The sequence below is a fragment of the Lepidochelys kempii genome, chromosome 22 (assembly GCF_965140265.1).
Source record: "Lepidochelys kempii isolate rLepKem1 chromosome 22, rLepKem1.hap2, whole genome shotgun sequence".
NCBI classification, from domain to species: domain Eukaryota; kingdom Metazoa; phylum Chordata; order Testudines; family Cheloniidae; genus Lepidochelys; species Lepidochelys kempii.
This window is the reverse complement of record NC_133277.1, coordinates 7498623-7569840: the sequence shown is the minus strand read 5'-3', so window position 1 is coordinate 7569840 and position 71218 is coordinate 7498623. Positions and strand designations below refer to the sequence as shown.

At 49.7% G+C, this 71218-nt stretch overlaps 1 protein-coding gene across 1 annotated transcript; it reads right to left on the bottom strand.

Annotated features, from left to right (window-relative positions):
- Nucleotides 1–37835: 37835 nt before the first annotated feature.
- ADAMTS15 (ADAM metallopeptidase with thrombospondin type 1 motif 15) lies at nucleotides 37836–68321 on the bottom strand. The gene is made up of 8 exons (XM_073320854.1): nucleotides 67066–68321; nucleotides 54096–54228; nucleotides 52070–52237; nucleotides 50429–50712; nucleotides 49230–49407; nucleotides 44900–45081; nucleotides 43848–44023; nucleotides 37836–42546 (listed from the first exon to the last, which is right to left on the bottom strand). The coding sequence occupies exons 1-8, from the start codon at nucleotides 68029–68031 to the stop codon at nucleotides 41766–41768; spliced, it is 2868 nt and encodes a 955-aa protein (XP_073176955.1). The 5' UTR covers nucleotides 68032–68321; the 3' UTR covers nucleotides 37836–41765.
- Between the last annotated feature and the right edge of the window lie 2897 nt (nucleotides 68322–71218).

Genomic DNA, 71218 nt, shown 5'->3' with positions numbered 1-71218 from the left:
GAGGGGGTGTTAAGTAGAGAGGCAAGATGGGGAGACCAACTAGAGGGGTGTGAAAATATTACACCCCTCCCCCGCATCCTGACAGACAAGAGAAACCTATTTACCGGTACTTCCCTGGTGTCATGAAAAGTAGAGCTGGACCTGTCATTGAGATCTGGTTGCAGGTTCCAACCCACCCCGACCCCCACTCCTTAAGGGTACAGTGCAGCCCGTGTGGACTTACTGGAAGTAGCACTAGCTTGAATAACGCTAGCCGCAAAGCCATAGCCGCGTGGCCCAAAGTCCTAGGTGGACTCACACAGCCCATGCTTCTGCAGCTTTACTAATAGATTAGTCGAGCTAGCTAGATCCAGGCTAGCTCAGGTATGTCTCCACATGCTGCAGTCCCACCTGTACTGCAATGCAGATAGAACCTGAATCTGGGGGGTGCTGGGATCTGGGATTCTCTACCGAGCCCATCGGGTGATGAACAGACTTGCTCTAGTTGCAGCTGAGAGTCCTCAGTGGAAGCCAATGTTGGAGGCAGATGAAGAGATCAAAGAGGGTGAAAGTAGATAGAAAAAAGCAGAGGGTCAAGAAGAGAACTTTGTGGGCGTCCTCACAGAAGATCTTGGCACAGAGGAGAGGCCACTCTCAGAGACAGAGAAAAGGCGATTGTTAGATAGGAAGGAACAGAACCAGAGGCTGGTGCATCGCTGCGGCTCAGAGGAATGGAGTGGCTCCCTGTGAGCGAGTCTGCACTGGGTCAAAGAGAATGAGAGAAAGATGATCAGGAGAAAGGAAGGGCTCCCTCCGATGGAGAGGGGGCTCTGCGCTGCAGCCCCCAGAACAACCCAGAGTTAAAACAGGCAAGGAAGAGGGCGAGGGGGCTAGAGAGGTATGTTAAAGGTCCTTTGATGAGATGTTTAGGAGAAGGACAGTAGTTGGTGAGAACATAAGGCTCAGGAGAAAGTGAGGAGATGGTGCATCTGCTCATGCGGTACTGTCTAGTGGATAGGGTTGGGATGTAGGAGACCTCTGCTCTGTTCCTGACTCTGCCACTGAACTGCTTTGTGACCTTGTCAAGTTACTTCGCTTCTCTGGGCTTCTGTTTCCCTTCTCACCCTTTGTCTGTCTTGTTTGTTTAGATTGTCCCAGCCGCGCAGAGCTGAGCATCGAAGTACGCAAGACAAGTGAATGGAGTATTATTGTCCCCAAAGATGGGCAAGTGAGGCTGAACGGATGGTTCCCATGTGGTCTTGGGCAAGTCACTTAGTCTCTCTGTGCCTTGCTTCCCAGTCTATAACACAAATAATAATAGTACCGCACTGCCCTACCTTGTAGAGCCAAAAATAAATACGGTAAAAACTGTACGGCGCTCAGATACTATGGCAATATAAATGCCATCAGGAGAGGCATAGGGAGATTAAGTGACTCACCCAAGGTCACCCAGGGAGTCTGTAGAAGAGCACCCTAACCACTGCACCATCCTTCCTCTCAGTCTGAGAAAGAACTTGCATCTGAGGCCCAGTGCAGTTCCTCAGCCACAAGCCCATCCTTCCTCTTGACTCCACATAATTACAGGTTAGTGTGTTTACACTAGCGGGCCACGGGGCCTTCTCTGAGGCATGAGGCTGTCACTGCTTACTGCAATCCAACAGCCTTAAATTGGTCTCCTAGTTCTTAGATGAGTGTGAGAAGGTAGCATGGACTTATCTATCTATTTATAGCATGCCCATAACTGTGCTCTCGGGTCACCTGAATGAGAGCGAGCATGTGTCCTTAATTCCCCTGCCCTGCCCCTCTCTCTCCACATCTGCCGAGGGAGATATTTTTTGCACAATTAATTTGTTCTTTATTTTGCTTTTCAAGATTTCAGGCTTGTACCGAGTTGACCTCCTGTGTTTTATTACTGGTTTGGTTTGGATTAGCTGACTCATTGTTTATCCTCAGCGAGGCTGGGCTCTCGGAGAAATTTCATGTGCACAGACGTTGGCGTTGCAAGATGGGCGAGGGCTGCCAGGTAACAAAATCTTATTGGTGCCCACTGGGGTGCGGAAGAGGCACCCTGCTTTCCTGGGAATAAGAATACTGAATAGATTCAAACATCAGGCAAGCAGCATGGGCTGGCTTCCCCTACAGGTGTATGTAATCCAGAGCCATACCCAGAATATTTGGCTGATGCTTCTCACTCTTCACCCGCAGTGCCCTGGTATTCATCTCACCTGAACACCTCCTGCTCTGCCAGTTTTAGCCTCCCCACATAGGTGCACCTCAATCCTGTCCTGCAGCATCCCTTTCTATCCCGCTTTCCAGCCCTGATGCTGCTTTACCGACACCCCACAGTGATGCAACGCCAATCCCAGCTCTGGTCTCGCACACAACTCAGCCAATACACCTTAGCACTGCTCTACATCGCCGTTTGTTATTCTACTCCTTGACCATCCTGATCAGAGGTGGTGAGTCATGCTGAGTTATTCCAAACGGTGTGCCATTTCCATGCTGTGATTCAGACCAGCTAGCAAGCTGTATCTTCCGTAAAGCTGGAGCTGACAAAAGATTTGCAGACAGAAGCTAGCACTGCTTGCAAGTTAGGGTTGATGCCTGTGACCCATCTGGCTTGGTCCCACTCAGCTCTGCACATCTCAGGTCTCCTCGCTGGGAGCCCGATCCTCTGCTGGTGTAAATCAGCCGAGCTCTGTCAATATCAATGGTGTGACATCGATTTACGCCAGCTGAGCATCTGGTCCTCTCCAATTTCAAGGCTGTACAAGCTAAACTCACAGAGAAACCCCAAGGGAGTGACAGCCCTCACCTTGCCCAGGTCCCTCCTGGGCTATCAGTTGTCAGGAAAATGGAGCTCACAAGTAGGCATTCTGGACTGAAGAAGTCAGGTTTCGGTTCTAGCTGCTGGAATTGGCCAGGTTTCTGCTCTCTCTTCTGCCCCACGCACTGATCCCACTTGTCTGTGCACACCTGAATCACAAGTGAAAGTAAAGCATCAAATCCCAGCGTTTGTTTGAATGAATAGGGACATTGATTGGCTGCCAGCTCTCAGTGCTGACTCTAGCAGAGCCAAGCCAGCTAGCTAGGGCCCATGTTGGTGTTTCCATGATCAAACCTGCCTTTTTGAGAAGGCGGAGGGGGTAGCTTGATTAGATTCAATCTCATCAGGCTGAGACTTGGCTTAGGGAGAAGACTTTGCACGTGATTTTTCCTGCTAGTTCAGACTGTGGTTCTGCTCTGAAAAGGGGCTGTAAAACTGACATCCATCATTTATCCCCTTCAGTGCTTAATTTGTGATGAAAGAGGTGCTGAGTCTCAAGCAATTAGGTGCTGGGGCTCACACAATGCACATTCAACCTGTGGAACTCTTTGCCAGGGGATGTTGTGAAGGCCAAGGCTATAACAGGGTTTAAAAGAGAACTAGATAAGTTGATGGAGGGTAGGTCCATCAATGGCTATTAGCCAGGATGGGCAGGAATGGCGTCCTTAGCCTCTGTTTGCCAGAAGCTGAGAATGAGCGACAGGGGATGGAACACTTGATGATTCCCTGTTCTGTTCATTACCTCTGGGGCACCTGGGATTGGCCAATCAGACGACAGGATACTGGGCTAGATGGACCTTTGGTCTGACCTAGTATGGCCATTCTTATGTTCTTATGTTTATGTTCAAGCAATTTTTTTACATTCATAACTGATTCAGCAATCCCAGAGGTGCTGGAGCTATGAACTGCCAAGCCTAGAGGTGCCGGAGCTCAGCCCTGGCAAGCCCTGGCACAAATTAAGCATTGATCCTCTTGCTGTGATTCCAGATCAAATTTGCTCAGTTTACAAGTTAAAGGGTTATTTTTCTAACCTCCAAGCACTGCAAATTCAGCCAGGAAGCTGGCAATACCGCTGGGTTCTTTCTACCTCTTTCATCACCAGCCACAAAGATTCCACAAGATGCTCTTTGGAGTCAGGTGTGATCTGTAAAAGTCAGATCCAGATGCATATCCAAGTGTCAGAGCTCTCATAACTTTGGGACGGTTTGGATTCAGGGTTTGGGTTAGGCCCATCATATGGAGATAGGGACCACCTGCAAAATGCTGGTCCAGATTCAGGTTTGGGTTCTGACCTCCTCCATTCACACACAGTTGTTCAGGGGTGGTGTTTCTTTCTGACCACCACCTGCTAGGGGGAGCCTGAAGCAAGAGGGCTTGTTGATCTTCTCTTACTGCTGTAGGGTCAGTGATCAAAGTCAACTGCATCTCACCCGATGAAGTCCTTAAACATTTGCCATGTTCCAAACCAAAGATGACTGCATTTCTATGCTGGGTGAAGCAATCCATCTGTTGTTATATGCCTGGATTATTGTGGTGCTTCGTTAGTTAGGACTCATGTTTTTGAGCTGCTTGAGTGGAAGGTGCATTAGAATTCGTACATAATGTATAGTATTAATAAGCACATGTGAACGTTACTGGAGTCATCCTTGCAATTCGACCTCTGTGCTGTCACCCCATGCCACTATAGACAACAAAGCATTCTTTCCAGACAATACCCCCATTGATTTCCTGCACCAATGCCGATCGTAAAGGCTTCATTGACACTGTACAAGGTCTGAGTGACCTGATTTGCCACTGGAAATGTCTTGCACAATGTACAAATTGTATACGTTGGCACATCAGATCACCAATATAAGGTCACTGGAGGGGATTGGCAGCACAATAAGGGCCTTATGGCCTAGAAGGGATGGTACAGTGGGTCCCTTCTCAGTGGAAGAGCTATGAATGTCATTGATTTATCTCTTTGTCTTATTTTAAACAAAACGCCCTTTAAAATAAATCAAAAGAACTCAGTTGGCAATGGCTGGAGTCTGAGTCCTCATAAATGTTTTCCTCCCTTTACAAAAGCAAAGCACAGTTGGGCATGCCTGGAAAATGTCTGCCATGGAAAAGCTGTTTTCTGAGCAGCAGAATTGAGGTACATCAGCAGCAATGTGGTGAGGCGAGGCCTTGGACTGGATGGACTGGCATGTATCCGCAGATGTGGCCAAGAGCTAGAATAGCAGGGCTGCTATGGGACAGAAGAGAGGTTCATTAGTGGAGGGTCCATGGCCAGAACCCATGGGGGACATAGCAGGTCAGGGCGGAGGTGCATTGGCCATGCTGTGGTGGGTGGTGCTCGGGTCTAGAAGAGAGGGGTGCTGTCGATCAGGAGTGAAGGGCACAGCAGAGCTCTGTGTGCTGCGGAGAGGGGTGGCGGCTCAGGATTGGAATAACCAGCCAGGAGGAATGTCAAATGTTAGCAGAACTCTATGGCAGAAGTGCATATGATGCCTTCAGGGAAAACCCCTCTCTATGACTCTAGACAATGGTGCATTTTGCTCGGAACAAATTCACATGAACAAACCAGCGTCTCAGTAGGGATGAGAGGGCGTTACAGCGGGGCTGGGGGAGAGGGGTCGCTGAGGGCAACATGGCTCATGAGACAGCCCGGCCACAGGTCTTGAATACAAGAGAGTCCTGCCCATCCTTTGCTGCCTGAGAGACCTCTCTTCACCATACCTCACAGCATCTCCTAGAGCTGCACATGCCAAGACAGGGACTGGCAGGGTGCCTATGTTATTCCTCATGCCTTGAATAAACTAGTTGTAAACTAGCAGTCTTTTGCTCCCGCTCCCCATGGCCCCTTGTTCCTGGTGCCCACCTTCAGTATGTGAGGTGCACACAAGTGGTCCTGAAGCCTTCAGCGTGACTGGCCTGAGCCTGGGATTGGCTTTGCCTTCCTCACACAGCTTCAAAGGGATGGGCCCAAACTCTGACCGGCCCCAGCCGGCACAGGATCGAGCCCAGCGCAGGACATCCTGCTGACCCGCGAGGAGGAAGCTGCAGGATCAAGAGGGTGAAGTGTCGGTCCAACATGTCCTGCCCCGTCAGCACATCGCCCCCTTTGAAGAGAGTGGCAGTGAAAAGGAAGCGCTTTGATTTACTAAACAAACATTCCCCTGACTGGGGAGATAACCCCAGCCAGGCATTGGCTCAGGTCCCCGAGGGGACGGGAAGTAGCACTTCATCTTTCTACCATGAAAGCTTGGAGCGGGACCCAGCCAGCCGAGATCCAGGGTGTTCATCTAGCCCTGGCAGCCGTGTCGTAGCATCGCTGCCCAGATCAAATGCACCGGGCCTGATTCTCTCCTCGCTGACGCTCGCCTAGCCTCATTGACGGCCGCTCTGTTGCAAGACAGGGACCAAGAGCAGAACCGGACCCCAAAGGGGATTTTCAGATCACGGAAGAAGCTCAGGGTCAGATCTTTAGAAGATGTACGTTGACACAGATGCTTTGACTTCAGTGGCTACACTGATTTACGCTAGCTGAGGGTCTGGACCTAAGGGTGCCTATGTGTGTATGGTGCTAGGCTGGCATCCCCGGTGACTGGCACCCTCTGTCCGTCCACAGACGAGATGCAGCGTATACTGCAGCCATGCAAGCTTCTCTCGTGCCACCCTGCCACACAAACATGCCTCGTCTGATAGGATCCCCACTAGTGCTGAGACAGGAGCCCGGTCTCCAACGCCCATTCAGTCTTTGTCCTGGCTGATCAGGCTGCAGATTAGAGCCATGCGCAGGCGTGTCCTTAGGCCATGGGGGCACTTCTCCACGAGGAAAGCAAATGAAAGCGCTTTGAGATCCCTGAATGAAAGGTGATAAATCAGTGCTACACACCAGTACATGGGGACAGGGTCTCCATTACGCGACGTGGCCTCCATATTTAATCATTCAGGCACCACTGCTGAATAAAGGACACGGCAAAATGGTCTCCCTTTCGGTGGGAGTTGTGCACCACCCTACGTGGGAACTCCCCAGTCATGTGCTTGGAACAATGAAATGTTCTCTTTGTCAACGAGAGTGTCTCCTTCTGGGTGTCATAGGCACCTCCTCCCCTTAGTTCCTAGAATCCAGGCAGCAGGAAGAGGAGCGGCCGCACTGGAATGGAAGTGCCATGGAAATGGATGAAGGTTACGGGGTCAGGAGGGTACACTCAGCACTCTGGACCCTGCAACTGGAGCTGCAGCTGGAGATGTTAACTCTTCACTGCCCATGCTGAGTGCAACATCGCTTCGGACTGCGATGAGGCTGCAGCCATGTTCCACCCCAGCAGCGGCTGAGGCAATTCCTGTTGGCCAGCCGTGACGCTCAATGGGCTCACAGTCCGCCACAGAGAAAAGCCCAGTGAGCTCAGCAGAACCATGCCCATGGCCTGAAGAGCTCTGAATCCAGCCACGGAGCCCCTCCCTCTCCCCAGCAGCATGTCCCCTCCCTGTGATATTTTTACTTAGTATTTAGCTTTCTCCAGACCTTTCCTCCAAAAGGCTGAGAAAGACTCGGGCAGCGTCGTCTCCTCCATCGTGCCCATTCGGTGCCCGCCCAGTCCTCACGCCTCCCCTTTCCACCACCCTCTCTGCTTGAATTCCTTTCTTGCCTCTTCTCCATCACCTCCCTCCCTCCCTTACTTCAAACCCCTCCTTAAAACCTCCTTCTTTCAGGAGGCCTCCTACACCAATCTCCTTTCCCATCTCCATCTTCTGCATCGCACGTGTCAACCTGAATTAGACTGCAAGGTCTATCTGTGTAGGACCCACGCACATAGGGTTTGGTGCTTATTTGCTCGCAGAGTTCCAGTATCTTCTCAAAAGTTTAAGCATAAACCAGGGACCTCAGGCTGAGCATTGCTCCCAGCTTCCATGTTGCCAAACAGCTTGGAAATGGTACCAGCATCAGACGCGTTGTGACACAGTCCCCAGGGACTACAAGAGTCTCACAAGGAGCTGTGGGAGTTTGACCCCTTCTCCTGCAATTCCTAGGTCACTTGGAAGCTCACAATGTCTTTCCTAAATCTCCCACAACGCACTGCTTCTGGGAGGTGTGCTGGGACCCCGAGTGCATTGTAGGTGGATCGGCGTAGCAGAGGCAAAACTGCGAGCCTGGCTTGTGTTGGTGCATTGAATCACTTGTGCTTCACGGGGTGCAAGACACTTGGCTCAGTTGCACGTGACTGAGTCCTCTACTGTAGAAAAGGCCTGACAGCTAGCGCACTGCTCCAGCTTTGCTGGCATTCCCAAACTCCAGTACGGAGGTCTTGAAGGAACATATCTTTACACTCCTTGGGGGGAGGACTGTGCCTTTAACATGCTCCGTGAAGCGCCAGGCAGCCTCCTGCTGGGACTGGCCCTCTGCAGCATGGTCCCAGGGTCTCAGCCATCTTTCTTTCCAGCTTCCCACTCTCTGGAGGAAGCTGCATTCACTCTGGGATTTTTTATACCATTTTATTTTTATCCGAGCTTCTTTCCAAAACAGGCCAGTGAAGCCCCCAAGCGATAATGAAGCAAACTAACCTTTTTTTTTTTCCCCAAGTCAATATTTTTAGCTCGCATAAACAAAAGTCATTAAGCTTTTGAGAGCAAACTCGGCTCTGCGGGGCCGGGGGAGGCACCAGTGCAGGGACAGACTAGAGGCAGCTTGCAACTCACCGATTTAGGGGCTGCCAAGGACTAGGGCAACCCTGGATGCAGGTTAGAGCAGTCTGAGGGTCACCCTAAATGAGACCCTGTATTGGCCGCTGCAGGGGTGACAAATCACCGGCGTAAAGGTCGCCCCTAATGTGCATGCTTCTGCACCTGATCCACATCTGATCCACGCCCTCCTACTTCCTGCCCTCCCCTTGCTCCATCAGCAGCCTGCCAGGAGCAGGGGCTCTCTGCACCTGGGGCAGGGGGTGTTCTCCAGGGCAGCTGACATCCTTAGCAGGCACAAAGGAACTGCTGGGTAATGACGAATAAGGCCTTCCCTCTGGGAAGGAGACAGGAAAGAGAACTCATCTTGTCTCTCAGTGTTCAGGTCGCCTTTACCCTTTGGGCCATCCTATTCCACAGAGAGCCCTCCTGCTCTGGCTGCTGCTGAAAGTCATTGAAGGGGTCTGTACATAAGGCACGCGTTCCTTTTCCTTCACTCCACAGAGCAAAGGGGCTTTACAGCAGTGTAAATCCCCTGACTGCAGTGGAATTGCTTCTGATTTACACCGGTGTGAGAGAGAAGAGTCAGGCCCAAGGGCCATATGAAGAGGGGATCATTGACACCACACTCAGATACTTTGTTAGCAGAGGGTCAGGAGGGAGTGGGGTTTGTACCCCCGGTGCAAACACTGAGGGGACGCAGCAGAAACATATAGTCACCAAATTGTGGAATAAACAGAGCAGGGCCAGGGGGAAAAAAAACAGATTCAGAGTTTCAGGGAAATCAGGATCTGGATCCCAATGGCAGCTCGGTCCCAGCTAGGCAAAGGATGGAACCAAAGCCCCGGGTGTGACTCCTCTGAATGCTGCAGGGGTCTGGAACCAGAATCCAAACTTTGCAGCTCACAAATCTCTTGTGAGAGGTTCTGCTGGATGACTGGGTTAGAATTACCAGATTCCCTAGGTTTCAGAGTAGCAGCCGTGTTAGTCTGTATCTGCAAAAAGAACAGGAGTACTTGTGGCACCGTAGAGACGAACAAATTTATTAGAGCATCAGCTTTCATGGGCTACAGCCCACTTCATCGGATGCACGGATTCCCTAGACTGATTCCCTAGCACTGCGGTTCTCAATCTCTTCCATCCTGTGACCCCATGTTATAACAGGAAAACGTCTGGGGGACCCTTTTCTCATTGAGCCATAAAGAAAGGAAAGGCAGCTGTGACTCTTTGAAGCAAGTTGGTGACTCTCCAGGGGGACACGCCCTTGGCTGAGAACTTGTGCCCTAACTAACCTGTGGCCCCGGCTATCTGAGGTGCTGCCTACCCTCAGATCTCTACTACGTCAGGAGTTGCACTTGCCCAGCACCTCTGAAAACCAATCTGGGCTCTTAAAAGAGCTCATGGGAGTGAGGTGCCCAGGTCCCAGGGAGATTCACTGGGAACTGGTTGCCTTAAATGCCTCATGGGCCTTTGGGAAAGACCACCCGTATTGTTAATTCTCTAAAGCATTCGATGAAGTGTTGTTTGGCAGATGCTGTTACTTCACTAACTCTTGGGCTCATCAGGAAATATGTTGTATTCGGCTGAAAGGCTGTGTTTCCGTTTGGATTGCAGCACAGCAAACGTTGCTAATGTAATATCAAACTTTCTCTGCTCTGCACTTGTATCCCTCTCATGAGTGCCTAGGTACTATGACAGCCTTGTAAAATCCTAGGTAGGTAGGTAAATGAGGGTGTGTGGGCATATATAGATGGGTGTGTATGGGGACTGATGCATGGATAGATAGATCCACTGACCTGTTTAAACTGTTACATTGAAGAGACCTGCAAAGCCTCTGTTATCTCACAGCTCAGGAACCAATGGTTGGGAAGAGAGAGAGAGGGAGAGGGGAGAGAGAGGCAAACCAGTGTTGATGTCAAGAAGCAATGCCCACATGGCAGGGATATGTTTACCTGGCATGGAAGCACTGCTGAAATCAGTTGCAGGCCGTGAGTTGGGCATTGGGATTGTGTCCTAGCACAGGGTTGAGGAGCCCTTTGATTTCATCTCACTCATTCAGGTCCCCGTCTCTGGGAAATGAGTGGTTGGAATGACTTGTGTGGTGCCTTACAGGCCTGGAGGTGTTACTGTGCCAGTCACAGGCAACTGACAGCTCAGTTCCACTTGAAAGGTGCCCTTTGAGTGGTTTTCCCATTTGCATTTATGTGGCCACACTTGATCTTGCGCCTGGCTCCCCATCTGCCCTTGGGAATCACTGGAGTTTTGAGATTTGGCATTTTTGAATTGCATTAGCATCCAGGGAATGCGGGGAGACACTGCTGTTGAGCCAGCCCTGTCCCTCCAGCACAGGCATATCAGAGAACAGCTTGGGTGAGGGATTTAACTTTAAGAAATACAAATAAATTGCAATGAAAATAGGCCCAATTTTGGCAAAACACTGGCTCCATTTAACTGAAGGATGCAATGTGACTCTCTGGTTCGAGCAACTCCTGGGTTCCATCCTAGCAGGCGCCGCCATTGATTCAGGGTGTGACCTCAGAACGATCACTCCACTTCTTTGTGTCTCAGTTCCTACACAAGCACTGCTGACAGCCACCCCAGTAACAACTAGGATGAGTAGAACTGAAAGAGAAAAAATATACGTTTCTTAGAGCTGGTCAGAAAACGGAATGAGTTTTTCACAAAAATTGTCATGAAGAAATTCATCCCCCATTTGTTTTTAATCAAAACACTGACGGTCAGAAAATGTTGACCAGCTCTCATGTTTCTCTCTTCTGTATAGGCAGCTGGAGCGATGTGATTATACCAATTATACAGGGGGTGAAGTGAACCACGGAGAAGAGAAGCTCACACAGCAAATGCATGGGAGAACTAGGAATGGAACCCAGGAGTCCCGACTCCTAGGATCTGATCCAAAGTCAGTCTGGGGGTTTGCATTGACTTCAACAAACATTAGGGCTCTAGACCCTTTTTCTAACCATTTAGCCAAACTCCTTCCATCAACCCCCAGATTAACATCACTTTTGTTGCAATACCTCCCACCTCTTCCACACCCCATCCCACCACCATCATTGGCTAGGCCTCCCACCCTGATGACCAGAGCCAACACGACCTTCATTGCCACTGTCTTCCTCTTCCTGATAGCATCTGCATTATTACTGCCTCCTCCTGTCTGCCTCACTCAAGGAGGCTGCAGCCCAGTGATTCTCCCATCAGTCACTTCCATGTTGACCGGCAGAGGACTGCAATGTCTCCTAGGGAAGTGGGGCATCCAGAAGAAGTGGTTGGAGAAAGCTGTTTACCCAATCAAGGACTTTCTCCATTTCCTTCCCCTTCAGTGGCAATGACATCTTGGAAAACTCATATAAATGCAGCAGGGTCCGTTTAAGAACTAAACAGCTCAGAGGCTTCTCTGCTTTGGAAGCAGCTGGCCTCTTGAGTGAAAGCAGCTCTCTCTGTCTGGTGCTGTTTATTCGGCCTGCCTGTGTTGGTTGACAGCAAAATTATCAGGAGACTTGGTCTGTTATTGCAAAACTTCCTCCTGTCCCTTGCTAGAATTACGAGGGGAAGATTTAAGGGCACAGATCTGGGGAAGGGGCTTAGTTGCAAAGCTCTAACAAGATCAAAGCTGGGTGAGTATCCAGATTTTCAGATCAATGCACAATCTTGGTTTGAATTTTCCAAGTAACCTGGCTCTCTTGGGTCTGCAAATTTGTCTGGAAACCTCATGAGAGCTCTCTGGTTCTCTTGTAGAATTCCCAGCCCTTCTAGCTCCCAGATGGAACAAAAACACCCTCCAAAACAGCTTCTTTCTCATGCTATTTTTGGAATTTCTATTTCTGGAGGAAAAAAGAAAAGGAGTACTTGTGGCACCTTAGAGACTAACCAATTTATTTGAGCATGAGCTTTCGTGAGCTACAGCTCACTTCATCGGAAAGCTCATGCTCAAATAAATTGGTTAGTCTCTAAGGTGCCACAAGTACTCCTTTTCTTTTTGCAAAGACAGACTAACACGGCTGTTACTCTGAAACCTGTCAAATATTTCTGGAGGAAACGTGCAACTGAAGAAGCAGAAAAGAAGAGGGATTGAGCTTGGCTTTGGGTTCCAATGTTACACCATCAGATTCAGCCATCCCTTATGGAGATGCCTCCAAATGGTCACAGTGCTTCTGAAACAACGCCATACAAGGCAAAGGCAAGCCCTGCTAATCTGCTTGAATGGGAACATCTTCTCACCATGCACCCTTCCCAAAACTTCCTGTCTGGTTCTGATAGAAGAGAACCCAGGTACCATCCAGCACTGCACAGTAGAAACCCAATCCCTGCCTTCCAGCTCCCACAGTTCACTTAGAGAGTCTTGAGGGCTTTCCAACTCCAGCAGGAAAGATGCAACTGAAAGTGCAGGAGGAAACCTGCATGACCCTCATCATTACGCTGACCTTGGAGGAGATTCCTTCTGGAGGTCTCCCATCCACAAAGTGACCCAGCGTAGTAGGGTCTGGAGTCTAAGGGGATTGAGGAGGGCAAAAGAGGCTACAAAAAGAAGCAGCAGGAGAAAAGCATCTCTGCTGGTTTGTAGAAATGCTAAGTGCTGCTGTCTGGAAGAGGTTTCAGTGTAAGGAACTACCAGGCCACTCTCTATGGAAGCAAAATCTCTGCCCAGGAGAAGCAGTGTGACCATGTGAGTCCAGACACCCTAAGGGGGGAACAGTGGGTGAACCCCAAAGAATAAGTAATTGAATCAACTGGTTGTATACACTGTTATTGTGTATCAATATACGTCAGGTAAGGGCTCTTTTAATTAAAGAGTGTAATGTTCTGAACTCGATGGTCCCTAGGAGATCTGCGTAGAGGTTATGGCTATAAGTGTAGTCATAGGTATGTGTGTAGAACATTGTACACTGAACGGCACCAACACCTACCAGCAGTGTGGGGAAGCAAATGGGACTAATTCCAAGTACTGTACAACCCCCAGAAAAGACAATGACAGACCATTAAAGTGAATGGAAAGCCATTGACAACGGAAAAGAAAACACCCAGTCTTGGAACACTAAGGAAGGAGGGAGTTTCCCCCACTCTGTGTAACCATGAATTAGCATAGTCGGAGAGAGAGAAAAAAAATTACAAACCCTCTTGAAAGGGAAGGGGTTTGAAGTGAAGGCTGTCCAGAAACGAAGGGCCAGCATCTAAGTGGGGGTGCTGTCTGTGAAACACTGGATCACGTGTTGGGAAGCTGTAACTTGTGTTAGAAAAGGGAATTTAGCTCATATAGAAGTGTGAAACCTGTGGTTGAGTCTCTGTGTTTATTTTCTGTGACTGCTGTGAGTTTGCTTTTCCTGACCGTTTCATCTTTGAATCTGTGATTTTTCTATTTAATACACTTTTTGTTTATTCAGACTCTACGCAGGTCTCGGGGGTGCCAAGGGGGTGGATGGTGCAAGTGCACTGATGACTGGGGGCAGGTTTCACTCCTGCATGCGGTGATGAACCAGAATGGAAAAGTTTGAGTGTCTGGAAGTTAGGAGCTTGGGGGACGGACTTGGGGAGACACAGGACCAGCAGGCCAATGGGAGCCAGGGTAAGGCCAGTGGGAGCCAGGGTAAGGCCTTGTAGGCTGGCTACTGGTATCAGAGTTCTGAGCCATAACCACACAGCATTAGGGCACCCAAAGTGACATGGCAGGTGGTGACAGAATGCTGACTGCTCTGGGTGATCCCCAAAACGTCACAAGCAGCTGTTTCCCTTCTCCCTATTACTTCGACTCACCAGCCTCACCTACAGGAGCTGCTTGATTCTAAGCAAGAGGCGAGCCCAGAGAATAACGAACCTGTTTCGCCCGACTTTGCTCCTTGCATTGTCATGTCCTCCTGTGTAAGGCAGGTGTAAAATGCTGCCGTTCTGAGGTGGTCGCATTTTGCACCTAGCTTGTGCTGGGGTAAATGACAGCACAAAGCGCAGGGCAACAGAGAAGCAGGCCAATGTACCTAAAAATAAGTCTGGTTGAGCAGGATGAGCATTAAGTTGCAGACAAGTTTCCCAGTCTGGCTGACAATAGTGTGACTGACTGAAAACTCACTCCACGAACTTTTTTCTAATTCCTTAAAAGAGGGTTGCTATCACCAGCTAGAATCCCCTCCCCTCTCTCTACCACCAAGCCTAACCCGCAGCCTGAGTAGGAATGATTCATACTCATCCAAGGATCTCAAAGCACATTGCAAATGTGAATGAAGCCACACAGCACCCTGGTGAAGAGGGAATCCATTCTTAGCCTCATTTTGCAGATGGAGGTAGCTGAGGCAAAGTGACTTGACCAAGGCCACTTTGTGGCCCAGTAGCAGAATCAGGAAGCGAAACTAGGAGCCTAATTAATTCCTGACACCAGTGGCCCATCTTCAACTGGTGTCAAGGGGCAATGAAATGAATGGGGAGCTCCACCCATTTACACCAGTTGAGACTCTGACACTCGTCTCTGCATGTAAAACTACAGGAATAATGAACCTACTCTGCCCACCTGACCTCTTCTTGTTGTTCTCCTTTATTTAGTCCCCTGGAAATTGTCTGACACTGACGAAAGGCCTGATCCAAACCCAACTGGAAAGACTCCCCGCCCCTGAGTTTTGGATCAGGCACCCTGCCCCTGAAAAGCCGGGCCCTGGGGAAATGTCAAATTTGCCTGAGTCATAACAAAAATGCTCTCATTCATTTTACTGTCAAATCAGCTTTAAACAAGCCCGATGCAAGTAAACATGGAAGCCTAGATCGCAAAGGCTGAACAAACACTCTGGGCTAATTGGTTTATACACACTCAGCAGATGTCATTTCACGGACAGAGATCTGCTTAAAGGTTAAAAGTACGATTTTGAAAAAGCAAATGACAATAGTTTGGCAGGAGGGGGCAAGTTGGGTGTATGTGTGGGCATTGTTGGCATGGGCATTGTTGTTCTCAGAGGAGAATCATTAGGCAGGATTCTTGAATTCACCGTGTTAACAGTTGCAAGTACATAGCCCATAAAGATGGAGCCATGTAGGCATATCTCATACTGATATAATGGCATGGTGGACCAGAGAGTCTCAGGCTGTCCTCTGTGGAGTCTTTGATGCCAATTCAGCAAAGCAACCTTAAGGGCCTGTTTAACTTTAAACGCACGTTTCAATCCATCCCTATTCAGCAAAGCACTTAGGCACAGATTTGTAAAGGTATTTGGGCATTGCTTCACTCAGCGTTGCAACACCTAACTGGATCAGGAGCCTAAAGGTACGTCTACACTGCAGCTTGATTAGACATCCCCAAACTAGCTTTAATCTAGCCAGCTTGGGTAACAGAGCAGTGAAGCTGCAGCCATGTGTTTCAGAGCTGGCTAGCCCTGCAACTAATCATTCAGGGGTCTGGGCAATTAAAGCTAGCTCAGGTATGTCTTCTCGAGCGGCAGTCAGAAGCCATCACTGCAGTGGAGAGAGACCCTAAATCTTATTTTCAGAAGTGACTTAGACTTGGGCTCCTAAATCAGTAAGGCATTGAACCACTGAATGGAGCAACACCTAAATTACCTTTAAAAATCTGAGCTGTAGGGCCTGATCAATGGGTGTTTAGAATTATCCAGGTAAAGATTAGGAATAATTATCAGTAGTGGTTTCACACCTAAATTGTGCTAGATAGCACTGATCAGAAAAGAGGGGATTTTTCTGTGGAAGTTTTTGACTTTTTGGAGAAATATTTCCACTGAAAACCAAAATGTTTCTATTCAATATGGCACCATGGTGCCTCATGGGAGTTGTAGTTCAGGTACTCCCATTCTCCTATGTGGGACAGACTCTCTCACCAGCCTATATCTCCCATGATGCACTGTTTTATCCCTTCTTGGTGAGTGGAGGTTCTTCATCATTATAGTCCCTGGCCATGGTGCATTATGGAAGATGTAGTCTGGCCAGAAAACCTGATTTCAATGGAATATTTCTGTGCAGCCCAGACCACTTTACAGAGCATATAAAAGACCCAGTCCTTGCCCCAAGGAGCATACTATCTACATGAGATATGGCACAACAAGGGAATATGAGAAAAACAAAATAAGGGAGTGTATAGACATGACAATAATGGGATGATGTGGTTGCTTAGAGAGCAGGACACACATCTCAGTGAGTGTTGCCGGGGGTTTCTTTTCTTTGTGGAAGGTTTATTTTTCCAATTGTGCATTTATAATGTGAGTGTATATATATATATATATTGATGGTCAGCCTTTAGGGTTGAAGTGGGGAGGAGAATAGAGGAACAGGGGAGTTCCTGAAGGAATAAAATAACAAGGAGAGATATAGGCCATGTTCTCTACCATTTTTGTATGCTGTGGAGTAGGCCCTGATCCAGCAAAACAGTGGGATTCCTCGTGGGATTTATATTAGGCACTCATTTTAGTACTTTACTGACTTCTGACTTTAGTGTATTAGGGCTAGGCTAGACAGTGGTAGTGTGTACAAGCCCAAAGAATCTACAGTGAAAGGCACCTTAAAGATCCACCAGGGGTCACCTGATTAAATTAAGAGGTAGTAGGTTTAAAACAACCATAAAAAAATATTTCTTCACACAACACAGACTCAACCTGTGGAACCAGGGGATGTTGTGAAGACCAAAAGTATAACTGAGCTCAAAAAAGAACTAGATAAATTAGCCAGGATGGTTAGGGATATAAGCTCATGTCCAGGTGTCCCTAAACCTCCAACTGCCTGTAGCTGGGAGTGGACAATGCGGGATGGATCACTCGATAGTTGCCCTGTTCTGTTCATTGCCTCTGAAGCATCAGGTACTGGTCACTATTAGAAGACAGGATCCTGGACTAGATGGGGCATTAGTCTGACCCACTACAGCTGTTCTTCCGTTGTCTCTCTCAGACCCTGATCCAAAGTCCTTTGAAGTCAGTTTAAACACCCCCACTGTCCTGTTGAGCTTTGAATCTGATCCCCTGTTGTCTCTCTCTTGGTCAGCAGAGGACAGTCCTACAGCATCGCAGAGGGCACCCTTACTGGAATGTGATTGGACTTAGTTCTTACGCTGACTGCGATGGGAAATGCCTGCATTCAAGCCAGGCGAGCTTATGACGAGAACTTTATGCTGGCTGTTGCTTCAGAGGATGCCTGGAATAAAACAATGCAGAAGTAAAGGATGACTCATGGATGAGTGACCATCAATTAGCAACAAAAAGGACACACACACACACACACACACACCCCCGAGAAGGGTGGAAGTGGAAGGTGCATGGCAAATAGGCACAGAGCAACAGAAAACAACAAAGAAATGTCAGCAGCTGCAAAAGCCAAATCCATTATGAGGGTTTGCAGCGTGTCACACGCACATGCTGATACCAGTGTCATTTTGCTTCAAATTTACAGGAAGGGGAAACCTGTACAATGGGGAGAAGAGATGTTCCCACCTGGCAACATCCGTCCCTCCGTTGGTAAACATTGATGCATTTGTGATTACATGTCCCAGGTCACCAGGATGTAGCTCACTTGCTCAAAGGAAAGACGAATAATACCCTCTCTAAATCAGCCCGGGACAGAAAGCTCACTCCTGCAGCCTTCCTTCATATCATGCTCAGGTTCATTGACTGACTTCCATGGGCCCACTCACATGTGTAAGGGCCGCTGGGAGGAAGAAGGGTCATGTTGCTGGAGCAGTAACCTGGGCTCAGGAGAACTGGTTCTGCCCAGGCTTCTGGGCTAGTCCCTCTCTCTGTGCCTCAGGCTCCCCCTCTGCAGACTGTGATTAATAACGTCTCCCTTCCTCACAAGGGTGTGGAGGATGTGATATACCAGGGTACAATCCAGACTAATGAGCTGCTGCATCACCCCTGCCCTGCAACCTCGGGTGCCCTACAACGCCTTGCTGAAGTAGCTCCCACCTGGGCAGCTCACAAACATTTTCCCAGGATGCAAGCCACACCCTGAGTGTCTGTGTGTAACTGCAGCCTGCTGGCCACACTTGGGTTACATTCTGGCTCTCACCAGCCTTGGTTATACTTCAGGGTGACCCCAACACACGCCCAGTCAGAAGCCTGTTAAGCCGAGTCCAGGGTCTGCGTCCCTGGGTGGATGCAAGTTAGCATTTTTGAAATTTGTCAGCTCGCCTCTCGAGCCCAGAGTTGCTGCCACTCTGCGATGACATAGCTGTTGGCCCAAAATTGGCAATGGGCCGGCAGCACTGGATAAGCGCATGAACCACCGCCGCGAAAGGATGTCAGACGAGTTGCACATTGATGAGGGAGTGTGTCTCCTGAAGCAAGGCATGTCTCCTACCGGGGAACTGTAGTGGAGCAACTCCATCTCTACACCAGTGTGAAAGAAGAATCAGTCCCAGGGGATGGGATTCAAGGCCCGTTACACAGACAATGTGAGTGTTTGTATCTCTCCCTCCCTAGCTCTCCATTGTAGCACATTTCTGGCATCCATCAAGGAAGCCCTGAAGCCCCTTTGTTTGTCTCTCCCATCACGCTGTTTGGTTTACAGTCATTTTCAGCCCTTGTGCCTCACGCTGCAAGGGGGAACGCAGTCGGGTTTTATCTCCTTTCCACTCCAGATTTATCAGTTATTTGTTTATTTGGGTTTATTGCTTTACTTGTTCATTTTGTCATTTAATTTATTAAATCCCCGAGGCTGCTGAAACATGGCACCGAAAAAGAGCAAAGTACAAATTATTATTATTTGCGTGTTCTCTGGACTGAGCCAAGAAAAAGAGTCGGGGGAGGGGGGAAAGGGTGGGATTCTTCTCTGTTTGTTTCTTCAGAAACACGATGGGGGGGAGGCTTATGAAATACTTAACCCTTGGCTGCCTGGCCGTCGCTGCACCATCAAGCTCTCGGCATCCCATTGAAACAGAGGAGATTGTGGGGTGTAGGTTGAATATTCAGTAGCAGGGAAAAGGAAAATGAGAGTGTGTGAATCAGAAGCAGGTTCCTTTATATTACCAGTTTTCTGCCATCAGAAACTTGTCCTGTTAAAAATGCTAGAGGGGATGTCTATGGAGCAAGTGGGAGAAGGGGGTAGTGTGGTCTGACAGGGCACCAGAATGGTAGTTGGGGCCCCTGGATTCTACTTATGGAGCTAAGAGCTATTAATATACGCCACGGGCTAGCATAGCAGAGGCCTGCAAACGCCTTGGCAGCGTGAGAAGGATCTGACCTCAACGCTGCGAAAGAAAGTCTGTGGCGGCAGCTCGGAATTCTCCCCCAGCCGTCTCCTCCGTTGCAAAGGGGCATCCGTTTGCACATCCCCTGCCTCCCTGCAGCGGCAATGAGGGAAGTTTCCCAGTGGTCACAGCTCTGCCTTCACTCGGCGGAAGGGTGAACAGCAGCCTTTGCTCAGGCGGGTCTGACACAGTGATGCCCATCAGATACTTTTCTGGAGACAGTCCTAGTGGAAAACAAGGAGTTTCAGCTCTGACCCTGTGGCTGCCTATTGTCTCTTCTAGATCGGGTCGGAACTGTTGATCTTCATTGTATCATTTGCAATCATTAAATTCCACTCCATCATTATCCCCTGGCATATTCCACAGCACAGCTGCTATTCCATTATTAACTGGATACAGCAGCTTAGATAAGTCATAAGCATCTCCTCAGCCTGTGTCTCTCCCACTGTGTGTTAGAGTTTCTGCGTACAGCATCTCAGCCTTTACCCTACCCGAGATCAAACCTCTGGAACAATTTTGTTTGCTTTTGCAAACTCAGTTCACATTCGCAAATGTCTTCTCCTGTCATTCAAGCCTTTTAAAAAAGTTTATTTCAAGGGTGTTTTGAATTTTCGAAAAACACAACCGGCATGACATCTTTTCCCCAGCTGAGCTGTGTAAGTGGGGGAGCAGCGCCCTTAAGAGCTCAGCCGGCCCAGCTGGGTGCACTACATACTGCAGCCAAGATTTTCAGAAGAGACTAGGTTTGGTTTCTTCCAATTCTTGGGAGCCCAACTTGAGATACCTTAAAGAGGCCTGGTTTTCAGAAAGTGCTGGGCACCCTGCTCCCCCACCCGTCCCCTGGAAACCAGGCCCCTTTAAGGTGTTCCAAGTTGGGCTCCCAAAATCACTAGTCACCAGGGGCAGACTCTGCACCCCCCGTTCAGAGAGGCTACCCCCGTCCTGCTTCTTCTGCCTGGGGCCCCGCCCCCACTATGCCCCCCCACCAGCCAGCCCACTGACAGAGCCCCAAACCCCAGCCCGTGCCCAGAGCAACCCTGAGCCTGGGACAGCTCGCCAGCACCCAGAGCAGTGCGGAGGAGCCCCGAGCCCCAGCCAGGAGCTCTGAGGCCCGGCCCCAGGGCTGTGGCAGGAAGCATTAGCAGGCGTTTGGAGAGGCTTAGCCTCCCCCAGCCTCCCTTATCCATCGCCCAGGCTAGTCACTTTTGAAAACTTTATCCTAGGCACCTAACTGTTGGCACCCCACTTCGCAAATGCTGACCCCAGCGACATCCCAAGGCTCGCCAGTGCCAGACCCTGATCCCTAGCCCTCTGCTCTCCGCGAGCCCTCCGTTTCTAGACCACACCTTTCTGCCCTCTCTCCCAGCGTTTGTCCACACCCAGAGTGCACGGAAGCGGAGCTAGCTCCCAACTCCATTAAGAGCTGTACCTAAGCACAGAGCCAGAGAGGACAAAGGAAAGTGGTTTTGTAGGTCAGCTATTGCTGAATGGGAGACGTGGCCAGCGGGGAGAGTTTGATCTTCCAATCAGAGCTGTCTCCCTTCCAGATTCCATTCTGTCAGCGTTTGGCAGCATGGAGAACAGATTGCTGGCCTCAACTCACCCATGGTCATTGTTTCTTTAGTCAGCAGCAATCACATCTGCAAAGGCAAATGCCATTGTGTCAGAGGGACAATACCTAACTAGTTTCCTCCTCCTCCTCCTCTCTGGATCACAGCGAACGCTCCCTGGCACCGTGAGCTGATGGCTTAGCCCAGGTAATGCCAACCACCAATGGGGGACTTTGCTGGGGAATCCAAAATGTGAGACTCATCAGAGCTGAGTGGGCTCAGAGATGGGACCCAGGCAGGAAAATGTGCTCTCTTGGGAGCAAAAGCTTGCTGTGGTTTCTTAGGGGCCTGGCCCCGTGTTGCTCCCACAGACTCCCCCTGGGCATTTGAATCTATATAGCAATGCACATTTAGCTCTAAAGGCTGCAGCTGCATTCTGTAGCCATGAACAAAGTGGCTTTCAAATTGCCCCAGCTTCCTTTGCACGGGGGGAAGGCAGCATGAGGTTGGAGGTGGCTTCTTCTCACCATCTCCACCTCCTCCTTGTTCTGTGCTCTACAAAAGGTGCATTGCATTTTCCCCAAACCCTGGGCAGCTCCCAGCCAGAAGCTGGGGCACCTGTAAACTTTACTGCCGTACAAAAGCTGTGATGTGTTTGCTGTAGGGAAGATAATAACAGGGCCGCCCATAGGGGGGGCAAGTGGGGCAATTTGCCCTAGGCCCTGCAGGGGCCCCCATGAGAGTTTTCAGTGGCACTTCGGCAGGGGATCCTTCAGTGCCGCTGAACACACCTGAAGTGAAGGACCCGCCGCCGAAGATCCGCCACCGCTTCTTTCGCTCCGGGTCTTCGGCGGCAATTTGGGAAGACCCGGAGCGGAAGGACCCCCGCCGCCGAAGACCCCAGCCCCCCTGAATCCTCTGGGCGGCCATGGATAATAATATGAGCTTGTGAACCTCAGAACGATCAGCAAGTCAAGCCTGGAAAGCATCCAAAAACCTGCCGCTGACAATGCCTATTTGGGCGAGGGCTAGGAGCATTGTCTGATGGGGAGGGGAGCTAATGTTAGATTATGATGAGCTTAATTTTGCTCCTCTTTCCCGTCCCAAGGTCCACTTACTCATGCGAATAGTCCCACTGGGCCTGGCATTTGCTCTCATTTCCCACTATGTAGGCATTTACCCCAGGGTGCACAATGCTACCCGGTCAGTGTTTTATACCCACGTGGAGCTGACTCTGCGCCGGGGTCAATGACCCAGATTTCAGGGCAGCAGCAACTCGGGCCCACTGTCTTGATATGTGCCGCAGGGTGGGGTCTATACACCCCATCACACTGACAGCCAGAAAGGGGTTAATGGATGGGTCAGTTACTTCTTCAGCTGCAGCTGATTAACCCCAGCTGAGGTCAAGGAGGTTTCAGCGGAGGTCAAGGCGGGTGGCTGCCAGAGTGGCTAGAAACTACCCTGAGACAGTACCTCAGCAACCAGCTAGGAAAAGCTGCATGGAGAATGGAAACTCCAGGGAGAGGTGATTGGAAATTACAGATCTGTGGCAGATCCCTGCAAAGGTAGGAAGCAGTTCAGGGAATCAGCAAGGGATTGTAAGAACCAGACCCTAGCTGTGTATTGTTGGAGGGTGGGACTGGGTTCCTATGCCATCCTTTGCAGGGAGGGGAGCTGTAAACCTTGGGAATAAAGGGACAGCGACTGGTGAGGCTGAAGACCTGGAAGTCTAGGTTTTTGTTTGGCTTTTCCTGTTATCTGAGAAGGCATGAGGTGTTTTGCTAATATATTTTATACCTGGTGTGTTTTTGTTTTTAAATGGTGGGGTTGGTACTCCTGGTGGCTCTGCAAGACAGCCAGAGAGCGAGAGAGAGCGTGTGCACCCATTTCAGACACCTCGGCCTACAGGAGACTTCTGAGTATGGGTTAATTGCTTCCTATTGTTGCTCATTTATTTGTCCCGAAACAAACTCATTTCAGGTGGCTTTTCCATGCTGTAGATTAAGTTGCAGCCACTTCCCTGAGAGATCCCTGCCTTGCGGCTACTGGGCTTGAGGGTCAAACACTCAAGAGCTCCCTGTGCCCTCTCTTTTTGGCATGGCATAGAAAGCCAACTTGTCAGGTGCCCTGGTAGATGGGCAGCTAGTCCTGTTATCTCCAACAGCAAGAAAGAAAGAGTAAAAATGGAAGAGCAATAAAAGAAGGAATGAGAGGAGGAGGAGGAGATAGACAAAGAAGTTGTGAGACCATAACAGTAGCCCATTGTAATACATCATTATTATTGGGGATATCTCCAGTGGCTTTAACCAGCCCCTGATCTGTTGCATGTGCCCTGGAACCAGTTTTCAGTGCATCCATTTGAATGAATTTTGGTGAGGATGGACCCCGTGAATGGGTCGCAGTGGGGCAAATGCATTTCCAAGGTGGTATCCAGCATATTCACCCACAGATTTTTAAGGCCAGACTGGCCTCCTGAATGAACACAGCCTCTGTTGCTCCCTGAATTTCAGGGACTCGGCTTCCTAGCTCATGAGCGTGGTGTGATGTGTACGAGAAGGGCCTGGGGATGGGTATCAAAAGGCAAACCTGGACTCCAGCTCTAAACAGCAGTGCAGCCTAAAGAATCATTCGTAGCGGCACTAAGGGCGCGGCTGAGCCTGTGCAGAGTACAACCCCGTGTGAAACTGGTGAGTTGGCACTACTCAGCTGTTCCACAGCATCACTGCTATGTACGTTTGCACTAGTGTGAGAGCCAGCAGGAGTATGTGTGCACAAGCAGGGGAATCATACCCCTAGCGCGTAGTGTAGATATGACCTTGGTGTCTTAGCTGATCTGTAAAGTGGAGATGATAGTATTCAGGGATGTTGGAGGATAAGATACTAAAAGGTGTGAGGGTTCAGACTCTGTGGTAATAGGGGCCATATAAGTACCTTAGGCCTTGCCTTCATTGCTAAAATGGGTGATCTTTTTACAACAGGGTAACTAACACACATGAGCTATCCCAAGGTCAAAACCACAGGGGAAGACCAAGCCCTCTCGTTTCATCTGTAGGAAACCAGCCCTGTATCCCCTCTCTCTCTCCTTCCATGTTGCTTTCAGTCCCTCTTTTCCTCTTGTTTCCTGTCCAGAGGTCCTGTCTGTACCTCTTGTGCCTGTGTTTATAAAGCAGAAGGGATTGGTTCTGGATAACCTATGTCATCAGGAATGTAAGGAGTCATCTCAAACATGCTGATATTGTCCCTAAAGCTGATATAAGAGGTTTCTGCTATTCAGATATTAAGTATTGGACTTCAAAAATATGAATGATGAAAAAAATGATGAATGATATCTAGTTAACTGGAAGATCAAGGTAGTAAACTAACAATAGAAGGACCCTGTTCTGTGACCTAAGGGGGGAGAGAGAGAGATGATATCTATTTTATTTCTAAGGCACAAATGCGCACAGGCCTTGATTCAGCAAAGCACTCAAGCCTGTTCTTACCTTTAAGCATGTGCTTAAGTCCCATTGCTGAATATTTTGCTGAATTAGGGTGACCAGATGTCCCTATTTTATAGGGACAGTCCCAATATTTGGGGCTTTTTCTTATATAGGCTCCTATTTACCCCCACCCCCATCCCGATTTTTCACTCTTACTGTCTGGTTACCCTATGCTGAATTAATATGGTTGAATTTAAGAATGTGCTTAAAGTCTTTGACTCAGGGACACCGTATATATCAATACATAAGAGTTTCTTACCTACTATAGCTTGGGTAAATGTAATAGCTTTTAGGACCAGGAGGATCCATTATAATGACCTATATAACACAGGCTTAAGAACTTTATCCAGTATTTGCTGCAGCACGCCCATCATGTCTAACTGAGCTAGATTTACCAGCTAGTTAATGCACAGAGTAGCTTATGGCTGATTTTCCAGCTGGCATTCTAACTTGCCCCCTACCCTTCTCAAACTAATTAGGATTGAGCTGCTCTGTTCTCAGTCTCCTAAATCTCACACACCCACTTTAAGGCTCCTCTGCATTGCCAGAGTGGTATAAAGGGGCCTTAGTGTAAAGGAGACCCAGACCCATTGCTGTCGGAAGTCTCTTAGAGCTGAAGATGATTTGGTCCATTGAGAGGTGAGGTCAAGGTCGCGGAGATCAAAGGGGCTGGTGCAGAAAGGGAAACCGTGCACAGTGTGTAGCTGTAGCCAAACAGTTGTGTCGATACTGTGCTCTACTTGTTAATAAGTCTATCACCGTTATGGGTCCCGCCCTGTTGAGCCATGGTGGCAGGCAGGCAGAGAGCAGCTGACAGTCTGCAATGGTGGAAGGCTGGCTTTGGCCATCTCATTTGATGAGTCCGTTTGGACTCCAGTGTGTTAAAAGTCTCTGGGCGTAGCGTCCGTGGTATTTCTCACCACCCCTGCAGCTGTTCTCCATTGCTACAGTTACATGTGGAGGCAATCCTGCTCAGCGTGCATGCAGAGACTTGGCATGTGTAAGTGCAAGATAAAAATTGGAGAACTGGAGCTCAGGAGATCTCTATCTACGTGCAGAAAATCGCACTTGACATGCTGATATGGCCCTCATGGCCCCAGTTCTGAGCACCCCACAGTCATAAATGGAGTTTATCCTTACAACAGCCCGTGGAGGGAGAAGTTTTATCTCTGCTTTAGAGAAAAATAAACCAAGGCAGAGAGAGATCAAAGGATTTGCCCAAGATCAAATAGCAGATCTGTGGCAGAGCTGGGATTAGAATTTAGATTTTATGGGTCTTAATCCCCTGGACACCCACGTGGGAAAAAGTGCAACTGGGGACTTTAGTTATCCTGTCCCAAAAGGAGGGAAAATGCTTATTGCTAATCTCCGCAATCACTAGCCAGTATCCATCCTTCAAGTGACAGGAAAGAGCAGTAGCTCTGTAGCATAGAATTTCCCATATAATTGTTAGTTGTCATTGTTATACTGATATTCTTATCATGTAGAAAATGAGAGACCTTCAGTTTCCAGGGATGTTGGGCTGGCACCTTTCACCAGCGCTAAATTCGTTTACAAGAAAAAGATGTAAAAATAATCCCGTTAAAATAAATTACCCTCCGCGATTTCATCAGGCTCGGCTGGTGTCCTGGCTGCACCTGATGTGAATTACGCCAAATCCAAAAGCAGTGTCTTTTGTGGTACTCGGATGGAAAGTGCTCCCTGATCACTCCGTGGCTGCAATTTCTAAAGGATTTACTTAGTTAAAGGTTATAATCTTTAACAGCTGCCTGATTTATTCAACTCATTTTCCACCCTTCATTAGAGATGCTGACATGGATCTCAGAAGAGGAGTGTAATCTTCCTCCTTCTGGTGCCATTTCTTTGAGGATTAAGCCTTTTTTTCATAAAGGCAAAGTCTGTGATGGAGACCTCAGCATGGAGCTCCACTGCTTCCCAGTATACAGCATTGGTACCGTCGAGACTATCAGCAAGGAGCTGAAAGCATATTTGCCACCAATCTGTTTAGGCCCATTCTCCAGGTTACAATTGCTGGACAAATCTGATGATCTTCATGTTGCATAATTGGGCAGCTCTAACATCAGCTTCCTGGCTAGGGAGTCTGATTCTTTAGGAAGCTCAGTAGGCATCACCCCATAACTGATCAGTATTTCCCCTACTTTCTCACTTTTGCAGATCAGCAGCACTTAGAGGCTTTTAGAGCTATTCCCCACCCACCTCCTAGTAATGTAAAACATGCCATTAGGTCCGTCCTTTCTTGATATAGATCTGATGCTTATCTGGCACTGGTCCAGACTTCCTGCAGGCACGTGTCCGGGGCCATTATCAGCATCAGATAGTCAAAACTGGCTTGGGGCCAAAAAAAGACTTTCCTGCATGGAGAGCCTCTCTTGGCTAGACTCAAATCTTGGGCAGAACTGCCTCTGGAGAGCACACGTTGTGGCAAGAAGGCTATGACAGTTAGCAAAGCCTGCAGTCAGCCAAAGGAAACCGTTCAAGTGCCCCAGTCTCACACACAAGTTGGAGAGGGACTTGAGACAAGTTCCCAGATTTGATCTACTGTGGTCTTTGGGAGTTTGAAATTCTGATTCAGATCTTGCTTTTGCAGTGTGAGGTCAGCTCTGCTGAAAAGCAAACTGCATGCAAGGTAACTTGTCAGTATCTGAACTCTGCTGGGAAACACTGGGGCATTTCCATGTGACAACATTGGAGGAAAGAGACACTTAATTCGTGCCTTCTGTCAGAATGGGGGCAATTCTCCCTTCTTCCTGGTGCTTCACTGTTCTCTGCTCTGACAAGCTCAAGCTGAGAACTAATCACCAGGGCCACAACTCTGCCACTGCAAAGTTCCTTTGGACATCCATGGGAGACTTGACAGAGGAGGGACTTCAGGATTTCGCCACCTGTGAGTAGAAGGCGCTTTCCTGTTGATCATCGTCCATCCTTCACCCTTTTGGCCTATGGGAGGTAGTGTGGCTCAGTGCATAGTATGCTGGATTGGTACTTGGTTCTTCCTCTGACCTGCGGGGCGACCTGAGGCAGCCCCACCACTTTTCCATGCCTCAGTTTTTAAAATGGGGCTTATGACGCCTGCCGCTTTTGTAAAGCGCTTTAAGAGCTATGGATGCAAGTGCTATGTCCGAGCGAGGTAGGTCCTGTCTGCTAATTGCTGTGCCATTCCAATCTGGAGTTGAACGTACTCTCGCTCTTTTGCTCTAAAGGACTAATAGCAGCTTAAAACAACAGAAGCAGGTGTCAGGCAGGGATTCTGTTCCAGATGTTGTTGGTTGGTTTATTGAGCAAACCATCCACTCTGCATTGTAAGTGGATGGGGACTAAATTTGATGCTGATCCATTGAATCTTTGTGGACCCCCAGAAAGGTCTGCCACCAGGCTCCTCGCCAGTCCATCCCGTACAAGATTTTTAGCCTGGCTTCAATCAAGCAGGCCCCAACTGTGCCATGAGCTTCCTCAAACCTGCTCAAAGTTTGAGGCTGCTTGTACCCAGTGTCCTCCAATGACTCGCACCTCTTGCCCACTCAACAGATATCATAAAACTGCCCCTTTCGCGCCAGCTGGGGTGCCCAGGACCTATCTCCTCCCACTGGATGGAGCAAGAGAGTTCCACCTCCCTTAAAGACACATCACCCTTACTAAGTGGAAAAAATTGTCCCCAATTTGTTCTTCACTCTTTACCTTCTGAAGAGCTGGAGACTTAATTTCAGCTGCTTTGTCTGCAAAAGTGGTTACAATTTAAAAAAAGATGGAGCCAGCACGCTAATTCAGTGGTCAGCTGACAGGAGTCCTGCAATAAACAGTGACCACAGCAGAATAAACTAAGGGGCATCAAGCGAATCAGCTGTCTTCAGTCATCCAAGCGGGAAAGGAGTTGACCACGTCACTTGGTATCATCCTCCGGTGCAGGCTTCCATTTTTGTTTTGGCTTTGCCGACCCCACATGACGGCCTGTATTTTATGTCTCTGATGCTAGGCATGACTTGCTAAGAGCCCCAAGTCATCCTGCGCAGCTTGGTTGCACTTGGGAGCAGCATTTCACTCCACATGTTACGAATTAGGCCCATTAATTCAATCTACGTCTGTTTGTTTTTGTCTCTTGGCCAAAAAAAAACAAAAACAAAACAGGAACCCAGGCTCAACGAGTTGATCTGAAGCCACATCTCAATCAGAACTAAATCCTCTGACCAAAAAGAAACACCAGGAGGCCTTTTAACATTGCTTAGGAAGGTTTCTCTCCCTCAAAATACATTTAATACACTTCTCTTCCCCACCCTCAATTCCTTTTATTTCCGTTTAGAATGAAGAAAAACAAGCAAAAATCCCATTCAGTCCCAGACCCAGGATCAGAATCTAATTTTGAAAAGTATTTCATATGCACAGATCAAGCCATCTTCCTTCCATTGACTTAAACGGGGATACATAAGGAATGAATTGGGAGCGAAAAATTAGTGGATTTGCACAGAAAGCAACATCTGACTTCCTCCCGGGCACCAACCGCACGGCGTATTAAATCACTTAGCAAAGTTTATTGCTCATGATTTGCATTACACTGATGGCCCAAAAGCCTAAAGATCTGCTTATCCACATAGTACACAACAATACTACACTCTGGATAGGAAAGGTCAGTTTCCACAGCCATGCTGGGGGTCGGTATTTAGAGACAATAGCTTTGCAATGCAGACCCCCTGGGAGCTCCCTTCACAGAGCTGACCTTTCCTTGACTGCTGACCTGGGCTGGCTACCAGTTAGGTCAAAGGCACCAGAACCTAACGGCCTTATGTGCCTGTGCAAAACGAGTGAGGATGGAGCCCTGCCATCATGCCCTAGTGTAAGTGGAGAAATTGCCCACAACTACCCCCTGCAATTTCCCTGGGAGAAGACCAAAGCCATGGGAGGAAAATTGTTTGAAACATTCTGAACAGCTCTAGTCACTACTAGATTCCCAGGGTTTAGTGCTGACGACCACAAACGAATGCATCGAAGGGACCGCCCTGGGCCGAAGGGGAGCATATTACATCAGGGCAAATTCAGAGCCATTCTGAGGGTAGAAGAGGAGGTGCGCTCCTCCAGAATGCTCTGGGATAAATGCAGCTGGGGAAAAGCATGCATCATGATTCTCCTATAATGTTCAACAGACAGCAGAAGTCCTCTGTCTGCTTGATGCTATGGCTACTTCTATTAAGTCCTCTCCCCTCTACCTAACACCACTTACCTGCACCTCCGGCTGTCTGACTCCAGGGATATCTACACCTCCTTCTACCTGACTCTTTCCCTCACCCCTCGTTTGTACTAGTCCCTCTCCCTGTCTGCCACTAGTACAGACTTTGTAAATGATCCCTGACAGCTGGGAGAGTTTCAGGGAATTCCTGGGCTGGCGTTCTCAGAGGGACTCCTGCGAGTCCACCTCCAGGAGACCATTGGGATGTCCCTAAAACCATGCATTCAGCGCAGCACCGAACACCTCCATAAAGTTCAGAGAAAGAAGGGGGGGGGCGAGGGGAAGCGGGTTGTATTAGTACAGCAATAATTCCTGTTTGGTGGCTCCATCGAAGTGACTGGGCCTTTTAGTAAATGACTTCCCTCTAAAAGCAAAACACGGCCCAATGTGATTTATAAGGTGCTATTGTGCTTTTATTAATGGCAAGTGTTTGAAAGCAACCTGCTGTTGGCACATCTTGGCCCTGCTGCTGGCACGTGTAGAGGTGCTAACAGAGCGAACGGGAATTAAAACCCAGAAACATTCATTTAAAGGTGGGCAGCAGGGAAACATTTATAAGTGCCTTATAGCCAGTTCCCAGTCTGAACAGTGAACAAAGCCACAAGGTGACCTTGGGAAGGAATAAGAGGTTCTACAGTTCCTTTTTGATAAGAAGATTATATTTGCACAACTCCTTTCATCCTGAAAGGTTAGTAACCGTGATTGCTAGTTAGATAGGAGTCACTTATTCCAGCCTGCTCTAGGCTGCTACACAGAGCTGCTTAGCAGCACCACACAAGTAGCAAAGAACAATACTGCATGCAGTTGTAACAGGGACGGAGATTTAGGCTAGGTAAAATGTAGCAATTACCCCAACTGAACTGGGCCATGCCTACATCTCTGTTCTTGTCTATTGCTCCACTTATGTCCTGGCTATGCCACAAGCTTCCTGTGTGACCTTGGGCAAATCACATAGCCTCTCTGTGACTCAGTTTCCCGTCTGTAAAATGGAGATAATAGCATTTCTGTACGTCACAGAGATGTTGTGAGGGGAAATACGCTAAAGATTGAGTGGCGTTCAGATACTGTGGTAACTGAGGGTCAACTCAATACCATAGTTTTATGGTTCCATTCACTGTACTACCTAAGCACCTCCTGGACATGAATCAATCATTCTCTCAACATCCCTGTGAGGGAGGGGAGTGTCACTGCTCACAATTCATCTGTCCTGGAAATCTGGGCCAGAGTCAGGAACTGAATCCAGGTCTCGTGAATCCCGCTCCAGTGCTTTCACCGCTAGGCTGTCATTCTTTGGGAGCTTTTTGCATGTTCATCAGGTAGTTGAAGCCCAGATTTCTGATGCCCGTGAAAAGAGGCACCTCCAGTGGCCCGGCACGGCCCTGAGGCATTGGTTCAGGAGCGGCCCTCAAGGGAAAGTGCCACCAATGCTACTTGCCGCTGTACGCTGGGGTTTTACTGCAGCTTCCCCCTCTGAGCACTGCCCCAGCCTCGCCCTGCCATGCAGCGAGGCAAGGCTACCCCCTTGTATCTTGAATTCGTTCCCTCCCCTCTCAGAGCGAACGTTCCTCTGCACTCTATAAATAGTGCTCTCGGCCTGAGTGCAGAGGAGATCAGGAGGCCCAGTGCTGTCAGGTCAGTGACTAATGCCTGGGGCACTTCGTCACCCAGGGTGGCCAGCAGAGAGCTTGGAAACTGCCCACTCAGAGGAAATGGCCTTGCAGTTGCAAGCTGACCCATCCCTAAAATGTGAAGCCTTCCTGGAATAGCCTCTCCCAGTCCACGGGGCCATCAAGAGACCCGGAGCACTGGGCACGGCTGAGGGAAACCCCAGAACTGCAGACAGCTGAGTCAGACACTCTGAACAAATACCCTTTCCTTTGTCTTATGGTTCTTGGTATTAAAACAGTTCCTAAGAACCATCATTTCCCCTCAAATTGAATATCGCCCATGAACACCATGGGCTTTCCAAGCTTCGCTACATCCCTGTGACTGTCATATAGCAGTTACTGCCAAATTGCCATGACAAACCGGAGGGGTTCCCCACAGCGAGTGGCTGGAGCAACTTGGCTCTGTTTGGACAGACTTGTCCCCTTGCTATAGCCTAACGTCATTAGCTGACTGGGGACTCTGCCCAGAAGGCACTGGGTTTGCCATAACTCTCTGCAAGGGGAAGTCAGCACGACTGAGCCAGTGGATCAAGCACTGAGCTGGGACTCAGGAGATCTGGATCCCTAGCTCAGCCCCAAGATCTGTTGCTGACCTTGTGCAAGTCACTTCACCTCTCTGTGCTTCTGCTTCCCCTCCAACCCATTAGGTTGTTTGTCAGCAGCACAGGGCCTGTCCCTTACTCTGTGTCTGCACAGCGCCTAGAACCATGATCTCAGTTGGGCCCTTGAGGAGCTACCATCAGACCAACAGTAATAAACAGTCCTCCTTTGTTGGAGCGATTAGCTCTCCTCCCTCTGTAGGGTGATGTGGCATCTCCATTTCAATAGACTGTCCATCTCATGCTGGCCCATGTCCATTGGGAAGTGGGAGAGGTTCCATATCTCTTCCTGAACCTTGCTTCCCCTTAAAGAGAAGCCATCCTTTGAGAGAGGTGCAACAACAACCCAGCATCGAGTTTCACTGCTGTGCAGAGTACTCCCAACTATTTTAAGCTGCTCTTTTCTAAATGGTGTGGATATATACATCAGCTGCCTCACTGGAGCAAGGCTTGCCTGGGGATGGCTCCTGGGTGATTATAGTTAACCCAGCCAAAGGCTGAGGTGATGGTGGGGAAAGGACGCTGAGTTGAAGTGATCTCCTGCTCCCTTTCTCCTAGATGCTGGGGGCTATTTTGGAGGGGTAGACATATTGAGAGGAGGGACGTAAGGACTGGCTGTGGTTAAAAACGGGTTTATCTGACCAATGTGGCCAAGGTGTATCAGTACTTGTCTCCTGGGGACCTGGTGATAGTATCTCCCAGATGCAGACAAAAACAGACTGAACCACGTTGTTAGGGAGACCCTACGAATAGGAAAGAAAACAGCTCCGTGTCAGAAACCCAGAAGCTGATGTCCCTTAAACCCAGTCTGACCACAGGGAAATCTACAGATTTACATTAGTGCAGGTACTCCAGTGTAAATCTGGAGTAACTGTCAAATTCAGTGTGGTCGTATGGGATTTTTCTCACTGGGATAACAGATCTGAAGAAAGTCAGAGAGCCATAAGGCTCAATCCTGCAAAGTGTGCTGAGCATTCTGAACTCTCAATAATTTTAGTTTTCAGGGAGAGATCCTCAGCTGGTATCCATCACCAGAACTCCACTGTAGTCAAAGGAGCTCTGTGAATCACAACTGCTGCAGCTCTGGCCTTCAGCATTCAGGACCTTACCCAAGTGATCCTTTTGGGGGAAAAATTCTAATTTGGGTGCCTACAGCTAGACACCCAAATCCATAGGCATAGATATGGATTTAGGTGGCTACCTGACCATATTGGTCTTAACACATCTCATAAGAATGGCCATACCGGGACAGAGCAATGATCCATCTCGCTCAATATCCTGTCTTCCAACAGTGGCCAGTGCCAGGTGCTTCAGAGGGAATGAACAGAACATGGCAATTATTGAGTGATCCATCCCATTGTCCAGTCCCAGCTTCTAGCAGTCAGAGGTTTAGGGACACCAGAGCATGTGGCTGCCTCCTTGACCATCATGGCTAATGGCCACTGAGGGATCACCCCTATCACAAAACTGATTTTCTAACCCTTTGTTGGAATGTTACGTACTTCTTTTTCAAACTCTGTATTTTGGGGTTGAGATAAAGCACTTGGTTGAGATTTTGCCTGTCCGTAAGAACTTCTTTCCTCTGCCACTAGTTTGGCTCTCTGTTTTTTTTAATGTTGTTTGTTCTTCGGCCATGTCCTGTTCCTGAACAGTTTGTTTGATATGGCTGTTCCATATCACGTACGTCATTTATGTCATGCCCTTTAATAGTCTATTTCTCAGATACATTAAGCAATTGTGCAGCTTTCCCTAGGCGATATTCCCAGACAAGGCACTGAGCAAACAAACTTGGAGTTGACCAAACATAGACTCTAATCACTTTACTTTGAGCTGGGGTTTCAAATAGTGGTGGTTGTTTCCTTTAGTCTTTCGCCTGGAGATGGTTTCTTTGCATCCACATAGATTCCTCCCGCCCCCCGCCCCAGGGGCATTTGATGAGATGCAGTGGTGCTATCTAGTCCCCAGTGAACAAGGGGTTAACTTGAACTCAGTTCCCCACCTCTCCTCACATGGGCACTCGGAGGAGGAGGTATGGAATAAGAGTAAAGTTCACCCCAGTGCAGAGGGTTAGCACAAAGCTCATTGTGCTTAAGTGAGACTTAAGTGGCACATAGATCTTGTGCAAAAGTGGGATTTAAATTGTGCGGGTCCTCTGAATTTCACTCTAAAGCAATGATGACAGAGTGAGAGATGCCCACACTACCACACCAGCATCTACCAGACTCGATTATTACACATTTGGTTTGCTGGTATCTTAGAAATCCAACAATCGTAACGGGACAGGATCAATATCTCCGTCTCCCTTATTCCCAACTTCTCCAGCAGCAGGAGACATTTATGCCATGTACACATTCCAGCTAGCTCCTCAGGTGGTGTAAATGAGCATAGCTCCATTCCAATCACTGGATCGCAGCCCATGTGCACTAGCTGAGGATCTGGCCATGTGATCTTGATAAAGCTGTTTGTAACTGAATCCCTTGCAATATTGTGACCTAGTTGAGCAGAATTTTTTTTCTTCTTTTGTGGAAAGAGGAACAAACTATCAATCACTTTTCCATAGATAATTTAGATGCGGGAGTGGTAGCAATTTCTTGTGCAAAAGATGTTCACCCCCAAACTTTTTGGTGTGCCCTTAAAATTTGCCAAGCTACTGCAATATGATAATCAAGCTGTCGTTTCCTTTGTTTGGGATAAAATTAAAGGACAAACTGTCCTTGCTGAGAGCTGGATGTGACAGTCCTTGTCTCTGTGCAGACCTGTCCTGCTACAGGGAAGGAATTGGGGCTTATCTCATGTTGGTGTTGATATGACTTAAGGAGCAGGAACTGACTCATCAAGGGTGTGCTGGGAATCGTTCCGCGAGCAAGCAACGGAAGGCATATCTAATGTTTTCTAAGCACCTAGCAACATTGCTAATGAGCCAAACTGCTCTCACCGGCACCCCTGTGAATCTGGAGTTGCATTCAGGAAGAACTCACTGGTGATGTGCAAAGTGGTATAACTTCGCATCCCTTTGAGTATGACTCCTTCAGACCTCTGTATACCTAGACTCCCTCAAGCATTGGTCAATAAGATGGTCCAGAGGAGCCTCAAGGAGGTGTAAACAAGGGTCAGTTAAAGTATTGTGCAGGCTATTCTAATGTACACCTTCCTTTTCAGCAATGAAAGCAACCATCTTCTAGCCCCAAAGCATGGGAATTCCTCCAGATTAGATTCAGTTACATTCAGTGGGCCAGATTCACAGCTAATTTATTGCAGTCCATGGGAATTACACCAATGTAAATGAACAGCTAACTCTGTGTGAGTCTAAGTTGAGAAGGAGTAATTGGTGTAACATAAGCACTGAGTGGGCCTGATGAAGATGCAGCTTATAGCAACCTGCATGGAACATCAGAGAAGGAGCACAGGTTGCAGGAGGAATACGTTTGGAAGAGGCACCATGAAGTCAGTCTGCGTGCACATGGTTGGAATGTTAGCTGCAGTTGCAGCATCCCTGTAAATAGTTATTTTAATGGTTAGTTGAAGTAATCTCATGCCATTACCCAGCACACAATGCATGAAACAGAGTGGAAACGGTCAGTCTAGTGAGACTCAGTGAGCAAGAATGAGACCAACAAAGCATCATCCAGAAACAGAGCAAACAGGCAGCATGGAGGGATGGAGACCATAGGCAATGCTAAATTTCTCTCCCAAAAACCTTGCACAAGCATGGAAGCAAGAACCGAGTCTTTATAGGAAGCTGACCATGGGGCAAAAGATGAGAAAATGCAGATACAGTTAAAAAAAAGCTCTCTCGTTGGGGAAAAGGAGAAGAAGTGAGAGAGACACTGTTGCCAGAAATAATGCCCAAAACATGAACCGCTAATAAGTGTGTTTGAGGACTATGACCCTAGGCAGAGAGACTGTCGAAAGAGTAGTGTTTTTGTTTTTTTACTGGAAACCAAACACAGAAGAGGGAATGGATACTAACATTTACAGAACTGAGAGCTCTGGCACCCACATGTAATTCTGAAGACATGAAGATTCCTTGACGGCGGGGGCATGCGGGTGACGTGACTCAAGCTTACAAGAGGGATTGTGGAGAGAAACGGCTCTAACCCTAGAGAAATACCCTTGTTATTTGCAGGCGTCTGAACCGTCCAGAGACAGGATCAAAACAATGACAGCAGAACGAGAACACAGGCTCTCACTAAAAGAAGCAGGATGGAGGCAGACCGACTGGGATTGCAGACATCCGTGTATATACTAGGGAGAGCAGCAAAAATGGCAGAAGTTAAGTGCCTGGGCTATGGGCAGTGGTGCAAGGAGTGTGGGGAACAGGAACCATTTTATGTCCCAATGCTAAAGAAAAATGCAACGGTACATGCAGCAATGGAGGAAAGAGAGAATGATGTCTGCAATATGATTTTAGCACATCCAAAGACTCTCAATGCGCTGCAGGAGGAGGCTGCTAGCCATTCAACTGCCATATTTGGATCAATGACAAAGTTTATTCCAGCTAGATTGTGGAGCCAGCTGCAGTGTAATCCTAGCAACAGCGATAAGCAGCAATGTTCGAGTGGAGAAATGTGACCAAGTGTTAGTGATGTACAATAAAACCATTGTTAGGCCAATTAACAAAACGCAGGATGTCGATAAGAGATATTATCACTTAGCAAATATGTTTGCCCACAAACATACCACCCGCTGCTGGGCAGCAGGGCAGCAAAAGCCATAGATTTAATCACAGAGCAATACCAAAATATCCTCCGTGTGAGAGAAGAGGGAGAACAGTCACCCTGGGTCCTGTCCATTGTAACAGAATATAAGGACCTGCTTCCAGAGATGGACACCTAGAGGGCAAACTGAAGTTGGGGTGGGGGGACCTCATGTGCAGCCCATAAGGCTACCAAAATACAGCGTTCCATTAGCCCTGGTAGAGTCGCTGAAGAAGGAACTGGCAAGCCTGACAAGAAAAGACATTGATATGTTTGTTGAAACTAGCACAGAATGGATCCCCGGCCTGTAGGGGTAAGAGAACCATCAGGTCAGCTGAGGAGCTGCATTTGACCCAAAACCACTGAACAGAGCACTGAAACAAGTCACTCCACATTGCCAGGGTTGAAAGTTCTTCTATCCAGAGCCAAAGTTTTTCACTGTTCTGTGGCGTCAAGGGGTTCTGGCACATTGAGCCAGTCCGTCACTTGACAACCTTTTCCACATCTTTTTGGCAGGTCCCGGGGGATACGAATGTCCATCACATCAGCCTGGCTTCAGAGGTGCTCCACTGTAAACTCTGTTTTAACTGTTAGAAAGCGCTAACTTCTTGAATCTTTACTGTCAGATTGTCTGACCCGCCCCTCACACAACTGTGGACCCATAAATTGATTGTTTTTAACCATTTTTTTTTAAACATCAGTATATCTGAAATTATATTTAAAAACAAATTTCATTCTGCCAGCCTCCATGTAGGTAAGCCAAGCTTGTTGTCTGATACATGCTAGCTCCTTACCATAAACTTTAGGCTCTTTAGGGTGTACCTTGACCAGTTAACATGTGTGAAGATACACCCGTATGGAATAAAAGTCCAACCCTAGTAGGGTTAGGCTGAGTGTATGGCCAGTTTCTGCTCCCAAGTAGGCAGAATGCACGGACCCATACCCCCAAAGAATCAGATGGAACTGTTAAATACCACTTTATTTCAGGTTTGCTATCAATGCACAAACAGCAAAGACTGATGTACAGTATACATGGTATACACAAAGCAGCCAGTACAATAGGCATTTCTGTCCTTCTGCCATACATTTTGCAAAAGAACCACAAAAAAACAAAACAAACCCAACCCCCCACCCCTGCCCCCCACGACTGACAATTCTTGATGGTGTTGGGAACCAATTCTTTCAGTGGAAAGACACAAAGGGCAGCCCCTCAGGACCAGCTGCACAACTGGAAGCGGTAGGGGTTCAGCTGTGCTAGACACAGAAACCCCACCAATAAATGTCATGTATATTCCTAAGGATGTGGAGGGGGTGGACTCTGAGACAGGGAAAGAGGTAAAGTAGAAGTGTTACATACAGACATTGTATAATCTAGGGCCTGGTCCAGTATGGCCTAGTGCAGTGCCACTCAAAGTGGTGGTCCGCGGACCGGTGCCAGTCCAACAGCCATCGGCTGCTGGTCTGCGTGCACATTGGGGAAAAAAAATTGCCGGTCCCCCCCACATCACATAGCTTGAGAAGCACTGGGCTAGTGCAGAACTCTTTGACTACCCTGATAACTGCTTGCCCAATGGGATTTAGTTTCCTTTCTCCTGATCCTCTCTCACTAAAACATATTGTTTCTCTTCTGTAACCAGTAACCAACTAGTCCAAGTTCTCTCTCCCCTATGCCGATACTAATGTTATATCATGAGAGATTATGGGAGTGCTGAGCATTGACACTATCTTATCAATGCTCATTGATCACTCACCACTGGGAAGAAAAGTGCAGTGAACACTGAAGAGCTGATTTGTCCTGGAGACGGGGCATGGTTTGATTCTGTTAACTATGGCCTTTAAAGAGGACAAGGTGCAGTGCTGAACCACAGCTGGAGTTAGGTAACAACAAACCCCATCATCCATTCTGCACAGCATCTGTGAAGGACGGTGGGGAGAGAGAGTTGGTGTAGCTTTATCAAAGTCAATAGCGTAATTAAGGCAACAGAGCTATACTGATTTACACCAGAGGAGGATCCAGCCCAGAGGCCCTAAATCTATCCATCAGAAAGGGGTTTTGCCATCGAAGAACCATCTATAATCCCAGTGCTATAGTTCCTTGATCTGAAATCCAGCATTAGGTGTGGTTAATGCCCTTTGTAATCAAAAATCAGAATTCTATTGAATTTCCAGTTGGGGTTATTTTGAAGCCCAGAGATCTATGGGCCCAGTCCCGTCCCATGCAAGTCTATGCCAAAATTCCTACTTGCTTCAGTGGGACAAGGAAGAATCATCTTCCCCATAGGGTAGAGAAGCTGCCCCAGAAGAGATTCCCGAACTACTGTTGCTGGCATCACAACATCAGAGGGAATCCTCTTGATAATATAGGGCTTTGGGGCTGGAGAATGATCCATGGGCAAAGCTTGGACAGAACATCCAACAGATGCAGATGCTCAGTGCAGCATCCAAATCTCTTGTTTGAGCTGTTCTGTTAGGGGCCCACACTTGAGAGGTGGGCTCCTGAAGGCAAGCTCACTCTGGAAGAGTGTCCTATCAAAGTATATTCAGTGGGCTGGCTGGAAGGGAGCATGTGGGTAAGACAGGCTATGATGGAGCCACGAGGAGCCCAATAGAAGGGCAGGAATGGACAATTAGCCCATTGCCAAGCAACATCTGCATATGAGTTGCTCATGTACTTTAGAGTGCGGGGAGGGGGGGGTTACAGCTAGCTGCCGTTCTCTGGCAGTGGAAGGCAGTTGGTCTTCGGTTCAGTGCCTGAGTTGCAACCCAGCCAAGGGCCAATAATAAAAAATACTTTCCCCTGCTCTGGTATCTTCCATGCTAAGATCTCAAAGAGCTTTGCAAAAAATGAGCAAGTATCATGATCCCCATTGAACAGGTGGGGAAATCGGGCCACGGGGGTCCCAATTCAGCAAGGCATATGCCTCACTTTAAGCCTGTGAGTTGTCCCCTTGATGCCAGCGGGAACACTTGCAGACTTAGGGTCTGTCTACACTGCAATCGCAGGGTGTGATTATAGTTTGAGTTGACCTACCCAAGGTACCTTCAGTCTATCTAATCTGGGTCCTGGAGAAATGAAACTGCTGGCTTGTGCTTCAGCAAAGGTTGTCCAAACCTTCCTGGGCCCCTGCTGAGGCTAGCCTGGGCTGAAGCATGCATGACTGCAACGTCTCTGCTAGGGACCTGAGCTAGCTAGATTAAAGCTAGCTCAAGTATGTATGCACAAGACGTAATCACGCTCCTCAGTTGCAGGATAGACACACCCATAAACGTAGGGACGGGCTTAAGCAGGGTATGTGGCATATATCTGAAGGCCAGAAAGGCCCATACAAACATCTGCTGGAAGGAGAGTTAGTCCCCGTTTCTTTTATATTTCAGCACCGAAGATCTCTGTGTTTTTGAGGGCTTGTCTACACTACCTGCCAGATTGGTGGGCAGCGATCAATCCAGCGGGGGTCGATTTATCACGTCTAGTATAGACATGATAAATCAACTCCCGTCAACTCCAGTACTCCACCAGAACCAGGAGTGCAAGCGGAGTTGATTGGAGAGCGTCAGCTGTTGACTTACCGCAGTTAAGATACCGCGGTAAGTCGATCTAAGTACGTCGACTTCAGCTACGCTATTCGTGATCGACCCCGCGCGATAGTGTAGACAAGCCCTAAGAAATAACCCTGAACAAAGACGTTGGGAGAAGAGGATAGTGCGAGTACTGGGCACGGAGTGACAGTTAGTGACATACATGGAGCACCATTTTGAGAAAAGACTCAGTATTTGCCACCCAGGGCAGTCACGCATACAATGCTCTTGGCAGCGTGTCATTCTTCCACCAGGAAGCACTGTGGTGGGGCACGATTGTGCAGTACCTCCTAGAATTATGGCCATATTCTCACATACAGCGAGATCCCTTTAAGCTTCAGCCGCGTAAAGGGGTCACGGGAATGCAACTTATGCTCGTTTTAAGGCACCTTTACACTATTAGCACAGCAAAAAGGGACCTAAGTGTAAAATGGTATCTGGCCAAAAGAGGTTTCTTTAAAATACATACCCACGCTGTATTAGGGGTACACTGCCCCTTCACACACCCTTCTCAAAGCACCATATAAAGAGGCATAGTGTTCTGAGAGGATCCAATGGAAATGACAAAATTACCCCAGGTCTGCAGGGTTTGCGTAAACCACGAGGAAGGAGAATAAAAATATGGATATTAAGCACCATAAGAATCTACGTTGTTCGGTCCATACACATGAAAAGCAAAAGCCGCCGATCAGTGGCCGGCGTACAGCCCTGCATGACAACGCTGCTGCACAGGTCTGGAGAGCAGCAACACATCGGCTGCGGAGTCATTGCTAGCAAGCCCTGAAGGCATCGGTTCGTAATAGACCCCAGCACTTTATTGCACCGGTCGTTAAGCAGTATAGTTTGTCGTCCTTGCAATGGTAATTCCTTTTGATCCCATCTAGCACTAGTGTTTCAGGGGTTGGGGCGTGACCCTTTGAAGCCTTGAGGGAGGCTCGCCATGGCGATACAGAAACACACTCTTGTTGTCCTTGGTGTTTTGTTCGATCCCGGAGAGCAGTCCCCAGAGACCGATCCTGTTCCTACCACGCCCATAGCATCCTCTGGATGGGGAGGGAGCCTGGACAGTTTGGCAGCTTCGAGGTAGATGTTTATTTTACTTAATCTCTGAGCAACCTGTTCTATAACACCCCTCTCATGTGGGCACGCTCTCGCCCTGCATACAAGTCCTTTTGTCCGCTGATATGCCCTATGTAACAGACCCCTCACCTCAGACAGCTCCCCCTCTCCCTCCCCCCAGCTGCTGTTCAGCCTTCAGCCATTTATCTCCAGCCAGAGAGACACCAGGCCTTCTTTGGAAGCAGCGCCCACGGGGTCAGCACGGCCTCAGGGTGCAGAAATCCAGCTCCTGAGGCTTCTTCCTGAGGTTGCAGCGATCCCGAGGCAAGAGCTGGCCGGCCCGCGCCGTGCATTTCAACAGGCGCCTCTTGAAGCCCCGGCCGCAGGTTTTGGAGCAGGGGGACCAGGGGCTCACCTCCCACGTGGGGCAGGGGTCGCCACATATCCTGACATCGACGGGCTGCTGGGCGGCGTCGCACGCGGAGGCCAGTTGGCCGTAGGAGTCGCGACAGTGCACAGAGCGCTTCTGCAGCCCATTGCCGCAGGAGACGGAACAGGCCTCCCAGCCACCAGCTGCCCACTTGTAGGACACGCGTTTGTAATTCGGCCTGCCCGGATCCAAGCGGTTGGACATGCTCAGGACGTTGTTGTTAAGCACGGGCGGGCTTTTCCCATCTTTCCGGTAAGAGGACTTGTCGTCTTTGCTCTCCTTAGGCAGGTAGAAGGAGTAGCGCACGCGTGGTGGGGTCATCTTCCCCACTGACAGCACCTCCACGGTCAGCGGCTCCTGGATGGGCTTGAAGGCCTGGAGACTTTCCACCGCCGTGCCCGTCCCACTGTACCGCAGCACGCTGCCCTTCACCATCAGGTCCCTCTCCACAGCCGAGACGATGAAGTGCCCGTTCAGCAGATACTTGCCTTGGCCGTTCTTCAGAGCTAGGTAGTTATCGTCGCTGATGAGGCCCTTGTAGCCCCGCTGCCTGATGTCAATGCTGGAGGCTCCTGCTGGGATGATCACCACAAAGTTGTAGCCGTGCCTGTAAGAGAACAGCAGACAAGCCACCCGGGAGGTGGTGTCAGCATCACCAACATCACTGGGCCTGGGCCTTTCATTTATAGGCTGTTGCTCTTAGCGGTGAGACTCATCCTCTCTAGGGCCGGTGCTTCCCAAACTTCTCCCTCCCAGCTCTGCCGGGGCCCTTCCCCTTGCCTGAACCCCCCTCTGCTAGACTAACAGAGGGACCCCACAGCTCTGCCGGCATGCCTCAGTCCTGACCCACAGTATCCTATTCCAGCCCTTTCAGTACTCTGCAGCCCCACAGCTGCTCGATAGCTCGCTTCCTGAGACTTTCCTGGCCCTGACAAATCCACACAAGAGGTGCTGGACAGACAGCATCAGGGTAGGCTTCCCTGTTCCCCAGTGGGCCTCAACCCTGAAGGGATCACCTTTAGTGATGAGAGAGGAGTTCAGTCTGCATGGGTTTCCTTGGTCCCCCTGCTGAGATGGCTACCAAGGCAGGCAATTATGGTGCTGGGTCTTTCTGATGTAGACACCTGACCACTAGGTACTAGGCTGAGAGCCATCATTCATTTTACACAGTCCACTAGAAAGCCACAATAAAACCATCCACTCACTCCCAACCTGGGCTGGGTCTGATTCAGAAACCTACAGCTGAAAGGGTCTCTGGTCCAGGATCAGCCCCTGAGTCATCTAGTACAGTGGCTCTCAACCTTTCCAGATGATGGTACCCCTTTCAAGAGTCTGCTTTGTCTTGCATAACCCCAGGTTTAATCTCACTTAAAAACTACTTGCTTACAAAATCCTACAAAAGTGTCCCAACACCCTCTTACTGAAAAATTGCTTCCTTTCTCATTGTTACCATATAAAAATAAAAAAATCTATTGGAATATAAAATACTTATATTTCTGTGTATAGTATATAGAGCAGTATGAACAAGTCATTGTATGACATTTTAGTTTGTATTGATTTTGCTAGTGCTTTTTATGTAGCTTGTTGTAAAACTAGGCACATATCTAGATACATTGATGTACCCCCCGGAAGACCTCTGCGTACCCCCAGGGGTACACGCACCCCTGGTGCAGAGCCACTGATCTAGCGAGGTTCAACTGTAGACAGTTCTCCCCCAGTGCAAGAGACCAGATTGAAACCCCTGAGAGTAGCCTAGAACTTGGAGCCTTGTGCTCCAAAAATTCGGGCCCAACCAAGGAAGCTAAAGGCAGCTCTCCCATCCCTGGAAACACTGCCATTGGTCCCTCCCTTCCATGAGCCCATTTTATAGGGCACACTGGGAAAGCAGCAGGATCCTCTGGCACTCACATGGGTTTGGTGAACAAGCCCGAGACCTTCTTGCAGCTCTTGTTGTCTCCTCCACACACGCTGCACTTGTCAAACTTCTTCTTGGAGCCCAGCTTGCCATCACATCCCGCTTTGATGCATTTGCCCTGGACGCAGACCGAGGTGGAGTCGGGCGCGCAGGGAGTGCCATCCACAACCTGAAGTTGACCCGCAGGCAGAGGGAAAGCAGAGCAATCAAGTCACTTTGTGCTCAGGCGAAGATATTTGCCCCACCTGTGCGTGTTCCACCGGCATTCCAAGAAAGAACTTTTGGGTGCCCATCTGGGACTATCATAGCCCCATGTGCCACTGAGCCGGCAGCTGCTCTAAACTAAAGAGCAGCCCAGTGTGGAGGTGTTGTTGTGTTGGAGGACATAAAGCCGCCTTTGCCTCCGTTCCGGGCTGTGCCTTCGAGAGGTACTAAACAGAACGGTGCTCTTTGATTGCTGACTGCCACGTCTATAACCACCTCTTCCTCTCTTTCCTCACATTTAATCCTGAGGGCAGCACCCTGCAAACTAGCAGCTTTTGAGATTCGATTAACCCTTCGGCGGTGTCATGTGCGCACCACATGCCCCGTCCCAAATCTGGCAGCCGGCCCCGCCCTGTGCGTGTGAGCCAGAATCCCCGGAGGGAAGTGTCTAGTTGTTATCCTTTATTCTTGATCTAGTGCCATAGGCATGCAATCTGGGATGCTTTACAAACACAGGTCCAGGCATGGGGCCAGATCCACAGCTGGCGTAAATTAGCACGGCTCCATTGATTTACACCAGCTCATCTGGCACACGGCCTCTCATCTAATCCCCTTTATGCCCCACGATAACACTGATAGCCAAAGAACAGGCTCGTTTTTCTGGAATCCCAGCCTCCGGGGCAGTGAATTCTACATGTCACCCGCTGGGTCAAAAAAAATCCTTCTGTTCACTCATTTCCAGGTGCCCTTGTGTTTCCCTACAGCTCCTTACCTGATTTCATTTACAGCCGCCCCCCTTCCCCCACGCTCCCTGGTTCACACTGTTTGTCCTCCTGCTCACCTTAGGAGCCAATACATAGAAGTAACCCGTGCCATTAGCTCTGCAGATGAGCTTGCATTTGTCCCGAGGCGAGACTCCCGAGTACTTCGGGACCCAAGAAACAGTGGCGGTGAGCCGGTTGGTGCTATGGTTGTAGCCGTTGAAAGCCTCGCACTGCTCCTCTCGAAAACTCTTTCCTAGCCCTGGAAGGAAACAAAGCACACATGAGCATTTCACCAGAGAGGACATCCTCAGCTAGGAAGCATCAGCCATACAGTATCGCACCATGGAATCTGGGGGTGTCCAGGGTCAGATTCTTCTCTCCCTGCAACTGGTTTTACTCCAGTTCTGCTCCATTGACTTAAGTGGAGTCACTCCTGATTTACACTAGAGTGGCTAGGCTCTGGATCCAAATGTATGGCTGGTCTGACTTGGTCCCCAACTGGACTATTAAGGATTGTAGGTGTCTACCAGACTATCTGGCTCTCTGGGTTTACTGAAGCAAATGAAGCTTTGGTGTTGCAATTCATGAGACATGTTATGTCCTCGACCAGAGGAAACTTGTCTGACTCTTTGTATAGTCAGGGCACCCCCAATAAAGAGAGGATACAAGGGAGAGCGGTTTGTGGGGGTAGGATAACAGCGCTACAGTATCACCATGGTGGGGGGTACAGAGAGCCACTTCAGGCCACACTTACAGCTAAGGCAGTGTCAGTTCCAGGGGTAACGTCCTACAACCATTGCTCAAAACAACTGCCACCTTTTTACTCCAGGGAAAAATGAAACTGGCAAGACTGTAAAGTCTGCATGAATGGCTCACTTCTTGGAAATCACTGCCTCGTATTGCAGGCCATATCTAGTAACGGGGGGGGGGGGGGGGGGTGGCCACTTGATGTTATTGCAGTCTTTCAGAAATGGGAACAAGGTGTGTAATAAAAGATAATAAAGCTCTTCACCCAAGGGTCTCAAAGGAGAGTAAATATTATCCTCATTTTACAGATAGGGAAGTGGTGAGACACAGATTTGGGCAGTGACTTGCTCAAAGCAACACAGTAAGAATATAAGAATGGCCATACTGGGTCAGAGCAGTGGTCCATCTAGCCCAGTATCCAGTCTGCCGACAGTCATCAGTGCCAGATGCTTCAGAGGGAATGGACAGAAGAGGGCAATTCTTGAGTGATCCATCCCCTGTCATCCAGTCCCAGCTTCTGGCAGTCTGAGGTTTAGGGACACCCAGAGCTTGGGGTTGGATCCCTGACCATCTTGGCTAATAGATGTGGATGGACCTATCCTCTATGAACTTGTCTAATTCTTTTTGAGCCCAGTTATATTTTTGGCCTTCACATCATCCCTTGGCAATGAGTTCCACAGGTCAACTGTGCGTTTGTGTGAATAAATACTTCCTTTTGTTTGTTTTAAACCTGCTGCCTATTAATTTCATTGGGTGACCCCTGGTACTTGTGTTATGTGAAGGGGTAAATAACACTTTTTCTGCACACAATTCATGATTTTATAGACCTCTATCCTATCTCTCCCCACCCCCCTTAGTTGTTTCTCTTCTAAGCTAAGGAGTCCCAGTCTTTGTAATCTGTCCTCATATGGAAACTGTTCCATGCCCCTGATCACTTTTGTTGCCCTTCTTGGAACCTTTTCCAATTCTAATATATCTTTTTTTGAGATGGGGCGACCAGAACTGCACAGTCTTCAACATGTGGGTGTACCTTGGCTATTCCATACTATGTTTGTTTTATCTGTGTATTAGACACTCCTTGAAAGGCCTCTGAGCAGTGTGCAATAAAACCCGAAGAAGACATCTGACAGTTATATTATTAGAAGAGACAACGAGACCCTAACCAGGAGATGGCAAGGAAAGAGTTAACACTCTCTCCTGAGCAGAGGAAACTAAAGTACACAGCCCCTCGGTGCAGAGATTGTGGCTCCTGTCCATGACTATGGCTGAGCCCAGCTGTGGTGAATTAGGCAATTCCCCCCAGCACATTAGAAGAGGCATGTGCTGCGAGAAAGCTGGAGTAGCTGGCATTAGGAGCTGGGTCCTGCTGGCGGGAAGGAGGAGGAAAAGCTAACTGAACAGGCCTTTCCAAATGGATCCACGCTTGAGCTGCACAAATCAGTCCTTTTGGTTACCCTCCAGACCGTCTGATGTCCTTCTGAATAATTCTGTGAGAAGGCCATGCTCAGAGGGAGCTTGGGGTATTGGTCTCTCACTGTGCAGGGATATTTAGGGGGTTGTTAAATATCTATCTGAAAGGTTTTTAGACTGTTGCCCATCACCATAGTACCTGGGCGGCTTCCACATATAATTGGTAAGAGTAGCAAAGCTCCGAGAGGATTTCATGGTGTCTTTGGCAACTCTCCCTTTTGGGAGTCAAAATTCTGCTTGGGGGATGGTGTTTCGGGTGTTGACAGAGGGTTGGAAATAGAAAGTGAGGTTTGTATTGTCAGTGTCACTTATGGGACCTGGCTTTCTCAAAGTTGTACAGCGTTTTCTAATGATACTCAGACACTGGATGCGCCTGACCTCCCCTGGAAGACTGTTCCCTAGCCAGAACCCCTCAACTGAGAGTGGTTTGTACCCAACTCTCAGTGGCTTTGTCTTGGGCTTAGTGACTTTTTCACTAGGAGGGCAGTGAAGCACTGGAATGGGTTACCTAGGGAGGTGGTGGGATCTCCTTCCTTAGAGGTTTTTAAGGTCAGACTTGACAAAGCCCTGGCTGGGATGATTTAGTTGGAGTGTATAATCTCTCTCTCACACACATGCCCTAGCACTATATTCCCCTGCCCTGCAAACTGTGCAGTCATTTCCACTTATCCAGTGTGTAATATTCCACTCTAGTGCCATGGCCAGGCTGGAGTAAACTGGTGATGCTCTGTTGGCTTCAATAGAACAGGCTGGTGGCTCATCCCCCGCTTTGCACTGCTGTAAATGACTGCACACAGCAGCAAGGCCAAGGAGAATTGGGCCCACTGTCTCTCGTGAAATTGTCCCTAAACTTGCAAACATGGCAGTGGGTGCTGCAACGAGGCTAGCTACAGCTCGTCGAAAATGTTTGACGTTTTTTGCAAAATGTTCTTGCTTATTTTTTTACCAGCTTAAAGTGCTCAAAATGTTCCAGAAAATTGGGTTTTTGATTACAGTTATTTTGTGCGCACATAAAAAATTTCTGCATATTTTTCACATACTCTAACTTTAGCTCTGCTATGCACAGATGAAACAGTTGCAGACATCTGTCCAAGCTTTAGTCTCTCACGATGTATTGTTTGCTTGTTACTGCAGGTGGAGTTAGGTCACACGTTACCAGCTGCAAATACCACCTCCTAATCAACGTGGGCAAATTAAAAACCCAAACCAGCTCTTTTCAGGTCTGGTTAACTTTCCCTTTCTGCCCCCATCAACCAGGTTTTGTGGGCCTTTGAATGTTGGCCAGGGCAGAAGTACCATGAAAACTGGGATTTTTATGGTATTTCCAGCTCAACTGGACTGAGTGGAAATAGAGCAGAGAAGGAATGAGTGCCCCCATTTTCAATAGGGACGAGCCAAACTGGATTCTACTAAAAGACACAAGCTCCCATTAAACCATGACCTACTTTAGATCTTCCCAAACGCACTGTAGGACTGATATTTAGAGATGTTTTCTTCACTTCCGGCATGAAAATCCCTTCCGACCGTCTGTTTTCCCTCATTCACCTGCTCGTTTTTGCAGCCTCACAAGGCTGAGACACCGCTCTGTGGTGTGTGTATCAATATCAACCTTCGGAACATCTCTCCACTTACGGGTCCCATCACATCGTGTCTGAGCGTCTCACGGTCTTTCGTGTTTTTATCCTCACAACTCCCCTGCGAGGTAAGCAGTGCTATTGTCCCCATTTTACTGATGGGGCACTGAGGCCCAGAGAGGCTAACCTATTTGCCCGAGGTCACACACAGAGTCTGTCTCCCTTTAAGTACTAGGCTGGTGCTCTAACCATTGAACTGCCTTCCTCTGGTACCTACTGAGATCTCCAACTTGATTTGAAGACCAGAGAGAGTTGTGTAACCTGCAGAAAAGCTGCCAAACGTTTGGGGTCACCTGACCCAAACCTCCATAGCTTTTGAGGCTCACACCTCCAAACCCCTCATCCGCCACTAACTTCAGTGACACCTAACAGCGCCATGAGCACAACAGAGAATCAACAGCAACGGGACTGAGCGGGATAGCGGGTAGCTGCTTGGGACTGGTGGTTTGCTTTAACACGTACAGCTCTTTGAAAGGCCCAACTGTGCCCATTAGAAACTAGTGCCAGGGCAGGTCTCTCCCCTCCCGGCTGGCCCCAACCCTTGGGGAAGCCTCACCTGACTCGGAACAAAGGTCGAGGTTACAGGAGCGGTACTTGACCCGGACACCTTCGCAGTACTTCCCTCCATTGGCAGGCGCTGGGCTGTTGCACTCGCGCTTGGCTAGCTGGACTCCCCCACCGCAGGTCCGAGAGCACTGGCCGTACGGGGTCCACTTCCCCCAGCTGCCATCCACCTGCGGGAGAGAGGGTGTTAAGAGGAAAATCCCTTGGCCCTACCGTCATGTCTCTTCAAAAGCAGCCAGTCGTGCAATATTTGGATCCCCGGTAGAGGGAATCCGACTGGGGGGGGGAGGTACCCAGCATTAAGCAGAAAGGGACTCTACTCTCGATGGCTGCCACACCCAGCATAAGCCATTCACACCTGGTGTCAGGAGAAAACACTTGCCAGGCACCAAGAGGAGAACAGAGCTGCTTCAGAGTGACGTTTTGGGCGTAGCTCTGTCCTGGGGCAAGAGCTAAGTCGGAGGGAGCCTCAGCCCTAGCAACCAGGGCCCCAAGTCCTTTGCAAAAGATAATCATTTGTTTCCTCCTCTGCTCCATCCCCACAAGCGCATTTGCTGTTTATACACCTGCTGGGGACTCGGCTTGGCCTCCCGGGTTACAGATGGGAAGTGGGGACTTTCCCATCTAGCTTGCTGACTTTCCGCAGTGCTTGGAATTGGCTAGCCTGTTCACAACACGTTTGCTTATTCATGGCCAGGTGTTCAAGCAACACCCACCGTCACAGCCAGTGTCTTGGATGGCGGCCGCGGAGATGAACTCCACTCTGAGCCCGCCAAGTGCTCGCGCCGTGGTGAGGCTGCTCCATGAGGAGTACGCTGCGGTTATCCGGTCTAGAGGAACCCTGGATAACTGCAGCCAGGCCCAGCGCCCTGGAGAAACTGTCACAATCGCTGGGTTCGAGGGCGATGATGACTAGCACGCCTGTGCAAGTGGGGAATGGACAAACTCCTTCAACTTCTGGCAGCTTTCCTCCCTGCAGCGAGGTACAGCCCGGTGGCTTTCAGCCATGCCCCTCCCTTGGCCAGCCCCTGGGAGAGCGTTGGCACTAAGTGGCCTGGTTTCAGTGCCCAAAGAACTCTGAGCTACATGTTCTCAGCTTCAGCTCAAGCTGCCTGGCCGGGCTTTGCCTTATATGCCCTCCGCCAGCCCTCCCCACTCGCATCCCCCAGCACGGAGCCGTCAGGTACTCACCCTGTACTTACTGATGTTATGCCTCTCGACACATGCGCCTTTCAGGCAGAACCTCCCCTCCCCGCAGCTGGTGCCATCAGCCCAGGGGAAGTGGCGCGTCTGGCAAACAATCTGACCCCGGGCTTTCCCCGTGCACCAGAGCTTGGTGCAGTATTGCATGTAGGGGCAGGGTTTGGAGCCGAGGCCAAAGGCCAGTTCGCACTGCTGGTTGAGGTTGTAGCTGGCCCCAGGGAGGTCCTCCGGCAGCGAGATGGGCTTGATGGGCTGATCCAGCAGGCAGTCCCCTGCGGGGCAGGGAGAGAAATATCAAATGGGAGATACCATTCGAGTGACCGGGCATTCAGTACACGGCGTTGCTGCACCCAACCCTTGGAGAGCATGCAAAGTAGACGTTCATGGCTGATGCAGGCAGACCTGTTACTTGGCGCACTATAACTTGTGGAACTCACTGCGGCAGGAGGCCATCAAGTAAAGCTAAAGCTGGATTTTCTTCTCTCTTAACAAGGCCTGTGTGATTTTTCTAATCAACAGCGTGTGTAGTTTCAGTGGTTTCCATCCCGTTCCTACGGGTACAGGTGTCCACTAAGCAAAACCTACCAATGCAACTGGCACTGACTAGCAGCTTCATCAGCCTGGCCAGTGACCAGCCTCCCCTCACACTCAGAAGTAACTATTGAGCTTTTGAGATCGGTCTAGGGGATTTAGACACACATCTCCCATTAAAGCTGAATGTCCTTGAAAATCTCAACCAACCCCTCTGGGTCACAAGACATAAGCATGTTGGCCGTGAGTTGTTCAGAGGCGCATCCCAGGAGAGAGGGCTGCAGTAGTTGTGTATCTAGCCCTTACATCATGTCGACCTCACAGGAATGAGTACAGCAAGATGGTGCATGCAGGGGGAGGGGATGTAGGTGGGCAGAGGCAGGTCTCTAGCCTGACCTGGCTTTGGTTTAATCAGGTTGAAACCAAGAAACAACTGAGTCCGAGTTAGCCAGGGCCCAAGCTGACCTGCCCTCGGCCACTATTGACCCCCTGCACGAACACAGCTTATATGATTTACTGCTTGCCAAGAGTAAACTGTTTAAAAAGGGAGAACCAAGCCAGAGTCTGTGGAGCCGAGGAACGTCCCAGCTCAGCTGTGTGAGGGCTTCAAGGCTGCAGACATCTGGTGTGAGGAGCACAGACGCTTCCTCTCTCCCCACCCCCACATCCCCGTGAGAGGCAAAGGCTCTAATTCTTCACACTTAAAGCTCCAGAGCTGCAGGGCCTGTTTTAAACCAGGTCCCAGCAGGCTGGGACGGGTGACCTGCAGCTGGGAGAAGGCGAGATGAAAGCCCAGGCCGCACTGACCCAGAGCACTGGGATGGAGCGGATCTCACCACGGAGCAAGCATGGATCCCATCACAGGAGTAGGTAGCTACAGGCTCCCAACGCCTGCACTCGCTGCTTACCCGCTTCTCCTCCCCGCAGTGTCTCCACACTTTGTGTCTGAACCCTTACCAGCTGGATGGCCCGTCCCCCGGCAGCAGTGTAAGCCCCTCCGGGCAGGGATTTTGCCCCTCGGTCTGTTTTATTGAGAGCTGCGTGAGCCGCCGTCAGCAACTGCAGCCGCGTCCCCCCGTCCCAGCATGCCCAGCTCACCGTGTCCACTGTCCAGGAAGTCGGTGATTATGGCGGCACTGCAGGCCGACCAGGGGTTGGCGCGATCGATCTGTATGAGGGTGGGTGACATCATGTGGTTGGTCTTCAACCTGCCGAAGACTTCCTCGCAGACCTTCACGTTGTCGTGGGGCATGTTGAACACGTGCCCTGGAAGAGCGAGAGGGGGCTTTAGTCATCCTGAGCTCTCGCACTGCACTTTTCACCTGTAGACCTTGGGCCAATTCACAACGTCCGTCCCATTATCCCCATTTTACAGCTGAGAAGCCTGGGGCACCAAAGCCAAGTGACTTGTCTAAGAAGCCTCGCGCAGAGCCGGGAGGAGAACCCGGGAGGCCCATGCCGAAGCTGCAAGGCCATCCTTTCATCACAAGGCAACCTCTCCTTCTCTAGCAGGAGGCTCTGATCTGACCAAGTCTCCTGCACATGGATAGCGCGCTTAGTCCCAGTTTATACACATATCTGGCTAGTCCCCTAGGATCCTGGCACAGATCCTGCTCTAGCTAATGCCACGGAGCCCTCATTTGCTTTGATGAACCACCACACCTATATGGGCCCTGTTGTAACAGCAAAACCACCACGGCCTCAGCAGCTGATGTCTCTCCCCACCACCCCGTGTGTTCTTCCCGGATGCTAATGAGACACATCACCCCAGATCTTGGCCATTGTGGCTAAGCCAGAAGAAATTGTTTTGCTCGTGGGACTAATGGCTCTAAAATGCCTGCAGCTCGGTGGTTAATGGTCTGGGTGTCCTGTCCCGCCACCCCGGGCTCCAGAAGCTCCATTCCTTGTGTTTAAATCAGATTGTCCTTAAGACGGACAAGTTCTCACACACGTTAAGCCTGCCAATGAGGTCTCTGAGCCGGCACTTTGCTGGCCAAAACACACACCCTCTGCTTCTTGTATGGATGCGGGTTATTCAGAGAGAAAAGAAGGAAAGGAAGAAAGAAAACACTGAAGAGAGAGAGCGATGTCATTGCTCAACCCCCCAGAGACTACAAGTGTCTCTGGATTTAGGGGTGTGCCTAATGCATCCCAGCCTCGCTGTGTTATTTCAGGACACCCGAATCCCGGAAACTGAACGAAAGTGGCAATAACAACAGTAAGATATAGCTGGGTATAGCGGCTAGATATAGCGGCTGACCCGCCCACACTGGCCCCTCTTGCTTTCCTAGCAGCTGGTTTCCAACCGTTCCTCTCTCACCTCCCAGAAGCACTGGGAGGAAAGCCGGTGCATGTCACTTTCTCACCCCGAGGTGGAGTTTCCCCTGAAAGCTGTTCCGGACACTTGGCTATTGTCTAAACTTCCTGAGGCTGCAATTCAGGGTTATTTTAAACAGCTCAGGCTTCTCTCCCTCCTATGGAGCCATAAACATTAGCAGGTTTGGGATATGGGTGTGGGGTTTTTTGTTTTGTTTTTTTTTTTTCCCCAGGTGGCAACCGCAGCCTGGGGCTCCACATCTCTGCTGTGGGTTTGGTTAAAGTGGCAGCTTTCTAAGCCACAGAATGATGGATGGAGGCGTTCGCTATTAAAACCAGAAATGGTCTGGCAACGGTTTGAGGGACAACATGCAAGGCGGAGGCTTGAGAACCCAGAGAATGAATGGCTTGCCCGGGAGATTGGACACTCGTGCGGTTCATGGAAGCACACCCCCGGTGACACTAGCATTGTACAGCCAGGGGAACAGAGAGTCAGCAAACTGCACAAGAAAACGCAGTCATGCTATTATCAGCAGGGCAGCACATCCCAGTGGGCTAGGAATCGGGACTCCTGGGTTCTGTCCTGGCTCTGCCACAGCCTTCCTGTGTGACCTGGGGCATGTCACATCACTCCCCTGCGTCTCAGATTCCCACTGGGTGCCACGTGCTTTGAGACCTGTGAAGTCGAGGAACAGGGGTGAGTCCAGAAAGCCAAAATTCTGTCCCCCAAAAGCCACGCCGCACACAAAGGAGAGAGCAACCCCGAAAAGGGGACGGGCATGCTCTGCCCCGAGCCTCAGCCCCTTACCCAGCTCATGAGCCGTGGTGAAGGCAGATGGCAGCCCGTCGTCCTCGATGACCGAGCAGCTGCGCTTGGGGTCACACATGGTGCCAACGTCGGCCATCCCCAAGGTGTCACAGGTGGTGGAGCCGCACAAATCCTACGGGGAACGTGGGGAGAGGACAAATGGGGCCAGTTAGCGGTGGGCAGGCATTGCACCGAGGCTGCAGACCCGGAGACGCCAGCACCGGAGAAACCCCTCTGCAATGCCAGCACGTGGCTTTCGTCATTGCACTAACTAACCCCTAGGAAACAAGAACAATAGGGGACTACAGGATAGGAACTGTGCGTCCCTGTTCACACTGAGCAGGAGCCAGGAACCCTTTGTGGCACACTGACCTAAAATACACACTACCTTGGACTGTCCAGTGCGATGAAATGACACGTTTGGACTTAACCCTGGCACCAGCTATAGCTTATATATAACATCTTCCTGAGTCTTCAGTGACACGGATTCCTGACTTCTAAGGACCCTGTAGCCAGGGAGGGGCCCAGCCTAAACACCAGGGGAGGCAGCCTGTTTTCTTTTTGTTTCCAAAGGACAAAGGGCCTGACCCAAATGCCCCTGAAGTGAACGGGAAGGGTCCTGCCTTTGGATCAGACCCAAAGGAAGGAGACTGGTCAGCTTCTCACCTCTGCTTGGCTTTGAGAGGTTGATGGGTCAGAGCCAAAGTCTGTTGAATTCATTGGAAAGGCTCCCATTCACTTCAGTGGGCTTTGGCTCAGGCCCCATGCCAGTCCTGCACTGGGAACAGGCAGGCAGTCTGAGTTAAACAAGAACTGGGCCCACCTTTGCCTGCAATTCAAACTGCAATTGACCTTTTAAGGGCCAAAAGATTATTCCATTCCTTTCTGTCTCCCCTTCCAGTTCATAGTGACTCCAGCCTGTCCGAGTTCTGGATGGGTCCAGAAGCGTTGGAGAACTGTGAACTCATAGGAGAGTATTTCCTGGGCATGTCAGAAATGGCACAAAGAACCACCTGATCACCAGATTCCCAGCCCAATTCTGCAAATCCCAGAGGCCTGCAGGGTTCAGAGGAGCCAGGCTTCAGAGGGATTATCTGAACCAAATCTGTGAACTGCCTGAGGTTTGTCCAGGGCTAGTCTGTCTGAATGAAACCAAAGCAGGACTAGGCCCTGCCAGAGGATAGCCTGAGGATGCCCTCTGTTGTAGAGTGTCTGTCCGCTCTCAGAATGGGCTTCTGCACAGTGGGGATATTTTTTAAGCATAGGCAAGATATCATCAAAATATTCTGCACGCATGCTTATTGTTATAGGCACAGTGCATACACATGCATATTCATTATGATTATTGAGTATGTGTATTACTGTCGTGCCTAGAGGCCCCAGCTGAGATCAAGACCCCAGAGTGCTAGGAGCTGTACAAACATAGAGGCAGACATAGCTCCGGCCTATAAGAGTTTAGAGACTAAATGCTCCAGACTGCCAAAGGATGGGGAGACTGAGACAGCTGGGGAAATTGACACAGACACCAAGATTTTCAAAAGTGATTGGTGATTCTGAGTGCCCAGCTCAAGACACCTTAAACAAGATCTGATTTTTCAGAAAGCACTGAGCATCTGCTCTCTGAATATTAGGTCCCTTTAGGGTATCTCAGATTGGTTCCACAAGAACTGAGACATCCAAAGTCATAAGTAAATCTTGACTGGAGAGATTAAGTGATTTGCTCCAGGTCCTACAGGAAGTCTGTCCTATAGCCAGGAGTTGAAATTAGGCCTTCTGCTTCCCTTGCTAGGACCTTAACCACCAGACCAGCCTTCCTCCCTCACATATGCAAACAGTGCACCAGTTTCCCCAAACATTTGCTTAAACTCCCCTACCCTAAACAAACTATTTGCAGCTCTCAGCCCTCATGGGTCATTGCAGTTTATCTGTGCTTCCCAGACACAGATAACTCACACTAGCCAGTGAATGGCATGATTCATTCTGTGAAGGAGGAGATGGCATTCTGTGAAGCTTGCAGGAAATGGCTGCCTTTTTAACCAATGGATTGAACCCTTATAATGATAATCATACTTTGCACCACTCATCCTAAGATCTCAGAGCACATTTCCAAGAGGGTAAGCATCACTCTTCCCATTTTACAGATGTGGGGACTGAGGCATAGAGTAGGGAAGTAACAGCAAACCAGTGACAGCGCCGAAAGTAACAGCAAACCAGTGACAGCGCCGGAAATAGAAGCCAGGTATCTTGGGACCTATACCCATGCTCTCACCACCAGCTGGTGCTGTGCCTCTGTGCCACACCAAAGGAGAACCTTTCAGAAGGAATAAGCATGGAAGTGGCAGAGGAAGAAATCACAGAAACAGCTGGGGGAGCCATGCTGGAGATGAAGGATGCAGTTGTGAGACTGCAACTACTAGGAAGGGTGGTCCAGTGGTTAAGATGCTCAGCTGGGGCTCGGGAGAGTGGGGTTTGATTCCTGTTTCTGTCACACCCCTAGGAGATGGGAGCTTTCTAAGCACCTGAGGCAAATAGACTTAAGGAAGCAGATAGGTGGAGAGATGATCCCCAGCCCCAAAAAGAGAAACAAGGGAGTATCTCTGTCAAACCCAGAACAGCTTTTCATAGAGGAAGCTTCTCCTGCTCGGATGAGGTGCTGCCAAAAGGTTCTTTGCAGCTGGGGAAATCTGCAGCCTCCCAGTTGACACCAGAGAGGTAAGTTTTATCTCCCAGCTGGAAGCCCTGAAGGCAACTAACTGCTCTCCTTGTAACCCATTCCCCTCTTTTCCCAGGCTGGGAGGTTTAGGTCTGACCCTGCTGTTCCCCCTAGTTCCCATGTGACCACACAGACACACTGAAGAAGACAATAGTGACAGCCACCAAAGGCAGAAGCCCCAAGCAGGGGGTTATGCCACATCTATGCCATAAGAGATTCTCTCTGCTGGAGTTGTTAGGAGCCAGGATTGACTGTGTCTAGCAGATGTTGCTTATGGAGACAGAGGCTGGTATATAGACTTCAGCTGAGCAGTACCATTGCCAGATATAAATTGCTTCCTTATTTTGTAGCTCACAGGTGAACAGAACCAGATTGGCTAACTACATCAGGGGCTGGAATTCCCTTAAACCAGAACACATGCAGTCACGTTAATAGTCTGCTACATAACAGAGATAACAGAGACATTGGGGATGCACAGCCATGGGGGAAGGGAAATTTCCTGTCTGAAAGAACTGCAATCCAAGCAGGGCACTTGGAGTCAGGGCTCCTGGGTTCTTCTCACACCTCTGCCACTGATGAATCACTTAAACCAGAATCTTCACCCTGAGGTGCCTAAAGTCAGACACAGTGTTGATTATCTTATAGCACCCCTAAAGCATGCTCAACATTTCACAGGAGACATGGTAAGCACAGTCCCTGACCCAAGGAGCATCCAATCTAAATTCCAGAGGAGGGGTGGGTGTGAAAGGAGCCAGGTTACAAGAGGTGTAACCCCTCTTTCAGAAGTGCTGAACACCCACAACTCCTGCTAAGGTCAATGGAAACTGCCAGGGCTCAACACCTCTGGTGAAACCAGACCAATTATCTGGATGCCAAAATATGGATTTTGGTACTCCAGTTTGAAGGTTTGGGTCTTTAACCTCTCAGTGCCTCAATTTCCCCATCTGTAAAAGGCAGTTGGCGACCCTTACACACCTGGTATGGAGCGTGGAGTGAGAATGCATTAATTAGGGTCAGCTCCTGTATCATTAAAATCTGTGGGAGTTTTGCTATTGTCTGCAAAGGGGGCTGGATTGGGGCCAGAATCCCTGTAGGTGCTTGGACCATCACATTCCATGAGCGAAAGATCTAGGGTCGATTCTTGGCTCTGCCGCAGACTCTCTGGATAACCTTGGGCAAGTCACTTAGCATTTTTCTAGCTCAGTTTCTCATCTGTTAAATAATGATAACCACACTCCCTTTCTCCCAGCCTTTGTTCTGATTATTTCAATGGTGAGCTCTTCGAAGGAAGGCCAGCGGATTGTACCTCACTATATGTCTACAGAGGGCCCAGCACGAAGGGGCTTAGATCTCTGTTGAGGCCAATAGGTGCTACTGTAATACAAATCATACGGTCAGATAAGTCACTGTTAAAATACACAGTATTATTGTTGCGTAAGCACAAAGTGTCCTTTCTCCTTTTCCCCACACTATTCTCTTTTTCCAGAGCTCAAGGGAGAGAGGGGGTTAAGGAGACCTACCGAGGATGACCCATCCCCAGTGCTGGCCTCACTCCAGGACTCTCCTATCGGATTCCACTTGACAGCTCCGCTCAGTTTTTCCCTTCTAGGCAGCCCTGGACTCGCCCCTGGCTGTGCGGCCTTCTCCTTTGAAGTGCACCCACAGGGGAGAGTCTGGGAAGAGAAGTAACTCCCTGGAATTTACACGCTGACATTTCATTTGTTTGTGAAGATCTGAGCATCATTTTTCACCCTTTTATCATCTTCTGAGATCAAGCTGGGAGACGCAGGAATCCAGGAGAGGATGTGCTCGCAGGACAGGCTGTGGGAAGGGGCAGGGAATCTCTCCCACCTTAAATATGGATGGGATCAAGCTACAATAGGTGGGCCTTTGGGGTGCTATCACACAATAAATAAGAGTGATTCATGCTGCATTCCTCTCCAGGCCAACAGCAAAAAGAATTTGATAAGTTCATGGAGGACAGGTCCATCAATGGCTATTAGCCAAGATGGTCAGGGACACAGCCCCGTGCTGACTGCCAGATGCTGGGACTGGACAACAGGGGAGGGATCACTTAATAATTGCCCTGTTCTGTTCATTCCCTCTGGGGCACCTGGCATTGGCCACTGTCGGAAGACAGGATCCTGGGCTAGCTGGACCAGTGGTCGGACCCAGTAGGGCCATTCTTATACTGTGTAATCGCACAAGAGAGGCTTAGGTCATCTCCAAACTGCAGTTCCGATAAGAACCTAAACCGTTGGGGGCTTATTCAAGGTTCGTCCTCGATAAGTACCAATGTCAACAACTTCAGAGGGTTCTGGCCCTGCCCCGCTGGCTTTAGTAGAAAGCATGTGGCTGAGAATTCATTAAATACTTTGAAAACATCAAGGTAATAATCTGTCGGGAAAGGGCTGTCCTTTGCATAGTAAAGAAGCAAGCCTCTCACGACTGAAGAACTGGATGGACAAACCTGCACTTGTCTGGGTGTGAAATGAATGTGTTAGGCTCACCCTGGTCCCTGGTGAGAATATATCAGCATCACAAAGCCATCCCACGCTTTGACGCTGCCGGCTACAAGGAGAGGACCACAACTCGGATATGAGAGAGAAGCTGGCAGAGCCCATGGGGAACCCAGAGAAGGAATAGTATGGGTTGCTGCAGATCAGGGTTGAGGGGCATTGGCAGAGCTGAGTGGGAGTCTCAGGAAGGAGGGGCAGAAGGTCTTGACCCTGAAAGTGCATGGACAGAGTTGGGGGAGTGGAAGCCTGATCTGGTTCATTTGATCTTTGAAGCTTAAAGTCACAACTGGGCAGAGAGCAACTGGCGCTTATCTCCAGGGCCTGGCCCAGGCAGGAGGCTCCTAGAGCTTTCTTCCCTTGACTGCTGAGGGCTGTAGCTCATATGTCTTGAGGGAAATCTCTCTTTCTCTGACAGGCAGGTTACAAGAGGGCACTCAGCAAATCCATCACCGAGATAGCCTGTTGGCTGCTGAGGAATTCAGGAGAGCTGGCTTAACCGCTCTGTCTCTGTTGATCTCCAAGGGGCAGCCCTAGGTTCTGGGGGCCTATGTGCAGCGAGGCATGAGGAAACCTAGCCAGTTTCCTCCCCACCTGTTGCAGTGGCCTGCAGTGCTGTGCTGAGTCAGTTCCTGGCGACGGGGCCCTGTTGGATTCCATAGGCCTAAGGCCAACAGTCTCTCCGTCACGTGTGGGCAGCATCACCATTGCATGAACTCCTGACCACTGACATCAGAGGGAGTCTTGCTGATGCCTCTGCCAGGATGGCCAGGCCCCTGTATCCTGCCCGCCAGGGATGGACATCGATCTCGACTCCTCAGACAGACTGGCTCTACACTGCCCTTGCAGCTGTCCCTGGGTCCGGAAGATCAGCAGCATGACTTGTCCATGTGCCTGGTGAGCATCACGGCAATGCGTAGGAGCACCTGGGCACTTCCCTTCATACAGTGCTTCGGACGTTCACAGCTGATGGACTCAAAGCACTTTAACAAACCACCAGGGAAATAATCTTCATACCCCCTGGTATCATGAGCCTCGCTTTACACTGGAGCCCAGACAGGGTAAGTGACCTGCTTTAGTCTGTGGCACAGCTTCCCACGAGGGACAGAGGGTACTTAGCTTAGTCTAATGTAATCTGGTTTAGATAAAGTAGGATTGTGTGTTGCCAAGCCAGTCGGATCTCTGTGATCTCGCTCCTATTTTATGCCCTTTAACTTTCCATCTCACTCTTTCTGCTTTTGCATTTTCTTAAATCTTGCCCAAGGGAAACGGTGAGCAACATGAAGACCATGGAGCCTGACTGCTTTCACTCATGCTGGTGCAAATCAGGAGTAACCCTGCTGAAATCAACAGAGCCACACCTGCATAGAACGGAGGTAAGTGAGCTCAGAACCAGACCCTCTGAAATCCAAAGTGTCAGGACCTGGTTTCTGTTGGGGGAGGGAGGGAAAGCCCCATCGTCATTTCTGGGAGCATTGAGAGCTGCAGGTCTTGGTGTTCACAGACTGAAGGAGGTGTGAATCTGTGGATTATTGTGTTGCTTCTGAACGTCACCCCTGGAAGGATGGTCCAGTGGTTACGATGCTAGCAGAGACCTGGGTTCAAGTCCTTGCTCTGCCTCCAGCATCTTGTGAGTCACTTAACCGTTCTGTAACTCGGTTTCCCCATCTGTAAAAACAGGAATAAAAGCACTTCCCTACTGCATAGGAGTGTTCGAAGATAAATTTGTTAGAGGTTATGAGGTGCTCAGGTACTATGCTAGCAGGGGCCAGATAAATGCCTTCGATAAATATAGGGGAAATATGCACATTCGTGAAGGTTGAAGCAGCAGCATCCAATGGATGAGGCACTAGACTGGGAGTCAGGAGACACAGATATGCTGTGGGACCCTTTCCAGTTCACTTCCCCTCTCTGCAGCTTACCCTCCTCATCTGGACAATGGGATACTGAAACTGACCTTCACTTTGTAAAGTGCGTGGAGCTCTACACCCGGAATCTGTACAAGTACGGGCTGATGCCGCAAACCGGCCAGACAGAGCCAAACGCTGGGCCCCTTCTCAGCACTCTGTGAACGAGCCTGTGCTGTGTGCTGAGCTGAAGATGGCATAGTGTTTACAGAACAACCATTTATTCCCGGTTCTTGGCTCATCTGCTCCCCCTGGAACCGAGAAGCAAAGCAGCCCAGGGCTGTAGTTTGGGTAAGTCTGCTTGAACATGGAGTATCTGCCACAGCCAGAGCCACCGAGGGCAAATGGTCTTGGTTAAAAGTGGGGAGGGCACCGTGGGGACACGGCGGGAAGAGGCTGGAGTCTCCTTGCTCATTGCTCTTTTAAGAGTTCCTGTTTCCTTGCTGGCTGAGAGCGGCTCTTGGCTCCCTGCCGAACACCTGCACTCTGACACACTGACCCACTTACTGCTGCGAACCTTGTCCGCTGACTGCAGGGATAGAGTAACAAGCAGCTCTTACCCGGCCCTCCTTTAACCTCTGGGCCCGGGTTCAAATCTGAACCTCAGCCTCCCTCCCGGTGCCATTCCCCTTTGAAATGCCAGATGGCAGCACCACAACCACCTGCCGTGCCCCTCACCCCCCCCGGAGAACCCCTCCTCCAGCCACGCTGGAGATCCAGCCAGCTCCCAAGCCTGGGTCGGAAAGGTCAGCGTAGGGGCTCCGGGCGAGGGGAGCTGCAAAGAGGAGTCAGCAGAGAAAGAGATTCCAAAACACGGGATTGGGAATGCGTCTGGGGGCTCCCAGAGTAACAATGGGATAGCATCTCCTCTGCGCGGGGAAAGACTCTACACAGAGCCGGAGGGGAGCGGGAGAAAAGAGAGGGGCAGTTGGGAGGAGACAGGGTTACAGGTGGGGGAAAAGAGGAGGGGAAGGAAATAGGGGGAGTAAACGAGAAGAACAAAAGAGAAAAGAGAGTGCGAGTTTGCCATGCAAAGAGCCTGACCCTCCACGGCCTTCTGTCAGCACTGACACTTGTGCAATGAGTGGGTGTGAAACTGCACCACTGGGGCAAGCAAGTGGAGGCTCCTGGCCTAGCAGCGGTTTGCACCCGCCTTGCACAGGGGCAAGACAGGAGAGGACCAAGCCCAAACTGTGCAGCTGGGCAAAGCGTATTCCTAAGCGCGGGAAGATGGTTATTGGGACTACAGGGAAGAGGCAGGAGCTGTGTACTACAGGGATGGCAAATTATAGACACCTAGATAGGCAGACTACATGCTGGAAAGAGGGAGCAGGAAGAATCCAAAGCAAGAGGCAAACAAACGATTCCTGCCTGCCCTAAAACAGTCTCCTTTCCTACCTGAATCCACAGAGATTTTAAGGCTAATGGATTCTTTAGGCTCAGCTAATCGGATCTTCTGCACAGCACAGGCCAGAGAATTTCCCCAGAGATTCCAGCATCAAGCCATGTAACATGACTCCACCAAAACTCGAGAGGGGGCTGAAAGCATCCGAACCTGGATTAGGGAGAGCTTTCCCATCCCACTGGAAGCCAGGAAAATGCTAACTGCATATGCAAGTGTCACCCATTTAAAATCCCCGGAGATCTGGCTATGGTGGGAAAGGGTGGAAGGTGGAAACAGCCCAGTTACAGCTGCTGCATCCAATGGGATTTGCAGAATGTTCACAGATAAGTCATGCTCATTACTTCACTTTGTCTTGGCTATGCTGAAAATGATACTAATACCGGTCCAAGAATGGGATTTTACAGTAAACTAAGGCCTTGTCTGTCACGCCAGCTCCCTGCCTGATCCAGACACAGCTCTCCTGGTCTGGCTCTGCCCACTGGTCCTTTACAAGGTGATAATACTTTGCTCCAACAGCCCTCTCATCCCAAGGCCCAGAGCCTCACCATAACCCTGTATTTCCCAGCCACTTCACAAATAGGGAAACTGACGCACAGAGAGATGAAGTAACTCATCCGGGGTGACACAGAGTCAATGGCAGAGCAAGGCAAGAGAACCTATCCTTCCCTGCTCTAACAGCTAGACCATTCTCTGACCCTGCCCAGCTGCGTTTGTGGAAGATGAAACAGACGTATTTCTTCTCCGTCTCTTCCTAGACTTTCCTAGCCCACCCTCTTTCATCCCCCTCCATTGTGTGGCTGTTGGAGAATAGCCTACACAAGCTGTCGTTGCCACAGTTTGGCAGGCTCTACAGAGATGCCACCATCTCCACGTGGGGCCCGAGCCGTTGCCTCTCACCAGCCAAGCACAGCAACTGTGGTCCCATCTCCCATGGGCTCCATAATCCCACATGATACTCATCTTTCTCCTTATCCCCACTAGAAAAACTCAGGATTATGCAACCACTGTGCTGCTGTCCCATTGGATTTCTCCTACCAGGCGTGGCCGCCTCCCCAGTGATTCCTAATCCATGTCTTTCCAGATGCTTTGCAAGTTGGCTGCAGGGAACCTTGCGGCAGTTGTGTCAAGCACTTTGAGGATGGAACTTCCTCCCTCCACAGACACACAACTGGGTCAGCCTGACTCAAAGGTACTTGAGCTTTTCATTGTCAGCTGCATGTTTTCTAAGCTCCCCACCCTTGAGTTCATGGATAATGGAATTCTATACCCTCTCCCGCCTCTGGTGCACAGCAGTAAAGAGAACAGCTGTTTGGCAAAGCCGTCCATTTAGCGACCGGGCAGTAGACATTTTAAGAACCTCCATGGTCATCGTTGGCTGATGTCAATCCGGACAAAGCTGCAGAGCATCAGTCTCCAGATGGTTGTCAATGCAGCCAAGTTACTGGACGCCGCTTGCTGAACCAATCTCCATTCCCTAGGTGCAGTCACAAAGGGGCAGCTGTGCAGCTTAATGCCGTATGCTCCAATGGCCCCTTGTTCAAGCACCAGCTAACGTGGGAAGAACGAGATCTCTTGCTCCCACTTGCTTGGCAGACCTGAATTGGCCAGATGCACAAAATGAGTTCACCAAGGACATATCCGCAATCCAGAGCAACTGACATCATAGAAAACAAGGCTGTGCGGGAGCTCCTGATGCCAGATTGAGAAAGGACAACTCCATCTATCAGCGACTTGCTGACTACAACTGGAAACTGCCTATCAATTGGCCTTTAGACTAAATAAAAGTTAAGGGTTTATGTAACAGCCTTTTGGCAGGGAGATAAACTCTTGGGTACCAGGAGACTACAGATGGACAAGTTCAGGGAAGGCAGATGTCTCCGTTGATCACGTGCCCTTGCGCTGAGCTTGCATTGGGGTTTCAGGAATGGACGGTTTTGTCATGCATCAAAAATGCAGCCAGTGTGGCAGCACACGCATGTTTAAGGCCAAACTCATCCCTGGTGTAACTCCAGTGACTTCAGCAGGTTTATGCCATGGTGAATCTGGCCCATTAGGGACAGGGTCAACATGCTGCCAGTCCTTGCAACAATCGTAAACCAGACAGGGCCTGATGCAAAGCCCAATTGAAGTGGTTGATGTCAGCAAGCTTTGGATCAGGCCGTCTGTATTCATTCCCATTTAAAGAGATTCATGTCCATCTAAAGGACTTGATCTGAAGAGATGAATTTCCACTGCTGAAATTCAGTGGTTGTGTTGCCACCATTCCAGGGTAGATCAGAGGTCACTAGTTGGTGTCACAGGTCAGTGATGCTCATATCCTCTTGATCATTAAGTCTTGTGGTCATCAATAGCCTTTCCTTCCATGAGTGCCTTACTAGGACACAAGTTACGGAAATGCCCCCACAGCTTCCAAAGGGGTTTACTGATCTGCTCCGGGATCTGATCCCCCAGGATAAAGAGAACAGGGTGGGAGGGAGGTAGAGAAAAGAGAACTGAAGAATCACTGTCACTATTCTATGTGCTTTTTCCCTATCATCCAACCCACCCTAGCTGATTGCCATGATATTGTGTATTCGTAGACACTTCCTCTCTTGCTGACTAGCCTCTTTCTTCTGCGTGACACCTTCCATGGGTGATTTCCAAATTCAGCAAGTAACATCTCACCCCTTTAATGGCTATAGCCACACAGTATCATAGTCACTGCCCTAAATCCTGGTCCCACTGAAGACAGTGGCAAAGTTCCCATTGCTTTCAACAACAAGATGAGGATTTGGTCCACTGAGCCAGATTCTGTCCTGGTTTACACACTGTGTAAGGACTGCAGAGGGGTAGCTAAGAGTACAGTCTAGCCTATGTCGGTCTGGAGTCACTGAAGGCCTAGGTAGGTAGTTGGAGGTGATTAGTTAAGTCTGTCAATAGCACTCATCACTGTAGCAGAAAGGAGAAAGCTTCAAGCAATGTGATGTGAATCAGCAAATAGCAGCCATGGAAAGGGGAATGCAGAGCCCAGAGTGCTTTAATGAGTTGGGGTGAAGTATTCTGAGTATTTTAAGGGGCAAATACGAAGCTTGATGTGTGCAAGCATTTCCCATGCGGAGAAGTGGGATTCCTCCCAGGGACCGAGGGCAGTCAGGAGCCCAAAGGCTGTCTGAGTGTGGCAGAGTTTCTCCAAGGAAGTTTCAAGCATGTCATCTGTTTGCATCCAGTCCAAGTGGGCAGTGACTGAAAGTCACTCCTTCCCATCTATTGGCTGTTTTGGGGCCCATGCAAAGTGAGCTGCCGCTCTGAGTCTTGTTCCCATTGCACAGTTCACCATGCGGCAAAATAATCATCCCAAACAGCATGGACATTGGCACCCTTGCAGGCAGCATCAGCTGAGTCCAAGGACTGAATGAGGCAAAGAGAAAGAGCTTGAAACGCATCAAGTGGAATGCTTCCATCTCTCAGCGGAGCCTCAGAGGGTCTCCCTCCAGCCCACAGCTGCCAGTACCGTACTTGTTCTGTGGACAGAGAGAGGACTCCAGCCTGCAGGGATCTGACACCTTTCATCAGCACTCCATTCACTCAGGACCAGTAGAGGAGAGAGAGTTCCAGGCTCTCGTGGGGCTCTTCAAGCGAATGAGTCAGAGGAAGTGTGAAGCTGGGAGAGGCTCTCTTTGGCAGGTGCAATGTGCAGCTCCAGGGCTCAGCTTTCCATTTACTCCCAGCTGAGGAGGAAGGCTCGGAAACCAGGGCCGGATGCTTGCTCCGCTTCTGAGGCTGTCCTCAGATGGACTCAAGCAGGTTGCAAAGAGATTTTTCTGGGCTGCCGCTGGGAAGGCATGCCATGCATCCAGCAGAAGCCCTGGCCTTGCCCTGTAGCTCTGAGTCGACCCTCTGCCCTCACCACCATCTTTGCTCTCCCAGCCCGAGTTCGGGCCCTTGAAGAACTCTGTAACTGGCTGGCTGGGAGGAGGGCTGCTCCCCAGCAGAGTCCCCCGGCCTCGGGAACCGCGCACCAAGCTCATGACCCAGACCCACACGCGCCGCTCAGGGGGAAGAGCCTGAGCTCGCTGCCTGACTCTTCATCCCCGGAGCGCCTCCTGTTGGCCAGGGCCCCCCCTCCGCCCCCCGCAGATTCCCTGCTCAAGCCACGCTGGGGGTGCCTATCGCTCGGGGCTTTCTGGGAGGCTGGAGCTGAGGGAGACGGGGCCGTATCGGCCCGAGCGACCAGAAAAGAAGTACAGTAAGTTAAGTGGCCTTGCAAAATCACGCCCGCGCCGGGTTTACACGGGAAGGGGGCTTGCTTTGCGCAATCGGCAAACCGGAGCGGACCGAGCTTTGGCAGGAGGGGGCAAGGGGCGGCAGGGCAGGCAGGGTGCCGTGCCACGGGCCTTGTCCCAGCCAGGGCCAGGGAAGGAAAGCCCTGCCCTCCCGGCCCCAGACCCACCTGCTTGGTGAAGAGGATGGCGGTGTCCCAGTACTCGGGGTGCTTGTCGCTCACTTTGTTCCACTTCTTCTGCCAGGCGCAGAAGTTCCGCAGGGTGAGCGCCGCGTTCCCGGTGACCTTGGGCCCCTTGTCGTCTTGGCCGATCACCAGGAACTTGACCACCGCCAGGCTGATGGGGTTGAGGATGCTGGGGTGCTTGTACAGCCTGGCCGCCGTGGCCAGGAGGGTGAGCAGATAGTGCTGCAAGTCCGCCCCGTGGAACTTCACCATGGACTCGTCGGCCACCACCAGCGTCTCCACGTAGCGGGGGACGGAGACGAAGCGCTTGGAGCGGCCGCTCTTCCTGGGCAGCCTGGTCTCGTTCAGCTGCTTCTTCCGCGGCGCCTGGGAGCCTTTGTATTTCTCCAGCGCTTGCAGGATGGCCGGGTTCAAGCTGGAGCCCACGCCGCACCTGGAGGTGGGGTCTCCGGCTTGGATGGGCGCGCCCCTGCGCTGCAAGAGGTGCTCGCCCTGGCTGTTCCTCCGCGCCCCGTCCCCGCCGTCCTGCCGGAGCGGGCTGAGGAGATATTCAGCCCCCCGGTACCCGAAAGCCCCCCGGAGCCCCCCGCAGAGGCTGAGGGCGGCGAAGGATTCCCGGTCGGAGTTGACATCCCCGGAGTAGAAGCAGTGCCTGAGGTCGGGGCGCTCCCTGGCCGCGCTGGGGGATGCGCCCAGGTAGTGGATGGCGAAGGCGGGCGCAATGAACTGCGCGTCCGGAGTCAGGTTCAAGTAGAAATCCTCCTGGAAAGCGGAGATCTGGAAAATCACCCCCTGGGGGCTGGGCTCCTCCGGGCCCCTTTTGAAATAGTGCCGGCCGTTGATGTCCGGGTCTAAGCGGAGCGGGGTCACGATCTCGCTCTCCAGGGGGGAGCCGAGCGAGGGCAGGACAGCTAGGCACAGCCCAAAGATGCCCAGCAGCCGCAGCATGATCCCGGGCGCTGCCGAAAGGGGTGGTCAGTTTCAGAGCAGCAGCCTGATCCAGGCGTGCGAGGGGGAAAGAAGCAATCACAACCTGCCCCCAAGCCCGCTCGCACCGGTAAATCCAGCTGTCGGGAACCCCCAGGAGCGCGCTCTTGTCAGCACCAGCCTCGCCAACTCCAGCGTCCGTGGAGGTGGCCAGCCAGCCCGCGCCCCCCGTACCTGTCTTTTCAAGTGCATCTGCTTTTCCGGGGGTTTATATACATTTCTGTCATGGGCAAAAGAGCGAGGATTTGTAACCAGAGTTCTTGGGGGGGAGGTGCTGAGGGCGCTTATTGGACCTGCCCTCAGCCACTTGTAGCTCTCCAAATACTATCATCACTGCACAGGGCTGCAAGTTTTTAAAGAGCCAGAGCAGCTCGTTACAAAACTGCAAGGAGTTGCTGGTGCGCTGGTGTTATTCTTGGTCTTTGCTCCCCTTCTCCTCCCCTGCAGCTGGTTTGCACTTTGTTCCACGTTGGGGTTGTTTTGGCAGCTTTGATGTTTGGGGGGGGGGTTTTATTTGTTTTGGGGGGGTTGTTTTTGATTAAAGTCCTGGCTTCCCTGTGTCTGTTGTCCTTCTTTATTATTGTGTTTGTTTGTGGCTGCTTTGAGACGAGATCTTAGTGTTCTGACCCTCCCAAAGTGTTGACAGCTCAAGAAGAAGTGCCAAGGGCATGTTATGTAAGAGGACTCGCTAGGAAATGCACTAGATAGTCCAAAACAGGCTGCATAAGGCTGCATTGTGTCTCCCTTCTCCTAATTAGTGCTGGCTTTATCCTGCTGAGAAGCTATTAATCTTCACTGCTGACCACCGGTTGCAAAAAAGGTTCTTTAAAACAAGAAACCTTTCTGCCATTGCCCTGGCAGTTTGGAGATTTGTTTTAAAATTAGTGTTACACGGAGTTCTGCCCCTCAGGGCCAGAGCCTGATCTTGCCTCCCCTGCATTTGCTGAATAATGCCTTCAGCTGCCAGTGGTCCTACTGAAATCAGTGGGCTAGCTTTCCTCACAAGGACACTGCATATAACAGTGTCACCCCAAGAATGTCCCAAGGAAGAAATATTGACTAGTAGAATCACAGTTGCAACTGGTTGGAATTTTTGCCACAAAATGTTTTTTCACCCCCAAACACCAATTTGTCAAATCCGAGACTGCGGGTGGAGAAAGGGAAAGAATGTGAGAACATAAGAGCAGCCATACTGCATCAGACCAAAGGTCCATCTAGCCCAGTATCCTGTCTTCCAGTTGTGGCCGAGTGCTTCAGAGGGAATTAACAGAACAGGGAATCCTTTTGTTTGCTTTAAACCTGCTGCCTATTAGTTTCATTTGGTGACCCCATAACCCAAGAACTAGGGGTCACCAAATGAAATGAATAGGCAGCAGGTTTAAAACAAACAAAAGGAAGTATTTCTTCATACATTGCACAGTCAACCTGTGGAACTCCTTGCCAGAGGATGTTGTGAAGGTCAAGTCTAGAACGGGGTTCAAAAAAGAACTAGATAAGTTCATGGAGGATAGGTCCATGAATAGCTATTAACCAGGATGGGCAGGGATGGTGTCTGTAGCCTCTGTTTGCCAGAAGCTGGGAATGGGCGACAGGGATGGATCACTTGGCGATTACCTGTTCTGTTCATTGCCTCTGGGGCACCTGGCATTGGCCACTCTTGGAAGACAGGACAATGGGCTAGATGGACCTTTGGTCTGACCCAGTATAGCCATTCTTATGTTCTTATATTCTTAAGTGATCCATCCCCTGTCGCCCAGTTTGGTTTGGAAAAAGTTCCTGACTTGAAAAAGCATTGAAAAAAAATTAAGTTTTGAAATTGTCACAAGGTCCTATTTCGACTTTTTCAAATGGAAAAACTTTGGGTTTTACGGTTCAAACCAACTTTTGTCTTTTTTGAAATTTCACTTCATTTCTACTAAAAACAAACTGAAGAAAGAACAAAAGGGCAAAATCAAAATGAGACCTTTCAAAGTGATCAAAGGGAAACATTTCAATTGGCCCAAACAACAAATAATAATAATAATTTGTTGATTCATGAAATTTTTCAAGATTTTGATTTTTGGCCCAATCCTGGACAAGGACATTTTTTTTTAAATTTGGAAAATTCTCACAGGAGGAGAAAACAATTAACTGCCTGCCCCCCATCACAATTCCCTTCTGCTCCCCACCAGCCTCCTGGGAGCTAGTAATTTGCTACTGGCCTATACCAACAATCAGTTAATACACAAACTCTTAGCTGCACCAATCAATTAATGGAGGGGGTGGGGCTAAGTCTCCACCTATGTCCCTCCCCACACACCTGCCTTGATGGGAAAAGGCTGGAATTTTCAGAAGAGCTCTGCTCTCATTTAGGCACCAAAATAAGTAGCTGGATTTTCAAAGCAACCTGGCACATTGGATGCATAGTGCTTGAAAATCTTACCCCACCTGAGCACTTAGCCATGTATACACTCAGGCTCAAGGTCTGGGTTGCCCTGGGGCATAAGGGGGGGGCTCTTATTCCCTCCTACTCTGCTGCATTGATGTGCTATCCAAGTCACAATTTAGCCCAATGAACCAAGGTGGCAGAATTTGGACCATGGTAAAGACACGTGGGATCTTCAGAGCAGGGTTTAATGTTAGAGAAGATGTGCGGCTAAATCCCCTGCACTGTTTTGCAAATCTCAACCTGTGTGCCTTTGACAATAACTGCCCCAAACAAAACCTTTAGCACACATACTTTCTGGGCACGTCCCAATGCAAGGGACAATCCTTGGCCTATTTGTCTGGCATTGTAATTCCAGTACCTCATTCCCCACTTCTCTCCTATTGTTAATTGCATGTTTATTGCGTCTTGATTTGCATTAAACTTCAGTCTTTTTGGAGCAAGACCTGTTTCTTACTCTGTGCTGTACAGCATCCAGCACAATGGGGCCCTGATCCTGATTGGAGTCTTTGGGAGTGATCATAATAATTAAGCTATTACAGCAATGAGCACATTGGCTTTGATTCAGCGAGGTGCTTACACACACGAGGAGTCTCCTTGACTTTAATGATGCTTAAAGTCATGTACTTGCTCTTGTGCCTGGCTGAATTGGAGTAGCATCAATAGACGTATGGAATGGTGTCGGGGGGGGAGTGTAAACGTAGATATACCCACGACCGGGTG

What these genes read in the sequence shown, in the direction of transcription:
- ADAMTS15 (XM_073320854.1), bottom strand. Translation starts at nt 68,031, where the DNA reads ATGCTGCGGCTGCTGGGCATCTTTGGGCTGTGCCTAGCTGTCCTGCCC. An exon ending in CTTCCTGGACAGTGGACACG is followed by an intron (nt 50,713 to 52,069) that starts GTGAGCTGGGCA and finishes CCTGCCCCGCAG; the next exon opens with GGGACTGCCTGCTGGATCAG. An exon ending in CGACCTTTGTTCCGAGTCAG is followed by an intron (nt 45,082 to 49,229) that starts GTGAGGCTTCCC and finishes GTTTCCTTCCAG; the next exon opens with GGCTAGGAAAGAGTTTTCGA.